Here is a 72089-nt window from a genome sequence, read left to right as displayed (position 1 = left end):
AAGACACATGGGCATCTCTCCCAGTCCATATCCTATATGGTGTCTTTATCACGGCCTTGGATGGAACTCGGTTGAGTATAAAAGCTGCCGTGTCTAGAGCATAACCCCAAAGGTATGTCGGAAGATCTGTGTGACTCATCATCGATCGCACCATATCTAATAGGGTACGATTCCTCCTTTCGGATACACCATTCCACTGTGGTGTTCCAGGAGGAGTGAGTTGGGATAGAGTCCCACACTCAGCTAGATAGTCACGAAACTCATGGCTAAGGTATTCTCCACCTCGATCGGATTGAAGTATCTTAATACTCTTGCCAAGCTGGTTCTGTACTTCATTCTTGAATTCTTTGAACTTTTCAAAGGATTCAGACTTATGTGTCATCAAGTACACATAACCATATCTACTGAAGTCATCAGTAAATGTGATGAAGTACCTATAACCGCCTCTAGCAGCAACATTGAAAGGGCCACATACATCACTATGTATGAGTCCTAACAAATCAGACGCTCTCTCGCTGTGCCCATTAAAGGGAGTCTTGGTCATCTTGCCTCGTAGGCATGACTCGCATACCTCATATGATTCAAAATCAAATGAGTCCAGCATACCATCCTTATGAAGCTGGGATAAGCGCTTGTCATTTATATGACCTAAGCGACAGTGCCAGAGGTAGGTTTGGTTCATGTCATTAGACTTGAACCTCTTAGTATTTACGTTATAGATAGGGCTCTCAAGGTCTAGAATATAGAGTCCGTTTATCAGAGGTGCACTACAATAGAACATATCGTTTAAATAGACGGAACAACATTTGTTCTTTATAGTAAACGAGAAACCTTTCTTGTCCAAACAAGAAACTGAAATAATGTTCTTAGTTAATGCAGGCACATAACAACAATCGTCTAACTCTAGTACAAGCCCAGAGGGCAGAGATAAAAAGTAAGTCCCTACATCAACAGCAGCAACCCGTGCTCCATTGCCTACTCGTAGGTCCACCTCGCCCTTTCTCAATGCCCTGCTATTTCTCAGCGCCTGCACATCAGTACAAATGTGAGAAGCACATCCAGTATCTAATACCCATGATGTAGAAATTGATAGATTGACTTCTATAACATATATACCTAATGTGGAAGTCTCACTTCGCTTCTTCTTAAGATCCTCCAAGTATACCTTGCAGTTCCTTTTCCAGTGCCCGGTCTAACCGCAGTGGAAGCAGGTAGCATCCTTAGCGACCCCTCCTTTCGGCTTCAGTGCCTTGCCTTTGCCCTTGGCTTGGGACTTTCCCTTGCCTTTGGGCTTGCCCTTGCCCTTATGTTTCTGAACCATCAGAACAGTGTTGGGCTTAGCCTTCTTAAGGTTTAGCTCAGCAGTTCTCAACATGCTGAGCAGCTCGGGCAGTGGCTTGTCAATCTCGGTCATATTGTAGTTTAGAACGAACTGACTATAGCTATCTGGCAAGGATTGCAAGATCAGATCAGTGGCCAGCTCTTGGCCAAGTGGGAACCCAACCTTTGTAGGTTCTCTATGTACCCAATCATTTTGAGTACATATGGGCCTACAGGAGCCCCGTCTGACATCTTGCACTGAAACAGTGCCCTTGAGATCTCAAATCTCTCATGTCTCGCTTGTCCTTGATATAGTTGACGAAGATGTTCAACCATATCGTAAGCGCCCATTAACTCGTGTTGCTTCTGAAGCTCAGAGTTCATGGTCGCGAGCATTAGACAGGACACATCTAATGCGTCATCTTGATGCTTCTTGAAAGCATCTCGGTCAGCTCGCGGGGCAGTGGCAGGAGGAGCCTCCGGAATGGGCTGCTCCTGAATATACAGTTTACGTTCCTGAGTGAGAACTATTCTCAGGTTCCTGTACCAGTCTAGGAAGTTTGCTCCGTTGAGCTTGTCCTTCTCAAGGACAGATCGTAGGGAGAAGGTGTTCGTATTTGACGTCATGGTTATCTACAACAGAATAAAAGCAGAAATAAATATCATATTCTTAATCATTTAATTAGGCCTTTAACTAAATGATGCTCCCACTGAATTCTATAATTCATGTGGGACAAGATCCACATCATACTAATCCTTGAGTTAGCTTTGGCTAATACGCCCAAGATTTAGTATGATCGGTAGGTAACGATTACCAATTACATCTCTATGTAACTCTTGTTTATAGGATAAAATCTGCATTTATATTAAAACTTGAGTTAGCTTTGGCTAATACGCCCGAGAGTTAATATAAACGTGATTTTGTCCTACCTTTCCAAACATTGGAAGAATGCTTATAGTTATACTCGATCCAACCGAGTTAACTAGGGATACTCAATCTTATTGAGTTTATACTCGCCCATGCGTTGATAGGCGGGACCAAGATTGTCCCTCCGTACCCTACCAAGATAGTATGTGTTGCTCTGCTTTGGCAGATTCAACAACATCAAGCTATCGAGGTAGTGGTAGGTATCACGGCATGGTAGGCATTTTGAGTTGTCGTGATTTAGATCTAATCTAAATGATGTTGTATCATATACATGAAATAGATATAATCTAATCGATAGAGTGCATCTTGTACACGATGTAGATCTAATCTAATCGTAAGGGTGCATCTTGTGCACGATTTAGATCTAATCTTAATCGCTAGACACTAATTAATTACTTAATTAAACATGCATCATATACACAAGTAATTAACTAACTTTTGTGATTAGTCATGGCCCTACTACGATCTTCTCAAGCCAATGAGAAGATCGGATGGTCAACCTAAGGTCAACTTCTCAAGCGCCTTCCTTTTGACCACCTTGTGTTGCTCGCGCCTTCCTCGTAACTCCGTCTCGAGTGGACCTTCCACAGCTCCAATTTTGTACATTACAATTTTTTTTGAAACTCGAGTTACATTCGAGTCTAAATCTAATTACAACCAGAATAAAAGGAAGGCACGACGTGCAGGTCGTGAAAAATAAAATAAAATTACAAGCACGCACAACACATAACGGCACGCAGGCCGTATTATGAATTACAACACAATATCCAAATCTAATTTTAGTCATTTGGGACATGACTATCACAAAATTAATATATAATTCAAAATTATATATTTCTGTAATTTTTCTGTAATTTTTCATAATTTTACAGATTTTATGAGTAAATTTTTCCCGGCGGTCCCGATTAGCGATTTCGGGCGCAATCGCGGAGCAAATCCCCTTGCGGGGTTAGGGGCAGTACCCCTACCCGCGATCTAACCATCGTGAGTTGCTCCTAAGCGATCCAAGAGCTCCTAAGTCCACTGTCCCAAAATGATTTGGGTCGAAACGATGCTGTTTTGGGAAAAACTTCTCGGTAGTCGAAGCCTACAAGTGTATAAACACTTGTGCTTTGCTTCTACGAGAAATATTACTCTTAAAACTATAAAATTCATAAATTTACAGAAATGTACAGAAGCTTTAATTTTTCATAAAAATCAAATTAAACTCGTACAAGCTTCGCACGTGGCTCTGATACCACTGTTAGGTTTTTCGGGCCGCGAAAACCGCTTTTTCGCGTCGCGGAAACCCCAAATCACCCTAGCCAACGGATCTCGTGCGAAGAAAACTTTTCAAAAACGATACGAGTACAAGTTTACAACTTAGATCTACTCCTAGATCTACATGAAGAAGAATTATACCTTCGAAGCGTGCCTTTCGCGATCCCGCTCGTCCAAAACGCCGGATCTCGAGAGTATCAAGATAGATACCCCTCTAGAAGTATCCACACGAACACGTAGGTGGAGAAAAACACACAAAGAGGTGTGCTAGCACCTATTTGTGGTTCGGCCAAGATGAGGAGGAGAAGGAGAGGAAGAGAGCTCCAAGAGGAAGAAGGAAGAAAATGCACACTTGAATGAAAAATTGAATTCCCATTCAAAACCAAAAGTGGTCGGCCACTTCCCATAGTGTAACCCCCCATTAAATGCAATTAATGTGAAGTTATTAAGAAAATGGCTTTGTAACTTCCATGAGGTGGCACCCATGATGATGTGGAGTAACATCATTGGTCCACTTCAATGTCAACTCACCAATGAGGTGGCATAAAGTCAAGTCTAACTTGACTTTTCATCTTCCTCTCAAATCAAGTCAAACTTGACCAAATCTCTTCCATGGTTGATCTAATCTAACCATTTGATTCAACCCAACTTAATATAATGAATCTAATTCATTAAATTAAATTGATCTAATGAGTCATAATCTAAATTAGATACATGAATCAACTTGAGTCTAACTCAATTAGCCCAATTTGGATTACTCTTAATCCAATTGGATCCATCAAATGAATCAAGTCCTCTTGGTTCATCATATGAACCTAATCTCCATCTAATTGTCCTAAGTGTGTGACCCTATAGTTCGTGTAACGTTGGCAATGCCCTAAACCCATTTAGGAGCATAAGTAATGAGCGGTATCTAGCAACACATCATTACTACCCAAGTTACAAGAATGTCGAGATCCAACATCTCCTTGTGACTACTAATTGTGACTCCTCACAATATATGACAAGTGTCCTTCTATCCTAGACATCTAGATTGGTCAATGTGAGGTATAGACCGTGTCATCCTCTGACCAATCTAAATCTTGAACTCCAAGTAGACTCACTAAATCAAATGAGCTCAATATCCTATATTGACTCATTTGGGCATGGTCATGTACTTCGTGGTCTCACTCTATCAAGAATACCGATGTCTCTCCCGTCATATAGGAGGGATAGATCCCATCTACATCACTCACATCCCTCTGCATAATTTGGTATATACCCAGTAATCACCTTTATAGTCCACCCAGTTACGGGTGACGTTTGACGAAACCAAAGTACATAACTCCTTATGTAGGGAACCATTGGTGACTTCAGGTCTAAGGACTAGTAGTCATACTAATAGCCACATGAGAAAGTATATGACACTCATATAACGATCCATGATACTTTCTCATGGCGGGTCATTCAGTATACATTCTCTAATGTATACCCATGTGTCAACTTGATATCTCTATATCCATGACTTGTGAGATCAAGTCATCGAGTTGACCTACATGCTAGTCTTATTGCATTAACATTGTCCCTGAATGTTAATACTCGACTAGGAATGATTAAGAGTAGTGTTCCCTATATCATCTCACTATCGGTTCAACTAACCGATTGATATAGGTGAGAACCATCTACTCAAGGACATTATTATACTTAGTTTATTTGGCACAAATACAAGTAAGTATAATAACCAAAATCTAAATGTCTTTATTTATATAGAATATGATACAATAAGTCCAAAATACAATCATCTATGATTGGCTCTAGGGCTCTAGCTAACAAGAATGGCATGTGGACTCATCTATCAGTCACGTATCCAGCTGAGTAGATAATGGTGGAGAAGATATGTAGGCTGATGTCAATATCTAACCTATGACTCAAGGCATAGAGTAAAAATGAATGGAATGGGCGCATCACAGCGATGTCCCGAGTAGTCAGTGGTAAAATGCAAAGGACTAAGACCCTATAAAGAGCGTAGTCCTAGACTCGAAGTTCTACCGACCTAAACTGGGTCACAGTGGGATCTCGCTCTCCCCCAAAAAAATATGAATAAATCGTATCGAGAGTAATATGTGAGTAGGGATCTCCGAATGGTAGATCCCTGGGAGGATAGCACAAGAAAGGACAAGTAGATGGACGTAACTCTAAAAACTCTCGGATAGTCGTAGGGGAAAACGTGATATCAGTACCCGCTGCCCTAGTGGTATAGGTGAGGTCGTCTACTTTCACTAGGTTATTACAAAATTCAGCACACAGACTTATGTTTACTGGACTGGTACATTCGACAAGGTTCTTTAAGTTATAGTGGTTTATAACCTCTATAACGGAGGCACATGAACCTAGAAAGAACGATCTATCTATATAGTTAGTCCTAATGGCCTTATAAACGGTTGACTCAAACTTAATCCTTAGTTCATCTGTGGGAAACCTAGGGTTAGTGCTAGCATTAGAGAGTCCAGCACCAGTATTTGTTCGTTTCCTACTGTATATAGAAAAGATATTCTAAGAAGAAAAATGAGAAGACAAATTCTAATAAATTTTCAGATAGGGGAAGAAGTTTTACCGAGGAGCCATCGACAAATATAGATACGACGACCTCGGTTGAATCGCAGCAGCATCTCCACCGCAAGAAAATTTTGATTTAAAATACTCTCGCACTGAGGTTCGGAGTGAACCTTGGCAAAAGTGAAGATTTTGTGGGGCAAGGGTTGGGGGCGCCCGCTGCCCCTTATTTATAGGGAGCTCCGGGCGCCTGGAGCTATTCTGGGCGCCCGGAGTTGATTTTAGGCGGGGCGCCCGGATTAAAAATTTTGAAATTAATTTTTAAGCTTAAAATTAAAATTTTGAAATTAATTTTAAGTTTAAAATTAAAATTTTGAAATTAATTTTTAAGTTTAAAATTAAAATTTTAAAATTAATTTTTAAGTTTAAAATTAAAATTTTGAAATTAATTTTTAAGTTTTAAATTAAAATTTTGAAATTAATTTTTAAGTTTAAAATTAAAATTTTGAAATTAATTTTTAAGTTTAAAATTAAAATTTTGAAATTAATTAAACAAATTTAAGCCTTATTCATCTCACCCGATCTATATTATCAATCAGAGAATCCTATGATTTTGTGAGATGAAATTGGATTTTTAATTATGAAGTTTTGGTTTAACTTGTGTTAGATTCAGATTTAGCTTTGGTTTCCACAAATAGGTAATCTTCGGATAAACTTCTAAGCTTGGTGAGTCACATGGACGTCATTAGTAGTAACCAACCTTTCGAGGTTTTCCGAATAGTCCTATCCACGGAGCTTAGTACTTAATCTTGGTCTAACTGGTTAGGATTCATTTAAGGGTAGCTTCGGTCAGTTCCACTTGGCCAAATGCACCAAATCGAAACCATATCTTTCTAGACATGCGATGCCCAAGCTTCCCTAACGTACTATCATCCAAAAACTTCACCGGTACCATGATTTAAGTTAAACTTGGTCTCTTTTTAACTAATCCTAATTACCCTGCCGGGTTAGTTAATTTTGGAGGTGCCAGCTATTCTGGAGCCTCCCCCTGAATTATTGACCTTTTAATTTAAATTTTCATTTTAGGTTTGTGTCTGTTTCTTTTATAGTTATAATTAATTTGGTGATAGTTTATATTTTGTTGAGTTTTAAATTTTGAATTTTTTTATTTAGGTTTGTATTTTGGTTTTTTATTTGGTTTAATCGAGTTTATATAATATAGTTTTTCTTTAGGTATATAATATTGATTAAGTCCTACTTGCGTGGTCAGACATGCTTTTGGAACCCAAGCTTGATTAGTTGATTTGTATTGAGTTATTAATAACTTAAAAGTTTTATTTGAGTTCGACTTGTATCTGAGTCCAGTTTTATTATAACATGCTTTTTGATTGTTCAGGATTAAGTCAAGATTTTTTGATCTTGTTGTAAATTTTTCTAGCATTTCTTTTAAATTGTTAATATCATTTTTTAATGATAAATTCTCCTCCTCAAGTGTTAGATCTTGAGTTGGATTTGAATTTTTGATTTGTTCCTTGAGGTTTTGATTTTCCTCAAGAAGTGATTTGTTTTCATTTTCTATTTTAATTAATTTCCTATTTAAACAGGAAATAATTCTAAAAAAAATTTTGTTTAAATTAAAGTATACCTCATTTGGGCCTTCGGAAACGAGTACGGACTCGTGGCTTGTTTCGGGTTCAGACCCGTCTTCATCTTCCGACTTGTCTTCTGTTTCAGCTTCGCGGGCCATCAGTGCAAGGTGGCTCTGATGTTTCTGCTCTTCTTCCTCCGATTCGTCCGAGGAGTCGTCCCACGTTACTTTGAGGGCCTTCTTTTTGGTTGGCTTCGGTTTGTCGAACTTCAGTTTTGGGCATTCGTTCTTGTAGTGTCCCTTTTTATTACAGCCGAAGCAAGTCACTTTCTTTTGTTCTGAGGGAGAACTGATCTTTTGAAGGTCCTTTTTGCTGAAGCTCCTTTTTCTCCTAGTGAACATTTTTCTTACCAAGTTCACCAGGTGTTCTTCGTCTTCGGAGTCTTGGTCGGAATCTTCTTCATATTCAGGCTTGCTCTTCTTTTCTTTGGAGGAACCTGCAAATAAAGCTATACCTTTCTCGGCTCCAGCATTAGTTTGTTCATGTAATTCTAATTCACAGAAAAGCTCGTCTAATTTTAACTTAGAAAGATTTTTAGAAATTTTGTAGGCATCTACGATTGATGCCCACAAACTATTACGTGGAAAAGCATTTAATGCGTACCTTATTAAGTCTCTATTTTCCATCTGGTGGCCTATCGCATGAAGCCCGTTGAGGATGTCCTTGATCCTCGCGTGGAGCTGATTCGCCGTTTCACCTTCCTGCATTTTTATATTAAGAATTTTATTTAAAAGCAGGTCTCGTTTTGTTACCTTGGCGTCGCTCGTTCCCTCGTGCAGCTCGATCAATTTGTCCCACAGCTCTTTAGCGTTTTTGTGTGGACCGACTCTGTTCAGTTCTTCTCTTGTTAATCCGCACTGTAGAGTGTTGATCACTTTATTTTCTGTTGACGCCTTTTTCTTCAAATCTGCTGTCTAGTCTTTAGGATCCAGTATATTCCCGGAGCTGTCCGCCGGAATTTTATAGGGTCTCGTAACGCTCATCCACTGGTCGAAGTCTGTTTTGAGGTAAACCTCCATGCGCTTCTTCCAGTACGGAAAATCATCCCCGTTGAAGAGTGGAGGTCGTACTGTGCTGAATCCTTCTGTCTGAGATATTTTAGTCCTGCGCACAGAAGAAAGAAAAGAAAAAAATCCCAAGACTTGGTCTTGGATTAGTAGTGCGGAAGAAGAAAAATAATAGAAGTATCTAAATTGGTGTTGCACCAATTTAGATTTAATTGCAATAAAAAAAAATTCAAAGCAGGTAATAACGAAAAACTGAAAACCGAAAAAAAATTAATTTTTCACCCCCTGTCTGATTGGTGGTTGCACCAAATCAGAGCGGTACCTACTCTGATACCACTTGTAGGACCGTGATCGTTCGATAGAGGGGGGGTGAATATCGATTCGAAAACTCGAGTGTAAAAGTACGCAGCGGAAAAGTAAATGAACACAATTGATTTTACTTCGTTCGGAGCCTGTGACGACTCCTACTCGAAGGCCCGTGGTCCTTGACCACTTTCGTTGGGCAATCACTAGCAATTCGAATGTGATTACAAAAAGAGTACAAGAAATGCTAATGAAACAAAACACAAAGCTGTACCGACAGAAAAGAAAACTTAAATAGCAAGGGCGCGTTGTCGGAGCTTTGTTGGCGTTGCTGGAGCACAGAGCAGCAAAGCAATCTGGGAATTCTGAGAGATGTATATTTGAAGCTCCACCCCTGGGGCTTCTTTTATATGCTTCTCCAGGCACCTGGATCTCTTCCGGGCACCCTGGTGCGACGTGGCAAGTCCAGTCAGGATGCTCCACGTGGTGAGGCGACGCAGAGGATAAAACTTGCCTCCGGGCGCCCGGATCCCCTCCGGGCGCCCGGATCCCCTCCGGGCGCCCAGACCACCTTTTTCCAGAGATTCCTTCTCCTGCAAAACAAGGTTAGTCCGAGGCAAAATATACCCTGCAACACAGATTGTTAGCACAATGAATTAACAGAAAAAGTATGACTTAGATTCCGTCTTTCCGAGACCAGAATCTAGTCACGATCTCGACTTAGATATCCGAAATGGATCTAAGCCGGATCGACGCCTAATGTTCCCTTCCCGGGAATGCGTCCTCGCAATCACTCCCCTCCAGTGACTTACCTTACTTACCTGCCAGACGTCCGGTCAGTCCTTCGACCCGTCTGGACTTCTCGCCAGCTATCCGGTCAGCCCGTTGACCTAGCTAGACTTCTTGCCAAGCGTCCGGTCAGCCCGTCAACCCGCTTGGACTTCATGCCAGCTATCTGGTAAGCCCGTCGACCTAGCTGGGCTTCGTGCCAGATATCCGGTCAGCCCGTCGACCTGTCTGGACTTATCCTGCACACTCGATCAGAGTGTTAGATCAACAATAAACCTAACTTAACCTATTTGTCATTCATCAAAACCTGGGTTGAATCGTTAGTGCTAACCGCACCAACACTATCCGTCGTGTCTGGATGGACTCGACCTCAAGTCGAGCAAGTCTGTCCTCGACGAAGAGTGATGTAGAGGTCGAAGGTCCAGCTGAGGTGGATGGTCCGGCAGACGGGGAAGGATCCGCGAAAAGATCCTCAGCTAAGAAATCAGACCACTCCTCTCCCTCGCCTGGTATATCCTCGGCTGCTAGAGCGATAGGGGTAGCTGCTGGCTGTGGTCGTCCTGTCCAAGCTAGAACTCCATCAGCTGTGATATCAGCACTGGCTAGTCTACAACTACGGGATCCTAGCTCGTCATATATAGTAAGAGGAATGACTGTCCCCCTGGTCACATCTATACCCTCTATGGTAGAAAAGAAGCGTGTCAAAATATGACAATAGGGCATGTGTACTATTTTGGAAGTGACTGTTCCAGATGCACAGATAATGTTCTGGAATATATGCAAGGCTATATCGATATCTAATCAATGACACAGGGCGTACAGGAAAAATGAGTGGGAAGTCCTCATCTTCGGGACATCCTGAGATGAGATCGCTAAAATACATGCTGTCAGGACCCTATACATCACGTAGTTCTGAACCCGAAGAGAGACTGACCTGAACTCAATCAGGCCAGCAGGTCTCTCTTCCCCGAAGAAATATGTATAGATAGTATCTTACGTAATATGGGAGTAAGGATCACCAAATGGCAGGTCCCTACTGGGGTAGCATAAGAAGGTAGACTCTGAAACCCTAAGTCCTAGGGTGGTGCGTAACAAAGTGGGAGTAAGCTCAATGTCAACGCCAGCAACTCTGGTGGAGTATCTATTATCATCAACCCTCTCAAGGTTGTGATAAAACTGTGCACATAAATCCTGGTTTACTGTATCAGTGCAGTAAACTAGTTGGTCCAGTTGATAGTGCTCTATCATTTGGATAGATGGCTGACAAAACTGGGTATAAAAGGTCCTATTTACATATCTAGGTTTGATAGGTTCAAAAGTGTAATTAGCAAAGGTATCCCTAAGATGTATAGTAGGGAATCTGATATCTGCTGATGGAAGTCTAGCTGGAGTAGGATCAATGTGTCAACGCTTCCTATTTTCAACGATTTTACCAAAAATTGACAAAAATAAGCAGAAATTTTACGTAAAATTTGATCGGGAAGGATTGGGATTATACCTAGGAGGCATTGCCAAGTGTTGAGGGAAGATTAAACGGGTTGAAGGCGCCTTGGTTGCTAGAATCCGTACGCGGAAGACGTGCTCGGCGTCGGCAGAAAACTAACAGAAACAATCTGTTCGTTTCCTAAAGTTGGGAATTGAAGGTGCCTTAAGCATCTTAAGGCGCCTTAAGTAGCTTTTGGAGGCGCCTCAGATCAATCTGAGGCGCCTTAAGGTGATGCGACGAGAACTTTCCCGCCGCACTTGGAGGCGCCTTCCCTTGTGGCAGGCGCCTCCACGAGGCGTTTTTTTTTAAAAAAAAAATAAAAAAATTAAAGTTAATTAAATTTGAAGAGAGTTTTAAAATAATTTTAAAATTGAGTTTTAAAATAGTTTTGAAATTTAAATTTTAAAATAATTTTGAAATTTAAGTTTTAAAATAATTTTGAAATTTAAGTTTTAAAATAATTTTGAAATTTAAGTTTAAAAATAATTTTGAAAATTAAGTTTAAAAATAATTTTGAAAATTAAGTTTAAAAATAATTTTGAAATTTAAGTTTTAAAATAATTTTGAAATTTAAGTTTTAAAATAATTTTGAAATTTAAGTTTTAAAATAATTTTGAAGTTTATGTTCTTTAAAAATAATTTTGAAATTTAAGTTTTAAAATAATTTTGAAATTTAGTTTTAAAATGATTTTGAAATTTAGTTTTAAAATTATTTTGAAATTGATTTTTAAAATAATTTTGAAATTGAGTTTTAAAATAATTTTGAAATTGATTTTTAAAATAATTTTGAAATTTAGTTTTTAAAATAATTTTGAAATTTAAGTTTTAAAATAATTTTGAAATTTAGTTTTAAAATAATTTTGAAATTTAGTTTTAAAATAATTTTGAAATTTAGTTTTAAAATAATTTTGAAATTTAGTTTTAAAATAATTTTGAAATTGATTTTTAAAATGATTTCGAAATTTAGTTTTTAAAATAATTTTGAAATTTAGTTTTAAAATGATTTTGAAATTTAGTTTTAAAATGATTTAAAATGATTTTGAAATTTAGTTTTTAAAATAATTTTGAAATTTAAGTTTTAAAATAATTTTGAAATTTAAGTTTTAAAATAATTTTGGAATTTAAGTTTTAAAAAATTTTGAAATTTAAGTTTTAAATAATTTTGAAATTTAAGTTTTAAAAATAATTTTAAAATTTGAGTTTTAAAAATAATTTTGAAATTTGAGTTTTAAAAATAATTTTGAAATTTGAGTTTTAAAATAATTTTGAAATTGAGTTTTAAAATAATTTTAAAAAAATAATTTTGAAATTTAGTTAATTAAAGATAATTTAAAATTGAGTTAATTAAAGATAATTTAACTGTTGATTATCTTGATTTGAGTTTAAGTCAATTTAATTTCTTAGTCATCTCATTCGATCTAAATTGTCAATCAGGGAACCCTATAATTGTTGTGAGATGAATTATTGTTGAATTTAAGGGTCTGGTTTAACTTTGTGTTAGATTCAGATTTAGCTTTGGGTTCAACAAGTAAGCATTCTTTGGATAAACTTCTGGGCTATGGTGAGTCACAAGGAACTCATTAAAGTAACCATGCCTTCGAGGTTTCACAAATAGTCCTACCCATTGAACTTAATTCTAATCCTTGGTCTAACTAGTTAGGATCCATTTAAGGGTAGCTTCGGTCAGTTCCACTTGGCCAAATGCACCAGGTCGAAGCCATATCTTCCTAGACATGCGATGCCCAAGCTTCCCTAACTTACTATCATCCAAAAACTTCACTAGTACTGTGGGTCAAGTTAAACCTAGCCCATTTTAATCTAACCTTAATTACCCTGCCGGGTAATCTACTCTTGTTTTACCCATTTCGGGTAAATTAGGTTCAATTACCCTGTCGGGTAGTTCAGTTGGGGGTGCCAGCTAGTCTGGATCCTCCATCTATATTTGATTTTGAATTTTAAATTTTGATTTGAATTTATAAGTTAATTTCGAATTTTTAATTTCATTTCGAATTTTTCATTTGATTTTAAATTTTAAGTTTTGAATTTATAAGTTAATTTTTAATTTTTAATTTACTTTCAAATTTTTAATTTGATTTTGAATTTTGAGTTTTGAATTTATAAGTTAATTTAATTTCAAATTTTTAATTTAATTTCAAATTTTTAATTTAATTTCAAATTTTTAATTTAATTTCAAATTTTTAATTTAATTTTGAATTTTGAGTTTTGAATTTATATGTTAATTTAATTTCGAATTTTGAATTTGATTTTTAGAATTTTAAATTTTAAATTTTTAAGATCATTTTTCTTTTTGCTCCCCTTGGATCATGGCCTTGATATGGTCTATCGAGGTAGTATATTTGATCCTTCGGAATCCAGTATTAGCTAAGTCCAACTTGATGAATCAATTTGGACTTGGGGACCCATGCTTGGACTGATTTACTACTTTGTTTGTTTATTAAGGATAAATAAGATTTATATTTACTTTTATATCCTAGCCCGGTTCTATTGTAAACGGCTCTTTGTGTCCTAAGAATTAGGTCCAGATTCTTGGAGCCCAAAGAAAACCGTTCTAAGGTATTTTTTAAATCTTTTACCTGATTTTTCAAACTAGAATTTTCTTCCTCGAGTTTTTGAACTTGAGTTGAATTTCTAGTCTGAACTTAATCAGGTAAGGATTTAGTGTTAGTCACTTCTTTAAGAACAGCTACTTCCTTTAGAAGTGATTTAATCCTAAGGTTTGACTTAGCCAACTTGCGTAATAAATAATTGACTAAATTATTAAGCCTCAGAATACTTACAGTGGAGTTTGGCCCATCGGAAACATATGCGGATCCGTGGCTTTACTCGGACTCGGCCTCTGACTCGCTCTCGCTCTCGACGATCTGGTCCCGGGCCATCAGTGCGAGTAAGCTCGTCTGATCGAGTTCGTCGTTATCGTCCTCCGAAGAAGATTCGTCCCAGGTTGCCTTCAGGGCCTTCTTTCTTCTTTGCTTTTTGGCTTCCTCTGTCTTGCTTATACCTGCAACCAAAGTAATACCTTCCTCGGCCGAAATAGTATCATACTGTTCATCTAATTCAAATAAATCATCTATTAAATTATGCTTACTTACTTGGCTACCTTCGTGTAACTGAATCAGATTCTCCCACAGCTCCTTGGCGCTTGAGAATGGGCCAGCGCGATTCAGCTCCTTATTCGTTAAGCCGCACTGAAGTGTATACGTTGCTTTTGCGTCTGCTTCTACCTTTTTGATAAGGTTCGTGTCCCAGTTCTCGTACTGTAGTGGCATATCGGCTTTGTTAGTTGGTATTTCGAGCCCGGTCTTGGTGATCATCCAGACATCGAACTCGGTTCGTAGGTACGACTCCATTCGGCCTTTGCAGTAGCCGAAGTCTTCGCCAGAGAAGAGCGGTGGACGAGTGGTGCTATAGCCTTCTTGGAGAGCCATTGAATCTTGCACGAAAAAGTGAGCAAAAAACTTGTCCCAGGACTTAATCCTGGATTAGTAGTGTGGTAGAAGGATAGAAATAGAAATTTATGAGTTTCGAGAAAAAATAATTAAAAAATAATAAAATATTATTAAAAAATATTTAAAAATATTATTTCAAATTTTGTCAAATTCAATATTTTATCAATACTAATAAACCGTGAAAGGATGAAAATGTATTTTTTTAAAATAATTTTGGAGGGAAAAAACGAAAGGCGTATAGGGGGGTGAATAGCCACGAAAAAATACTTGAATGGTGGTTGCACCAGTTCAAAGCGACCCCGCTCTGATACCAATTGTTGGATCGAGACACGCTAAAGGGGGGTGAATAGCACTCGCGGCTATTTCATTTTTCGATTATCGGAATCGTATCGAGTAAGTCGTTCGAGTATAAGCGCAGCGGAAAGAAATAGAAACAAGTACAAACAAAGACACGAAAGATTTACTTCGTTCGGAGCCTATGGCGACTCCTACTCGAAGGTCCGCGATCCTTGATCGCTTTCCGTGGGCAACAACTATAAGTATGAAAAAAAGTTACAGCTTTGAAGTACAAGTAAATAAAAAAACTAATGGTACCGACGACAAGAACAGAATCTTGGAGCTTCGGGTCGTCGGAGACTTGCAGCCGCACTTCCGGATGTCTTTTAGAGCAGCACGTTGGAGACAGAAGACTTGAAAATTCATATGTTGAGCTGCTGGTCGAGACCTCTTATAAAGGTTGTTCAAGGCGCCTTCTACTGTTCACCAAGGCGCCTTGAATGAGCCAAGTCAGCCGCGGAGATAAGGGGCGAACTGGTCGAACCTTATCACAGATTCAAGGTGCCTTCCACTGTTCACCAGGGCGCCTTCATCTGTTTAAGGCGTCTTCCACTGTTCATTAAGGCGCCTTGAACAGCTTCTTGCAGCCAGCTCCAGCCTTGCACCCGAGGCGCCTCCAAGCTCCATGAAGGCACCTCGGACACTGCTCATCTGAGGCTTTAGGTTGCTCCTTTGCACTTGCAAGATACGTTAGTCCCAAACACTACCCTGCAACACAAAGTTAGCACAATAAATATGATAAATGAAGTATAGACAGTCTCCGGACTGTCCGAGTCTGACTTCGGGTTTCTGACCGAAAACCCTAGGTCGACCCGACGCCTACTGTTCCCTCTACGGGGAACGCGTCCTCACCTACTCCCCTCAGGAGAGATTACCTGATGCCAGTTCGATCCTCCAGATCGACTGGACTTTTGCTCGGCACTCGAAGCTCCCGGACTTTCTGCTAGACTTCCGCTTCCCGGCTGATCCAGTCTTTCACCTGGTTCACGACACCAGGACTTTCCACATAGGGTTACCACCCCCTAGGACTTTTGCCTGAAGCCATCGACCTGCCAAGACTTTCCGCATAGGGTTACCACCCCCTATGACCTAGGGTTACCACCCCCTAGGGTTTTCCCTTTGCCTAACCGCAGCTAGGACTTTCCTGAAATCCTCAAGCAGACTTGTCAGATTACAAAACACCTTAACTTTGAATCCTTTGCCATTATCAAAACATGAGTTTGATCGTCGGATGCTTCCCGCACCAACATAGCAGGATCAGGACCAGGCCACCATTAAGTCCCTTCAAGCAGATATCCACAAGGCACAAACGGAGGCTTCCGCCTTGAAGAAAGAGAAGGCACTGACCCTGGCCTCTATAGAGGAAGTGCGGGTGGAACTGGTGAAGTACAGATCAGGCGAAGGGCAGCGTCTCGAAGCTTACAGGCTCTCTTATATTAAGTCTCCCTTGTTCCAGAAGAAGATAGGGGATTTCGCCGACCGGATGGTCTGCTAAGGGGGCGTGGGTGCATTGTGCCAACTGTTTGAGCAAAGACTTCTTCGCTCGCCCCCCCCCCCCCCCCCCAAACTAACTTCCTGGACAAGGAGCGCCTGCTGGAATAAGTTACTGATGAAGCTTTCCGATCCTTCACCGCAGATAACGACTTTTTGACTCTTCTAGCTCCTCACCCGAGTGATGTGCTTCCTCCAGGCCTTCCTACAGGTCCTCAGCCTTAATGTATTCCTCTCTTATGTGTAAATTTGAAATTTGACAGACCCGCTCGTGTGCTTGAAGGTGTTAGGACTGGCATAAACTTATGTCTGAAATTTGAAATCCCTCGATCTATGTTTGTCTAAACTGGCGTAAACTTAGGAAATTCTTTATCGAGCCCCTTGATTTTGAGAATTCTCGGTTGCGTATTCCCTGATCTCAGAGTTACTTATTTTTTGCCTTGGGATCTGCTTCCCAGATCTACTTGTTCTTAATCCTAGGATCTGTTTGTTTCCTGGCCTGGGCTTTATTTGTTTCCCAACCTCCGATCAGCTCACACCCCGACTTGGGATATGGTTATTTCCCTGATCTGGGATCTATTCACTTCCCCGGTTTGCGATCTGTTTTGGTTTTAATGTTCTAACTAATGTCCCTGCCCTGGCACCTTGCTCGTTCAATGTTCCGAACTGGCTCCCATGCTCATTCACCCCTTAAACTTGGTAAAGGTGAGACAAATAGCGGAGTTCCCAACGCTTCGTAATACCGTGTCGTTCCTTCCCGAGGTGACTCATGATGACCCTCGTACTTCGTGCAACTTACTATTTCCCGCCTCTTTTTCACGCTTTGTATTCTGTGAAGATCGTGCGGCTCCTTTTTGCACATGTATTGTAAAGTGCTTTTACTAGGGGTCATTAGATGTCGTGTGGACCATTTTGCCCTCGTGGATATCAGCTATAAATGGGGCGCCGCTGCTTCTTCAGGGAACTTCTTCGTCTGCTTCTTTCTTCTACTCTTGCTTTCTTGCTCTCTCCGGCTCCTTGACTCCTTGTGCTCTTTGCCCCCTACCTCCGCCTCTTGTTCCTGGCTTCCCTTTAACGTCTCCTTATGGCCTTTTCCAACATTATCTTACCCCCTGTTACGCTCCGCAAGTGTACGGAAATGTCGCAAGTAATATAAAAGATTATCGTATCCACAAGGACTGGAATAAGCACTAGAAATGTCTCAATGCGAATTAGCTAAACAACTATCCAATTGTTTCAAATGCAAAGTGAAGGTAAACAAATCTAATATTAAAGATCAACAAACAAGAGTTTAGTGTTTTGGGTTATGATAAAGGGAGATTCTAGGAGTTTCGGTTTCTTTGTAAGATTTCTTGAATGTAAATGGTTCACCAATTCTTATCCCTCAATTGCCAAACACTTGTAGAAAGTTGCTGGTTCTCTCTTGCAATAGATAACCGGCTAAGGACTGAGAAATGTATCTAAATATGATCAATTAGAGGTGAACCTACGTTGTCCTTACACAGAAGCACACCTATTACTATGTCTTCCTCGGATATCAACATAGAAGCCCACAACTTATTAATCTATCAAGATACAAGAAACTAATCACAAGATTCATCCTACTCTCTTGAATATTCCTATTTCCTCTTCAAGATTATCTCTCAAACGTCCTTACACGGGCTTGCACCTGTCACGTGGATCCCTCGGATGATCGAGTGAGAGTTTATCTTTACAAAGTCCACAAGAAATCCAAACAATCAATCAAGAATGAGAATTAAGCACAAATCACCATTAATCATTCAAGATCTAATTGATACAAGCAAGACAATGTCATTGAAACAAGAAATTGGCAAATCCATAAGAGATTACATCAATCCATCATACAAATACTCCCTTAATCCTAGAATACAAGATCTACTCCATGAATCGAGGAAGAATACCCGAAGAAATAAAGATTACAAGCATTTCTTAAATCCCCGATCCAAGAAACCAAGAAAAGGGGGAAAGAGAAAACTTATCTACGAAGAAGCCTCGTCTTCGGATCCAATCCTCGCTCCGGAGTCGAAATCGTCAAGAACTCCCCTCGAATCGCCCAGAAATCCTCCCAAGAATGGGAGGATACCACCAAATCTTGCCTTCTCCCAAAGGGGGAGAGATCCCCTTTTCAATTCATGAAGGAGGGTTTAAATAGAGGAGGAAATCGGGCGCCACACGGCCCCATGACACGGCCGTGTGAGATTCACACGGCCATGTCATCTCACACGGCCAGGACCCTTCTGTTCTCTGGAAATGCTACACGGCTGTGTGGTACACACGGCCACCACCTGCTTGGCCTCTGGAAACCTCACACGGCCGTGTAGATCTACACGGCCATGTAAGGCATCTGCTTTAATTTCTTCAAATCAAGACATGGCCGTGTGAGATTCACACGGCCATGTCCTCTTCCCTTCCTGTTAAAACTACACGGCCGTGTGTGGTACACGGCCTGATGCTCTCTCCCTTCAATTCCTTCCAAACTTGCCCGAGGACGCATAATCTTCATCAATTTCGACTCCTATGTACAGAAAATGCACAAAAAGCAGATCTCCGAACCAAAATAGTAAATATGCTAAAAGGAAAGCTGGAAGTATAAAAGTGCATAGATCAAGCATGCTCAAAGTATGTAAATGTGCATAAAAACATGCATAAAAGAGTATATAATCTACGCACATCACCCCCTAGAGTCTCTACTTTCGATGGCATGGATCTGGATGATCTTCACTTCAACTATGAAATTTCAAATGACGTGCATATCATCATTCCCACCACACTACATCGGGCCTCTTCTCCTCCAACAAGCTACGTCACTTTATATAAGGAACAATTCATAGCAGGGCTTCGTCTTCCCATCCACCCTCTGTTTTTAGACGTAAGCTGCTATTTCAGAATTTCTCTAGGTCAGCTAACTCCCAATTCTATAGAGCTTCTATGCGGCTTCGTGATTTTGTACGAAGTTTGCAAACTTTCCTGGTCTGCTCGACTGTTCTACTATTTCTTCACACCCCGTCAGCATAGTGAAGGTTTATTACGCTTCTAGGCCCGCACTAGGACTACCTTCTTTTGTCTTATTCCCTCTTCTGATCCATCTTGGAAGGATAAGTATCTTTTCTTGAAGTTTTCCTCTGCCGTGGAGTGGCCTACCCTATGGCAACGAATTCTCCGAAGGATCCCTTATGTGGGGGACTTCAGTAATGACCCCCTCTTCACAAATGCTCTGGCTCAGCTGAGATGCTGGTGACTAGATTTGACAAGGCTGCTATCTGAAGACATGTTGTCCTTCTTCAGGCTGAGCCACATCTCTTCTTCTGAGCTGCCTCGTTCTCTAGGTGAGTTTTGTCTAACCTTGAATTATTTTGCTCTATTTTTTGACGTGGTCCTTACAACTTTGCTTTTCACTTGCAGGCAACACCTTGCTTCACGCTTCAGAAGTCCAACCTCTCCCCCTTAGCGAGCAAGAGATAATGCGTAGGAGACGAATCATACTAGATAGGAGACTACTTCCTCATTCTGCACCTACTTGACTAGGAACGACTACCACTGCCATTCCTCAGGTTCCTCCAACAATGCAAGGACCTTCCGCCAGACAGACCCCCCCCCCCCCGACCTCCTTCAGGGTCTGGAGACATTCCCCAGTCCAGTCCTTCCTTCCGAGCGGCCTCCCGGGCATCCTAGCAGGCCCGTCTCGCTGTCGATCCTACCAGAACTGCCAGAACTGATGCCTCTCCAGCTCGGCGATGCCGCTCCCCTCGTGAAGACTCAAACTCGAATGACCAACCCTTAAGATTTCGCAGAAGGCGCGCTCCACCAGAACCAGACCTAGGCATGGGAGGTGTTGGCAGCCCATCTGCTGATCCTGTCCTCAGGTCTCCGATTCTCCCTATGTCGACCACCAATTCTACAACTGCTGCGGATCCTCCCGCCCCAAGTGAACAGGAGCAAGCTGCACCCTCTTCCCAACCTACTCCTTCCTCTGAACCTGTCAATACTCCTTCACAAGTGTCAGGTGACCTAGCAGGTCCTTCAACTGCCCCCCCCCTGCCGGATGAATCACGATCAGGACCTTCTCACCCGACTTCTCCGCCTCCTCTCAACCCTACGGCACCAGCTTCACAGCTGCAGGACCTTTCTTACCACCGGTATTATTCCACCAAGCCTTCTGAATCAAGGCTGAGGCGACAACAGGATACTCCCACTAGTTGTCTTACTCTAAGAGGTGAACTAGCCACTTGTTGGGAGCAAAGCATTCAGCTGATGGAGAATATTTCCGTACCTGATAGGATGGATAGGTTTTCTAAATTGTATGTCCAGGTAAGCTCCACCCATTCATACGACAAAACTTCTTCCCTTCTTAAGCTCTCTCTTTCTTGGCTCAGGCTCACGCTGAATGTATGATGATAAATCAAACACTTCACCTTAATTATCACCGTAATAAGGTACTATCAGATAGAGTAGCTGAGCTGGATTTGTAATTGAATGATCCCGCCATGGCCGACCATGCTCAAAGAGCTGAAATAGAAGCCTTAAAGAGGGCCAACGTTCAGCATTGTCGAGCTCTACGAATGGCCAACCAGGAGCTCCAAACCCTTCACGAAGAAAAAAGTCAAGCTGAGGGTCTCCACAAGCAAAATGTAGATCAGCTGACCCAGGAGATACAATCTAAAGAGGCCCCCGTGCAAGAACAGAGCCAAACTCTGGAATCCCAGGCCGCCGAACTAGTTGCCCTAAAAGCTGAGTTGTCTCAGGCCGGTTTTGGCCTCGCTGGAGTTTCCTCAGCTCTGGAAATATATAGAGCAGGGGAAGACGAACGCTACAGGCAGAGCCGAGAGGCCTACCTCCATTCTCCAGAGTTCGGCGTCCAGGTCGAGGACCGTTTCGTAGTCTCTGTATCTTCTGGCACGGCCGGGGCTGTGCGACAACTATATGAACAAGGATATCTCAAATCCGCCCCTCCCGCAGACTTTTTGGATCATCATTGCATCTTAGACGAGATGCCTGATGAAGTTTTTCTGCTTTCAAGTAATTTGTACTGGTACATTATGTGATGTAAATTGAACTATTCTATAATGAATGTTTCCTCTCATTTCTGATCATCTGTTTTTCAAGGATTTACAAAAGATAAGGATGTAATAATCCTGACCGGGCACACAATTTCACCGACTGGGTAATGTATTCCCGCCCTGCCCTTATAGGAACTGAATTTTGTCGACCATGGAGTTGTCTAGGTGCGATAAGGCCGAAGGTAGTTAGCGCTCCAGGGCCGCTCTAGATTCCTACCTCGGTCGTCCTGCAAGTAGTATGCACCTGATGCTAACTTTTTAATTACTTTGTAGGGCTCATCCCATTGAGGTGTTAGCTTGGCTACATCTCCCACGGGTTTCACTCGCTTCCAGACCAGGTCTCCTTCTCCGAAGAAGCGAAGAACTACCTTCTTGTCATAATTTTGCCTTATCCTTTGTCGATAAGCAAATAGTCGGGCTGTTGTTTGTCCACGAATTTCAGTAATGAGATCCAGCTCTGCCAGTCATCGCTCGCCGTTCTCCTAGTCATATAACATTCTTCTAGTTGAAGGCACCCTGACCTCCACAGGCACGACTACCTCACTACCGTAGACCAGGTGGAACGGAGTAAAACCTGTGCTTTCCCGGGGTGTCGTACGATATGTCCAGAGAACACTTTACAGCTCCTCCACCCAATCTCCTCTGACATGATCCAACTTCACTTTAAGTCCTTATATAATTTCTCGATTAATAACCTCGGTCTACCCATTACTTTATGGATATGCTACAGAGGTGAAGGCCTGAATAATGTCGAACCCTTGACACCAAGCCTGGATCTTCCGACCTTGAAACTGCCTTCCATTATCTGATACCAGCTTATGGGGTATGCCGAATCTGCACAGAATGTTCCTCCATAAAAATTAAATAACTGCTCCCTCGGTAATCCTGGCCAGAGCTTCGGCTTCCACCCACTTGAAAAAGTAATCCACGGCCACCAGTAAGAATCGCCTTTGACCGGATGTCATAGGGAAAGGTCTGACAATGTCCATACCCCACTGATCGAAGGGGCAAGATACGATAGATGTTTTTAATACTGAGGTGGGCATATGCATTAGATTTTGATGTTTCTGATAGGGCAGGCAAGTATTCACCAGCTGCTGGGCATCCCTCTATAGAGTGGGCCAAAAATATCTGACCAACAGTACCTTACGAGCTAGTGTTCGACCTCTGGCATGACTACCACAGCATCCCCAATGCATTTCTCTCAAGACCTGATCTGCATCTTCTATGCTTATGCATTTGAGTAAAAGGTCTGGAAAACGCTCGCTTATATAATTGGTCACCTATCATAGTGTAGGTGTGGGCCTTTTTCCTGACCAGTCGTGCCTGTTCTAGGTCTGTTGGCAGGGTGCCCTGTTGAAGATAGCTAATCATCGGCGCCCTCCAATCAATAATCTCGTCCTGGTTATTTTGCATGTCTATTTAGGTTATGAGGAAGGTTTGTGCTATCAACTTATCCAGTACCCATGTGGTCAAGGAGCTAGACATTTTGGCTAACTCGTCAGCCCTGCCATTTTCTGCTCTCGGAATTTTGCTAATCGTGACCTCCTTGAACTCTTCTTTCATCTTCTCATAAGCCTCCCAATATAATTACATCTTGTCACAGTTGATTTCAAAGTTGTCGGTTACTTGCTGAGTTACTAATTGGGAATCTGAATAAATAATGACTCGGGTAGCTCCTACGTGTCGGGCTGCTTACAGGCCTGCCAATAGAGCTTTATACTCTGCTTCGTTATTAGTGGCTCTGAAGTTCAGCCGCACGGCCAGCTGCAAGATGTATTCTTGAGGAGATATCAGAAGAACTCCGACACCACTCCCCTGACATGTGGTTGATCCATCCACATATATTTTCCAGGTTTCCTCTAAGTCAGTCTAGTGAACCTCGGTCAAGAAATCAGCCAGGGCTTGTGCTTTGATAGCTATGCGAGGTTGATAGGTGATATTGTACTCTCCCAATTCGATCGCCCACTTAATAAGCCGGTCAGCGACTTCAACATTGGTCAGAGCTTTACCCATAGTGATGTTGGTCATGACTGTGATGGGATGCGCCATAAAATAAGGCCTTAGGCGCCGAGCCATAAGCACCAATCCATAGACCAACTTTTCCAGAGTTGTGTATCGAGACTCAGCTCCCTTTAATAGATGACTGAAAAAAATACACTGACCGATGTATATTATCTTGTTCTTTTACTAATAGCGCCCCCACGACCTCAGGGATAGCAGATAGGTACACCTAGAGCAGTTCTCCGGCGACAGGCTTGAACAAAGAGGGCAAGATCTCCAGATATTTCTTCAACTCCTCGAAAGCCCATGTGCATTCCTCATCCAACTGGAACTTAGAAGCTTTCCAGAGAACTTTGAAGAAGGGTGCCGCTTTGTCTGCCAATTGGGAGATAAATCGGGACAGGGTTGTTATCCTACCAACCAACTTCTGAGCCTCCTTCAAGTTTCGGGGAACGTTCATGTCCTGTAGTGCTTGGACCTTCTCAGGTTTGGCTTTGATTCCCCGCTCTGTCACCAAATACCCCAAGAATTTTCCTCCTTTGGCCCCGAACAGACACTTCAAGGGATTTAATTTTAATCCATACTGTCTTAGGGTGTCGTAGGTCTCTTCCACATCTGCTATTAGATTTGCAGCTAAGGGAGACTTGATGAGTATATAATCTACATAGACCTCCACATTGTGTCTCGCCTGCTCCCGAAAGATCTTGTCCATCATCCTTTGATAGGTGACTCCAGCATTTCTGAGCTCAAAGGCATGACAGTGTAGTAGAAGGTACCATCTGTCGTGATGAAAGTGACCTTCTCTTGATCTTCCACGGCCAAGGGGATTTGATGGTACCCCTGATAAGCATCCAGCATGCAGATTCTTTCGCAGCCGACAGTTGAGTCCACCATATGATCAATTCTGGGCAGGGGATAGCAATCTTTAGGGCTAGCTTTATTGAAATCTCGGAAGTCTATACAGACTCTCCACTTATTGTTGGGCTTCGCCACTAGAACTACATTGGAAAGTCAGGATGGGAACTGTACCTCTCGGACATGTCCTGCTTTCCTGAGCTGATCCACTTTAGCTCTGATAATTTTATTCTGGTCGGCCAAAAAATATCTCTTCTTCTGCTTTACATGCCGGGCATCTGGTAGGAGATGCAATTTGTGCTCCGCCACTCCAGGCTTGACCCCTGGTAATTCTTCGGTGGACCAAGCAAAGATATCTCTGTTGCGGGTCAGCCACTGGATCAGTTCTTCTTTGAGCTCAAGAGATAAGTCACCTGCTACCCAAGTGAGACTCTCGGGCCGTTCAGGATATAGTTGAACCTCTTCCCAAGGAATAGACTCTTCAGCGATAGGTAGGGGTTCTTCTTGGATGGCGTGTACAGCCCCGTCCTGAGTCCTCTGGGCTTTACAAGCTTCTACTTTGACCATGTCAATGTAGTGTAACACCCCAAATTTCATGATTTAGAGTTCTAAAAGACCTTATTAAAATCTAGAAATGTTTTAGAAAAATTCTAGAGATTTTTAGAAATTTTTAGAGTATTTTTATGAAATTTTTGGAGTTCGTTTGGTATTTTTACCAAGAGGAAGAAGTTGTGACAAAAAAATGTTGAAGCCGGGTTTTGAACCCAAGACCCCGGACCCGAATCCGGACTTAGCCAACCAACTGGTTTGGAAACGTTTTGTTAATAATAAATGAGATGAAATGTATATGATGTAGAACATGGTAATGGAGAATAATAAGAAGGAAAATAAGTTGAAGAAGCTGGGTTTCGAACCGAGCTCCTCGGCCCGAGCAGAACTCAGCCCGACCAACCGAGCTGTGCTCGATTTGTTAACTAGATAGGAGAACAAATATATTTAAGCATAAGTTGGAATATTTAAAATAAATTGGAAAAAAAAGTGCGCGGCTAAGGGATTCGAACCCGAGACCTTCGGGAATGTTTCTTTTCCAACGAACCAACTGCGCCAGCAGACTTTGTCAATTTAAAAAGGAACAAAATATATTTAAGTAGTACTAGTTAACAGAAACTTTAGGGTATTAAAAGGAAGAACTTAGGGATTAATCATAAAACCTAAATTCTTCCTCCCCTTTCTCTCGGCGACGGCGTTTTCTCTCGGGCGAAAAATGCAGCGAGCTTGAGGGCGTCTCCGGCGGCCGACCAAGGCTCGATTCCAAGAGATTTCTTCGCCCTCTCGATCCTCTCGACAAGGAGAACTCGAAGACGCGAGGAAGAGGCCGAGATCGTGAGTTTCTCCGAAGCCCTAGAAGCTATCTTGCTCGGTTGTAAGTCCAAGAACCGAAGGTGAGTTGCTTCTCACCTGCAGTAGGAGTTGTTCCGAGTTTTAAGTTGATTCCGTGTTTTCGGATTGTATTTTATGGCATTCATGTTGTTGCCAAAGCTTTGCATTCTTTTATTGTTTTCTTGCCGTGGCACAAGATGTGGGAAGTGATGGCTGAAGCATGTTTTTAGGAATTGGAAGCTTGAAGGGAAGTGGATAGATTTAAGATTTTTGATTGCTTTGTTGCTAACCTGTTGAAGTGTGTTTAGAGCTTAGAACAACATGTTTTAAGGAGCTTTTGATTCCATGTCATGTTTACCCTTTTTGTTGAGGCATACGATTCTTAGATTCTTGGTTACTGCTGTGAGCATGAAGTGGTCTTCATCTATAGTAGCAAGTTTTCTTTAAAGGATTTTATTACCCTAAGTAAATCCTAAAATCTGTGTGCATGTGAAACCTAGGTATTCTGTTAAAACTTGTTGAGGCTTAAGAGCAGTTTTGAGATTTTGATTCTCCTTCTTTACTGTAGTAGTTTGCTATAGAGATTTTGGTTGCTCTATGGAAATCGAATTCCATTAAGTTTAGTTAAGGAGGTTCAATTGCAATTATGTGTTGAATAGGTTCTTATTAACAACATGCATGTGTAGAACCTTCCTTATTCAAAGAATATGAACAACCTAGCATTTAGTAAGCATGAACAGCCTTAAAATTAGCCTTGCGGATTTAGTTTCCTTGCATATTAATAAGCACTAAACATCCCTTTATTTTGAGTAGATGGTTTTAGAAGTTTGTTAGTTTAACAAGCATGAATAGACTCTTATTATGTTGGTATGAATAACATTTTAGTTAGATGTTCCTTGGAGTTCAAGTTTCTAGTTTTAGACTTCCTTGCTTTAACAAACAGAATTGTTTTGTTTCCTTTTTAAGCAAATGCAGATTTTAGTTTTGTTCCTTGCTATTTCCAGTAAGCATGAAATGGGTAATCATATTTGGATCCTTAGTATGTTTAGCATTTTTAGTCTTGGATCCCTATGCTCAACGAACATGAACAGCTTAAGCTTAAAGTATGCATAGTTAATTCTTTTTTTTTAGCAATTCAATATCTATTTCTTGAGCATTTTACAAGTACGAACAGCACCTTGTAGCATTTCAGATTTAGTACTTATTGTTGATTTAGTAGCATGAGCAGCCCTGCCATTTTAAAGTATCAGTTTAACATAAGCAGTTTTAGTTTTCATTACTGTTTAGTATTTCCTGATGAAGCATGATATTCTGTTAATTCCATGCAGCAACGATTCCTTTATTTTCTAGATTCTATTGCATGCCTAGTAGTTGAATTGGTTTTACTTTCACAGCATGCTTAAGTTGTTCTAGTTTCCTATTTGCTATTGGAATAACATGAGCAGTTCTATTTTTATAGCATGCAGATTTTTATAAGTAAAGTATGCAGATTTTGATAGGCTTAATATGCAGATTTTTGTTAGGCTTTGCATGCAGATTTATGTTAAGCTTTGTATACAGATTTTCAGTACGTAGGGTGTGTTCTAGTGCACACCAAGTGCTTGATAAAATGCTTAGCTCAATATAATGCTACAGTAGGCATTTTAATAGCTCAGTAAATGCAGTAGAAGCATTTAAAATAACTTATTTAGTCTTGCTTCAGCTTATATGGGACTACGGTCCAATGGGTGGGCTCCCACAGTCGCCTCTAGGTTCAGATAACCTAGTTAAAGCAAGGTAAGAAAATTAGCTATGAAATCAGTATTTTATTTTCAGCAGTGGCACTGTATTGGATTAGATATCCATTGGGTTGGGCTCCCACAGTCGTCCCTAGGTTTAGATAACCTAGTAAACCCTACTAGACTTGCAATCCCGGGTTTAGTTAGGGATGCGCGCACAGCAAGTACAGTTGCCGGGCCCATCAGCAGCATGATTACTATTTTGATCTATTATGTAAATAGTTTTCAAAACTTCACAAATTAGTTATGTGAATATAAGTTAGACTCAGTTTAGCATTAATTAGATCAGCTAATGTATCAGTTCAGTTTCCTATTGATATACATGATAGTTCTATGATTAGCTATACATGTTTAGTATTTCAGTTAGCATGATTTCTTTGCTATTTATGAGCATGATTAGCTATACATGTTTAGTATTTCAGTTAGCATGATTTCTTTGCTATTTATGAGCATGATTAGCTATACATGTTTAGTATTTCAGTTAGTTAGATTTCTTTGCTATTTATGAGCATGATTAGCTTTACATGTTAGCTTTTCAGTTAGTTCCTTTGCTATTTATGAGCATGAGTCGCTTTACATGTTAGCATTCAGTTTTAGCATATTTTTATTCATATACATGCATATCGAGTTTTTGTGAGTAGATAGCGCTCACTAAGCTTTATGCTTATAGACTGCATTTCCTCCTACTGCAGATAAAGGAAAAGCTAAAGTATGAAAGGAAGGCGACAAGGAGATGCTGTGACGGTGTGTGATGCCAGGACTATGGAGAGATCATGAGTTTGCTAAGGAAACTGTCAAGACTCCTTTTGAGTTTTCTTTCAGTTATTAAGTTGATAGAGATTGTATTAGTTGTTTCCTTTGTCTATGTTGATTAATTGAGTCTATTCCGCATTGTTAGTTGAGTTATTTCCTATTGTTGGAGCTATATAGTTTCCTATTGCTAGAATAGTTTCTTTTTAGTGTCGTGTTATTATTTCTGCGTGGTTGTGAAAAATATGTTCCAGCCGCCTGTGGCTGTGTATATAGTGTTTGTATCCCAGTTTGGGGTCACCGGTACAGGGGAGACTCTGCCGAAATTTTTCGGTAGGGATTTCTCGAAGTTAAGTAGCGTACCTGTTAAGTAGAGTTAGTAGTCAAGTAACGGTCACCTTTAGAGAGTAGTAGTAGTGTAGAAAGGTGGGTCATTACATGTAGCATCTCTGAAAGACCCGTTGTTCTCCCATGACTTCCCCGACCTACTCTTCGACTGGGAATTTGATTTTTTTAATGAAATGTAGAGACCGCCACCCGGAATTCATGCAGGGTCGGTCGGCCTAAAATGACATTGTAAGAGGAGAGCGAGTCAACTACGAGGAAGGTGCTTCTCCTAGTTCTCACTAGTGGCTCACTTCCCAAGGATATGTCCAGCTTGATCTGCCCCATGGTTGTAGCCAGTAAAGTCATATAGAGAAGTAGCCACTGGTTGTAACTCACTAGCATCGATCTGCATTTCTTCAAAAGCAGACCTGAATAATACGTTGACAGAGCTGCCGGTGTCAACGAAGACTCGCGCCACACAACTGTTAGCAATAATAGCCTTGATGATGAGGGTGTCGTCATGGGGCAGCTCCAGTCCTTCCAAGTCTTGCGGACCGAAGTTGATGATCGAGCCGGCAGCTTGCTCTCGACTACACCCGACCTAATGGATCTCCAAACGGTGCTCATGGGATTACGCGCCCTGCCTGAATCTCCATCGGTAGGACCTCCGGAGATCATGCCAATGTCTCGGATAGTCGTATTGCCTCTGTTCTCGGCCTCCTGAACTTCTCCCGGCTCCCCGGTATGCCCCTGCTGCGGCATGCTAGGGCCTCCCTGATCTGTCGAGGTCTGCCGGATAGCCCCGCCGCGTTGCGTCTTTCCTCTATCATTCTCTGGACTTGAGGCGCCGACTCTGGAGGTGGCAGACCCAGCTCAGCAGCACGCCGGGAATCATGGGAAAATTGGTAGCAATTGTTGGTGGCATGCATGTGGGACCGATGGTATGTGCAATAATGTGGTCCCGAAGGTCCAGGTCGGGAGACCTGAACTGTAGCTACATGTGGACTCGGTCGAACGTCCTGACCAGGGTGGAAGACAGGTCTGGCTTCCCGAGTGCGTGGAGGGAGAGGATGAGCAGACGGTTGAGGTGCTCTTCTCTCCAGTCTATTGGTAGAAGGAGGCGGTTTGTCTACCTTCCTTCGAGCCACCTACTCCTCCTCTACGTTGATGTAGCTAGCCGCCTTTTCCAACATCTCATCAAAATTCCTTACAGGATTTCTGATGAGTTCTCTAAAGAATTCTCCCTCGGTCAGCCCATGGGAGAAGGCGCTCATAAGTATGTCTGATGTGGTCGAGGGAGCGTCTTGGGCCACTTGATTAAAACGCTTGATGTAACTTCTCAATGGCTCGGCAGACCCTTGCTTGAGTGTGAACAACAAATGGTCAATTTTTTGATATTTCCTGCTACTAGTGAAATAATGCAGGAAAGCAATCTTGAAGTCAGAGAAGCAGGTGATAGACCCATGCGGCAGTCCATCAAACCACTTTTGGACGGAGCCTGATAGAGTGTTCAGGAACACTAGGCATTTAACGGCGTCGCTGTATTGATGCAGCAGAGTCGTGCTTCGGAACTTGCAGAGATGGTCCTCAGGATCTTTACTGCCATCGTATTCCCCTATAGCAGGGGGTCGGTACCCTTTGGGTAGCCTTTCCTCCAAGATTTTGGAAGAGAAAGGCACTTTCTCCTCTGGCTCCATCCGACGCTCCTCGCGAAGGACAATAGCCTTCCCCCTCTTCGAATCTTTGGGTAGTGAACTCTCAGCCACAGAAACTTAAGGTTGCTCCTTGTGGCTGTAATATCTTGGCTCTGGATGATAGTACCCCTGGCCAGGTTCCCTATAGAAGGCGGGGGAAACTCTAGGGGATGCTTCCTCTTAGAGCCTCGATCCGAGGCATGAGTTGGTTCTTTAGAAACCTCTGGTAACTTTTTTGATCGGGAGGCGGTAGTTTGTTGTTTTTCAGAAGCCGCCTGCTTCTTAGCCTCCTTGAAGAGTTCATATTCTCCAACAGTCATGGTCACGTTCATTCTGCCCGAGTCCTCCATCGTCACGTCCCGGAACAAGTAGTTGTGTTCCCACAGACGGCGCCAAATTTTATCTTGTCCGGAAGTTGAGTCGGACGAAGGCGGGCCGCGCTGTTGCTGGTGTTTAGGGAAAGTCGCTGCGAAACCTGGTCGATCTGGCACCCGTCGGAAAAGCTTACATGAGCGGATGATTGGGGGTGATGACAAAGAAAGGATCTTGCGCACATTCAGACGACCTCACGAGTCGTTAGAGACCAAAAACCAGGGAAAAAGTGCCCGGGTCAAGCCCTCCGACGCTCAAGACAGGTACTTTTTCTCTAGAAACACAGAGAAAGGATGAAAAGTAAAGACGAGAATAAAATGACGAGTGAGTGTACTTGTGTAAGGACGAAGCCTCCCTTTTTATACTGCTGTGGACGTTTCTAGAGTCTGGCGGGTGTCAGGGAATGTCAGGTGTTAGTACTTGTCTGGCGGTGATTGACACGGGGCATCTTCTTATAGGTCGAAAGAGGAATTTGGGGGTAACGAGCCCTAGACCGTTAGCATATTCCCTGACACGCTGTGATTATTCTCTGACAGGTGGTTACGATTCCCTGGCTTGCTTGTCGTGTAGTGTATGCTTGCCTTGACCTGTTAATCCTGGACTGAGTCTTCGTACTTGCCCACCCTGACCTTTGGGTACAGACCTGTAGCCAACTTGTACATGCCTTGTGAGCTACTGCCTTGCCTTGTATAGCGACCTGCACGCTTTAGTCTGGTTCTGATTATTCTACCTCCAGACCTGTACGCCTCAATTTACTTCTGCTTATCCCGAGTCCTGACCTGTACACATCTGTCGCGACCTATATGCCTTGATCTGTAGTTCCCGACCTATACACTTTGGTCCATGTGTCTTGTGCCGCAGGGCTATAAGTCCCGACCTGTATCCTTGGCTCGTATATTCTGACTTGTACGCATTGATCCATGTATCCTGAGCCGTAAGGCTATAAGTCCTTACCTGTATCCTAGGTTGACATATCCCGACCTGTACGCTTTTGTCCATGCGTCCTGTGCCGCAAGGCTATAAGTCTTGACCTGTATCCTTGGCTCGTGAGTCCTGACCTATATTCGTGGTTGTCACATCCCAACCTGTACGCTTTTATCCATGCGTCCTGTGTCGCAAGGCTATAAGTCCCGATCTGTATCCTTGGCTCGTATATTCCGACCTATACGCGTTGATCCATGTATCCTGAGCCGTAAAGCTATAAGTCCCAACCTATACGCTTTGGTCCATTTGTCTTTGTGCCGCAGGATTGTAAGTCTTGACATGTACGCTTTGGTCCATTTGTCTTATGTCGCAAGATTGTAAGTCCTGACCTGTATCCTTGGCTGGCACATCCCGACCTGTACGCTTTGGTCCATTTGTCTTGTGTCGCAAGATTGTAAGTCCTGACCTGTATCCTTGGCTGGCACATCACGACCTGTACACTTCTGTCCATGCGTCCTGTGCCGCAAGGCTATAAGTCCTGACCTGTGATCCTGGCCTCTGAGTTCTTGACATGTGGGTCTAGCCTCGGGATGTCATTCGTGCCTGACCCAGCCCATCTTGTAACCGAGCCCTTTGAACTACACGTAGTCCGAATTCTTGACCTCCACATAGGTCAGACTTTTGACCACCACGCAGACCTATCTTCTGACCGCCACGCAAGCTTGACTTCTGACTGCCATGTGAGCTTGACTTTTGATCGTCCCACAAACTTGACCTCTGACCGTATCATCTCTCCGACTCCACGATCATGCACCGTATCTGTAGGATTTGAGATGTGCTAAAGGGGCTGATAGCATTTTACCAAATTTTATTTTCTGGAACGTTAATACGGAATGAACAAATTAAAGAAAGAAAGCAAACATAATAATAAAAGACTCGTAAATTTTAACATAAGAATCCTACTCCACGGCCTATGCCTCGAACGTGAGTCATTAGCTTTTTCCTTATAAAAAATTTTTCGAAAATAGAGAAACCTCTTACCTATATACATACAAACAAACAAATACAGTGATAAAATAAACTAATAATAAAATTTTAAGAAACAAGATGTTACTAAAGATTGGATTGCCTCCGGAAATCCTAAATATTAGGGCACCCACCTAACACCTCTTGGATCAACTAAACAGCACTTCAAGAGCTTTAAGCATATGAAATCTAAGAAATGTAAGTGATAGAGATTGCCTGCTCGAAGTCGTATTATAGTGATGTTCCAATTAACCGGAGGCCTTTCCGATCGATTGGATCTCGCCATTATCCAATGGCACAGTCTTCATTATCTATCCACTTTCGGTCACCGGGAAGCCCTTCCAATCAATTAGAAGTTCCTTTCGGTCACCTGAACTTCCCCTTAGTTAGCTTTTGTATTCACTTACACATCACATCCCTTGCTGATTAGATATCAATTTAGACCTCTATTCACCTATACCGCTTCCAGCCACTTGGACTCAAACATCGTTCGGCCATGTTAGCGCTTATCCTGATTAAAATGTATCTCAGATTTTTGATCATCCGGGCATGCTTCAGATCGCCCAGGCTTGACTCCAATCGTCCATATCCTCCGAATCTAGTTAAATTAAGTTTTCAACAACACAGAATTAGTCTAGAGTATAATATACAAGTATGCCTAATAAATGATTTATTTGACCTACAAGGCCTGCCTAGTATTTAGTCTATCTGTCTTATCGGAACTTCTTACCTGCTAGAAGTTTACTTTTCTAAGATTTTCCTCTACCATGATTCACTCTTCTAGAATTTTTTTTCTTTGTTTGAAGTACTTCACTCTTCCAAGCTTCCTTTTCTGAGTTCATTCCTATTTTTTTCCTTGTTTGAATTATACTGTTTCAATACTTTTCTTTAACTAGAGTTCACTTCTTATAATTTTTTGCTCAATTTTAAAATAGCATCAGAAAAAAGTTTGAAGATTTAGAGAAAACAATTCAAAAGTAATCTCAAGTTTTTATACGTTGTAATATTCAATTTATATTAATATGTAAAATAGTGAAAATCAAAACAAGCAGTCAGAAGTAAAATAAATCTCACGGTTCTTTATAATACTATTTAATTAAAAATTTGGATCATTTAATAATTAATTTCAGTAAAATTTAAAATGAAATTATGTTAATATTTTTTTTCTTTTAATATTGAAAATAATTTTAAATTTAATTAATAATTTTTTCTCTTTAGTCTTAATCATCACGAGTAAAGAAATTTCTATAAATATATTGAGTCGAGGATGTTAAAAAAACATATGTTTCTTGGCCTTTTGACTAAGATTAGTGTAGTATATTTTTATCAGTTTAATATTTGATATAAAAAATTAAATTAATTTTTTACGAGGAAGAATTCGGTATAATAACTTATGGATTCTCGAGTATTCTCTGGGATTTTCGAATGTCACCCATGAGCCTAGCAATCCTATCAAATTTAATTTATGAATTTGGAATACTAATTGATTGTGAATATTCAATAAGGGCATTTGATCCTGGTATCTAATTTTAGATATTCTAGTTGATTGACTGTGGTTTATGGATTAGATCAATTAATTAATCATAACTTATTCCTTTTTATTATAAGCTTTATACTTCAATTTCGTTCTTTTAATGAAATAGAATGAGTCTAGTAAATTATTTTGACTAATCTAGGTCAAAATTATTTTTTTTAGAGTTTATCTAATTGAGTTCGATTAAATTCTTTGGTGGTACGAATGAGGATTTAGATAAATTATAATTTATCAAAACTATAGTAAAATATAAAATTTATTGAGTTAATATTATCATGTGTATGGTAACAATGACTAATAATTCTACTGTCCGATGATATGGTCAATTGATTACCGGATGACAGACTTATTATAAGATAAGAGATTAAATCTTGATGAATGTACGTGCTCAAGGTACACTCATCAAGATTATTGAAGGCCGCTAGTGGTGCGCTGATCATGCTTTCTTGGCACTATATAGTCTGTCCATCGCGTCCGCATGACTCGATCCAAAACTATAACCTAAATGAGAAGATGAATTCAGAAGAGATCACAATCAATTTTAATCGGATTCCAGTCCAATCAGACATACAAATTACATAATGAACCAGAAAAAGATCAAAAATATGAAACAGAGAATCTAATATCCTCGTTACATAGGAATTTTTCATGTAAATAAATAAATAGCATATTGCTCTTTATAAAAAAAAAGCAAGAAATGTATTTAATTGCTCATATCTCATGACCGCACGCTACTGACTGTCAGCTATGAGAGTCCTTTCAAGGTGACTACTAGTTAAGATTAGACCTCCAAATCTTATGGTGGTATTATTATCATAGGCTAGCTAACTGTCGATCCCAAAAGAATCCTTTTAAATTGATATAAATTGGCAACAGATTACTGCACTGGTCTCCTTTCAAGTTGATACTAGATGAAAGATCAAGTTGTTACTGGTGACCAAAAAAGACAAATATGAGAGGAAGCTTCTAGCTCAAGTACGAAGTCGATCCTGCTGAAACGATAGGTCGTGTCTTGGATACAAAGGGTTCTCTGGTGACTAGAGAACTAATTAAGGATTCTCTAGAAGGCTCCCTAATCGTAATACTAATTCCCGGATGGGAGGAAAGTCTATCAAGCGAGGTCGTCGCTCTGTTGGGAGGCTCGGGGCGCCTGCCCCTTTGATAATTCTCAAAGGGGAAACTGGCGTTTCAATCTCCTCATCGATCGGAGAGAGGGCCACTCTACTGATATGGGGGAGCTGCATCCTCAGTTGGTTGAGGGATGAGTGAACAATTTCTTCCACCCGCTTTAGCCCCGGTGGCGGTGCTTCAGAATTCACCTAGAGGTGGTGGCCTTTCGACTGGACGAGGCAATCTCAACACCCATGCCCAAGGGTTCTCGAGGGGGAGGTAGGATAGCTTTGCCTGAAGTAGCACTAGTAGCATCCGATGAAACTTCTGGAGTGGCCAGAGCCTGAAAATCTACTCGGTTAGCCGATCAGGAGCTTGCTCATCGAAGCGTCCAACATTGTATCCTCTGCAAATCAACAAGAAAAGTAACTTAGTTCTCACAGAAGATGAAGACTAGGAAACGCTTATCGAGTGACTTCTCCAGATCGGTTGGGTTAGGACTTAAACGAGCCTGATAGAGAAGGCCTTTATTTTAGATGATGGTGGTGCAGTTGAAGCACATGCCGACTAGTGTCTCTAACATCTGTTGATACGTACTTGGGATTCTTCTTATACTTCCCGAGCGGCGGTGGTTTTAGGAGTTCTCCTCTCCAACTGGTTGGGAAGTTGAAAGGGGTCAGCAGTTCCAAATAGAAATTTTATTCCTCTAGCCTTTGTGAGACAAGGGGTTGCCTTCCAAAAACTTACATCCCGCTCGGGACATAAAATGAAAGGCTCCTAACTCAACTCCAGATGAAAGAAGTAGTAGAAGAAAGTAGGCATGAGTGAAATGTCATATAACTGAAAAATCACAGTCACTCCACACAGAATTCTAATAACATTTGGCACCAATTGATGAAGAGAAATCCCAAAATATCTACACACGTCTCTAAAAAACTCGGGAACAGGGAAACAGAGGCTGCTCTCTACCTGGCTGTAACAGAATGTGGTGAAACCTAGAGGAGGCATCGAGGGAATTTGGTCCCCTCTAGATATCCGAATTACATAATCAGGAGGAATGTCATAGTCTAACCTAAATTCCCCCATTAACTCCCCGGTCATAGAGGAATGCATGGTCTCATACCATAGGATGAAAGCTATTGGAAGGTTTTGAGAAAGTTACTTAACAAACAATGGGAGCCAAAAGAAAGTGAGGACTTACACAAGAATAAGGGAGTAGAGACGATGAAGAGAGACGTCAGAGTTAGACAGAGGTGGTAAAGAAGACGAAATACTTAGAATCCCTAATATAGCATTGATTTCTCGATGTGGATCGTCGGATCAAAAGTTACTATAGGGGCGGGATTTAATTGACATCGTTGGATACAGTGCAACCATCGAGAAGGGTGCAAAGTATGCTCATCTGTGTTAATATTCTGGAACCGCTAATAGTCACATCACTTGATGTGACGGTGATGCAACCTTATTTTGGTAAATGGCGACTCATGAGGTTATTAGTTCGCTGAGGATGGCATCATGGCATGCCTTATTAATGAGGGTCATGACTCATAAATGAACAAATCTCTGAGATTTTTTTGCAATAAATAAATGAAGAAGGCTTCCTTCTCTCTCTCTCTCTCTCTCTCTCTCCATGTGGTAACAATAATAAGCTTTTTCACTAAGTTACATGTCACGTGACATCAAGAAGTCAATGTGGCAAGTGAGATGACAGTTAAAGTCAAGAAGGGAGATACATCGCTCGGGTAATGATCAAGGTTATCGAGAGTGGATCATTCATCAAGAAAGCTATTATTGTTTCTAAGCCTTACCGAGCAGGTTTAGAGTAGAGCCACCACCCGACACTCAGATACCCTTCCTAGGTTTTTGAGAAATCGTGTCATAACTCGGGCATCTTGCTGCTCGGGAGGATTACCGACTCACCAATCGGTAGAATTAACGAATCACCGATTGGTAGAATTACTACATTAACTCGATATATTATTATGACCTACATTAAATGTCGAATGTCGCTTATATACAGTGTGCATTATGGGTTCATAGATACATGAGAAAGGGGAGTAGGCAGAAGAGCAAATTAATAGTCATGTGCGTTTACTATGTCATCATCAATTATAGCCTTATTAAAAGTTTGAAAGGAGACGAAAGATCTCTTACAATTAATGAGTCTATAATTGGTTCATTACTCTCTTGTAATAATACAACCTCATTAATGAGAAAGTTGAAAAGTTTGAAGAAAAGGTGTATAAAAAGATAGTAATAAGTAAAGACAGGGGCATACATTTTTCTTTTTCTGGAGCATCATTTTTCTTTTTCTTTCTCTTTTCTGAAAGGATTTAACCTATGCATCGCTAAGTCACGTTAGTTTTCTTGCCAATACATCGACGAGTTCTGCTAGAGAACCTCAGAGCAGGATCAATAGCAATTTGGGAGCAGCCCATTTGGGTACAACTCCGACCAAGCAATACGGTATAGGAGCATCCCCACGATGAAATGTCCTCTGATCCCGTCAGGAAGCTGAGTCGGATGAAGGCGGGCCTTGGTGTACTGGAAATTGACGGAAAGTCGCTGAATCGTTGGATCTACCGGGTACCCCCCTGGGAAGGTTTGCACGGGCGGCTGACGAAGAAAGATGACCAAGACGATGACGCTGTTGCTCTGCGCGCACTCAGACGAGCCCACGAGCTATTAGAGACCAGAAATCAGGGAAAAAGTCCCCGGGTCAGGCCCTCCGACGCTCAAGTCAGGTATTTTTTCCCCAGAAATCACAGAGAAAGGAAAAAAGTAAAGACTAGTGAAAAAATGATGAGTGAGCGTCCCTGCATAAGGGACAAGGTATCCCTTTTTATACTGCAACGGATGTTTCTGGGACCTGGCAGGTGTCAGGGAATGTCGGTTGTTAGGCTTTGTCTGGCGGTGAATGACACGTGGCTTCTCCTGATATGCTGGCGACAAAATCGAAGGCATAGCGAGCCCTGACTGTTAGAATATTCCCTGACACATTGATTGTTCTCTGACATTTTCTGACAAGTGGTTACGACTCCTTGGTGTTGGGACCGAAAAGTAGCTAGAGGGGGGGTGAATAGCTCTTCGCGTGCTCGTCGTCGACGTTGCTCGTTTCTTCAGAGATATGCAACGGAAATATAAGAAACAAAAGCATATAACGCTAACAAGGATGGTTTACTTGGTATCCACCTCACAAGAGGTGACTAGTCCAAGGATCCACACCTACTCACGCACCATCCACTATGAATAACACTCCTTTATGGTAACTACCAAAGGCGGAGAAGCCCTACAAGTTCACACTACAAGAAGAAAGGGAAAGGATACACAAATACAAGCAAAAGCTTATAATGAGTATGAAAACCCTAACCCTAGCTTTCTTCTTCAGCTGTAGATCCGCCTCTTGACTTGGAAAACCTCCAAGAACCTTCAAGAGCTGGCGATCTGATCTTTGTGGAGAAGCTGTGGAAGCGCTGAAGTGATCTGAGATGAATCAGTGAAGTTCTTTTGCAGCCATCGCACGCCTGCAGCTGAAATACGACGCAACGGTCGGATCCCAATCGATTCGAAAGCTCCCAATCGATCGGGGAGGCTTTGGATCGATCTACGGATCGATTCAGAGCGCCTCTATGCTCTGGGAAAATGCCTAGATCGATCCACGGATCGATCCAGTGCTTATCGCGTGAACCAGCAGCGTCCCAATCGATCGGCTGATCGATTGGGACCTCTGGATCGATCCACTGATCGATCCAGATGCTCTCTGTTCGACTGTTCGCTGGGAAAGGCCTGGATCGATCCACTGATCGATCCAGCTCCTGGATCGATCCACTGATCGATCCAGCTCTTGGTTTTTGCCCAAAACCAAGTCCCAAGCCTCTCAAACCAACATTCGGTCAACTTTGACCTGTTGGTATATCATGCCTAGCATCTGGTCACTCCCTTGACCTGCCAGGACTCCCCACCAAGTGTCCGGTCAATTCCTTTGACCCACTTGGACTTTTCTCTTCGTGCCAAGTATCCGGTCACTCCCTTGACCTACTTGGACTTCCACCAGATGTCTGGTCAATCTTGACCCATCTGGATTTTCCCGTGCCTGACTTCACTCACCAGGTCTTTCACCTAGCTTCACTCACTAGGATTTTCACCTGGCTTCACTCACCAGGATTTTCTTCTGCCTGGCTTCACTCACCAGGACTTTCTTCTGCCTGGCTTCACTCACCAGGACTTCCAATCTGCCTAGCTTCACTCACTAGGACTTCTCTTCTGCCTGACTTCACTCACCAGGATTTTCTTCTACCTAACATCCTAGTTAGGACTTCCTAGTCAAGTATCCGGTCATCCTTGACCTACTTGACTCTTCTTCAATCAACCTTGTATTGTCAAACATCGAACTCAAACCAAGACTTAAGCTTGGTCAACCATGTCAACCTTGACCTGAGGGATGTTGCACCAACAATCTCCCCCTTTTTGATGTTTGACAATACCAACACTCTCACTTACAATACCACATGTAAGTTAGGCTAATCCCATAGCCTAAACCTTCTTCATGCCACTAGGTAATGAATACATAAGTTAAGCCCTTCATTTTCCCCCTAAGAGGGAAAACTCCCTCTAGGTAATGAAAGCCTAACTTACACCCTTTCATTCTCCCCCTATTGGCACACATTAAACCATGCCCCATTTTTGGGCACACATCAACAAATTCACTTGTTGAAAACTCTCCCCCTGAAGAGTTGCTCATCGTTGTTCACAACTTCACTCGTTGTGATCAACACGATAATGAAGATCTCATTCCCTTCATTATTCTTAAACCTACATTCTCCCCCAATGTAGGCAAATGCCCATCCTTGAGCATTATCCACTTGAAACCACTTGAACAATGAGGATATCCACTCCCCATTAAAGTTCAAACGCTCAACCTTGAGCATGTTCTTAACGGAAGGTTAACCACCTTCCAAGGTTCATGAAAAATAATTTTCATGTTTTTAAAGAGTACCTCCCCCTAAAGACATGGTGGTAACTTCTGTCATTGCACCAACAATGACTTGGAATCCCTAAACTTTAGGAAACCCAATTTTAGAAGTTTTGAGGTTCAAATATTCAAAATTTGAAACAAACCTCAACCTAAACTTCAACTTAGCCTTCCTTAACCAATCCATCCTTGTTTTCTACATGAAAACACCCTTTTTTATGTATACAAATGTATTTTCAGGGGTTTGGAATGGTTACCTAGACTAAAATAGGTTCAAAGATGCTGAAATCAGACCTTCCCAGCCAAAATCAGCATCTTCGATCGATTAAAGTTGGGTTCCAATCGATTGAACCCTGCTGAATCGATCCACTGATCGATTCAGTCTACTTGGATCGATCGGTTGATCGATCCAGCGAGCTTCTGCTCGCTAGAATTGCCTTCTGAATCGATCCACTGATCGATTCAGACACTCCAATCGATCCATGGATCGATCGGAGCTCTGATAGTTGCTGAATTTCAAATTCAGCCAACTTCAGAAACCCCTAGAAAATTCTACAAAAATCCAAAAATCATGAAATTTCGTGTAGACATTATTTAGGATATATTTTATTATGGAAAAATAGTTTTCTATGAAAATACATCATATTTTCAAATATTGACACAAGCTTGAAAACTTGCTAAAACTTTAGCATTTTCTTCAAGTTTGTGTCTAACTATTTAATGGTGATTACTATCAAAAGGTAGCCTTCACCAAGGTTTTCCAAAAGCCTTTTAAAATAATTTTCAAAACCAATATCCCATCACATTCCTTGGGCTTAATGCACATGACTTGTACATTAACTTTCCCAGTGATGGGAAAACACATAACTATATGTTTTGATGAACCTAAAACTCAAAAGAATGCACTAAATCAACATCTTGAGTTTTGTTCATCTTCCTAACATCTCACTTGTATCTAATGTGCACTAAAACACATACAAGTCACCTTATAGTCCTTGTGAGATGTGAGATTTTGGTTTTGCCCTAATCTAGGGATCATGCATATCTATCTAGACATTTTGTGGATATTGAACATCCACTTAGGATGTTACTTGTTAATACCACTTGTTGACAACACTTGTTGAAAACACTTGTTGATAAATGTCATTTGTCCTTGCTTTTAAGGAATTAAACATAATGCATGATAATGTTATGGCATACATCAAAATGAAATAGCTTTCAAAAGAAAGATTCCTATAATTACATGATGTATGTATGACATGACATGGTATTTTTGTATTTTTATAATAAGGCATGAGTGCAAAAATAAAACATGATGTCATGACATATAATGGGCAAACAATCATGGTAAGATTTAGCATAAATAAAATATACCTAGATTATCTATCTAAGTATCATTAATCTTAGCTAATCATAAAACTTAAACCCTAGATTTGCCCAAAGTGCTTCAAGAAAATGCCAAAACCTAACTTGATATTTCTAATTCTCTTGATTAATTTATGCCAATTGAAATTAAGCATATTCCCCAAGTGTTGGCATATTTCATTTTTCCACAAGAGAAGCACTTTAAATTAAGGCTTAGATTTGCCTTAAATTATTTTTAAAATACCAAAATCCCAACTTGGTATTTCTTATGTTTTCCCAAATTGTGCCAATTAAGATTAAAATCAATATTTTCAATTTTTGGCACATTTTACTCTTCCAAAGAGTAAATGTAAATCCATTTCATTTTCAAAGGTTAATAAAAACCTTGAAAATGCTCCTTGAGTGTCAATTTCTTCAAAGTTGGGTTAACTACCCTTCTTTTTAGAGTTGACACTCTCTAACCCATTTATGGGGTAGAGAAGATGCTCCTAGGAACCCAACACCTATTGGTGCTCCTTGGATGCTCTAGGTACTCACTAGGGATAACTTCCCTAGATACCTTCCTAGTGACCTTGTTGGGCTTCTTAGAAGCCTTGGTCATATTTTCTAGGTCAACTCTAGGGATAGCCTCCCTTGTGACCTTGTTAGTGACTTTCTTAGACTTCTTAGAAGTCTTAGTAACTTTGGTTGCAAAGATACTTCTAGGGATATCTTCCCTTGTATCCTTGACTTGACCTCTAGACTTAGGATTTGTTCCATACCTATATGGAACCCTATGATAACTAGGCATATCCTTCTTAATTCTAGGTTTGTATTTCAAACCTCTATGGCCCTTGGATGACCTTTGTAGTACTCCTAAACCTAGGTTTTGCTCATTTTGCCCTTTTAGGATATTTTCCATCCTTTTTAGGGTCTTTTCCATTTTATCAAGTCTTGACCTCAAGACTTGATTTTCTTCCCATAAATCCCTAGATTTTGATTTTTCATTAAACCCATGAGCATTTTTATTTCTAGGCCTATAACTAAAACCCTTAGTTTTCTTGCCTAGATTTTCATCTACCTTCCTAACCTTAGATGTGGTAGTTTTAGCATGAATAGCTATATGTTTTTCCTTAACGCAATCATGCTTCCTATTTTCATGGTAAATGGCATTAAAATGATATAAGTTAGAACTATCATGCTTTTTACCATGATTTAAAGGGGTAGGCTCAATGAAGGTTACCTTTCTTTTTACCTTGGAGGCTCCCCCTTGACTTGAGCTTCCTCCATGAGCCTTGACCACCTTCTTACCCTTAGGGCATTGACTTCGGTAATGCCCCTTTTGGTTGCAAGAAAAACACACAATGTGCTCCTTGCTCTTCTTTGTTCCGGGGATGATCTCCTTGGGCTTCTCCTTGTCCTTTTGTGCCACTTGGCCCTTCTTCTTGGCCAATTTAGGACATTTACTTTTGTAATGCCCTTTTCCCCTACATTCAAAGCATATAATATGATTTTTATTTTTAATTGAAATGTTTATACCTTCTTGTGTAGGGGTGACACTTGCTCCTCCATGTGATGTTTCTTGAATTTTGGAGGTGGCACCATCTTCTTCTTCTTCACTTGACCCGGATGTGGAGGCCTCTTCTTGCTCCGGGTTCATTGATCTACACTCCCCCTCAATCCTAGAGGTGGAGGCTTCATCATCTTGTACATGGAACATGGAGTATGCTCCCTCCTTGTTCTCTTCATTGTACTCCCTTGAAGATGAAGCTTCTTCTTGGACTTCTTCTTTGGAGGTTGAGCATCTCTCAACCTCGGAGTCCTCCTCTTAGTCTTGCTCCAAAGAGTCACCCTCTCTGGATTCTTCTTGCTCTTGTACAGTGGAGGTGACCTCTTCATGAAGCTTGGCCAATTTACTCCATAATTCCTTTGCATCTTCAAATTCTCCAATTTTGCAAAGGATGGTGCTTGGTAATAAATTGACCAAAAGCTTGGTCACTTTGTCATTGGCCTCGCACCTTTGGACTTGCTCTTGGCTCCACTTGCTCCTCTTGAGAACTTTGCCCTTTGAGTTTGTTGGAGTCTTGAAGCCTTCCATAAGAGCAAACCATTGCTCTATCTCCATCATAAGAAAATTTTCGATTCTTGATTTCCAAGAATCGAAGCTCGTGGAAGTGTATGGTGGAGCCACCCTCGTGTCGAGTCTGAGCCCATCTCGGAATTCCATTGTAGAAGTTGAGCTTTTTGATGAAGTCTTCGACTTGTAGAATTTCTTCAACTTCTTCACCCTCTAGCTTTGCTTGTTTTGTTTGCCCCTTCCGGCGATGATTCCGGTGAAGAGCGGCCTCGCTCTGATACCACTTGTTGGGACCGAAAAGTAGCTAGAGGGGGGGGGAGGTGAATATCTCTTCGCGTGCTCGTCGTCGGCATTGCTCGTTTCTTCAGAGATATGCAGCGGAAATATAAGAAACAAAAGCATACAACGCTAACAAGGATGGTTTACTTGGTATCCACCTCACAAGAGGTGACTAGTCCAAGGATCCACACCTACTCACGCACCCTCCACTATGAATAACATTCCTTTATGGTAACTACCAAAGGCGGAGAAGCCCTACAAGTTCACACTACAAGAAGAAAGGGAAAGGATACACAAATACAAGCAAAAGCTTACAATGAGTATGAAAACCCTAACCCTAGCTTTCTTCTTCAGCTGTAGATCCACCTCTTGACTTGGAAAACCTCCAAGAACCTTCAAGAACTGGCGATCTGATCTTTGTGGAGAAGCTGTGGAAGCGCTGAAGTGATATGAGATGAATCGGTGAAGTTCTTTTGCAGCCATCGCACGCCTGCAGCTCAAATACGACGCAACGGTCGGATCCCAATCAATTCGAAAGCTCCCAATCGATCGGGGAGGCTTTGGATCGATCCACGGATCGATTCAGAGCACCTCTGTGCTATGGGAAAATGCCTAGATCGATCCACGGATCGATCCAGCGCTTATCGCGCAAACCAGCAATGTCCCAATCGATCGGCTAATCGATTGGGACCTCTGGATCGATCCACTGATTTTTCCAGAGGCTCTCTGTTCGACTGTTCGCTGGGAAAGGCCTGGATCGATCCACTGATCGATCCAGAGGCTTTCTGTTCACTGGGAAAAGCCTGGATCGATCCACTGATCGATCCAGCTCCTGGATCGATCCATTGATCGATCCAGCTCTTGGTTTTTGCCCAAAACCAAGTCCCAAGCCTCTCAAACCAACATTCGGTCAACATTGACCTGTTGGTATATCATGCCTAGCATCTGGTCACTCCCTTGACCTGCCAGGACTCCCCACCAAGTGTCCAGTCAATCCCTTTGACCCACTTGGACTTTTCTCTTCGTGCCAAGTATCCGGTCACTCCCTTGACCTACTTAGACTTCCACCAGATGTCTGGTCAATTTTGACCCATCTGGATTTCCCCGTGCCTGGCTTCACTCACCAGGTCTTTCACCTAGCTTCACTCACTAGGATTTTCTCCTGGCTTCACTCACCAGGATTTTCTTCTGCCTGGCTTCACTCACCAGGACTTTCTTCTGCCTGGCTTCACTCACCAGGACTTCCAATCTGCCTAACTTCACTCACTAGGACTTCTCTTCTGCCTGGCTTCACTCACCAGAATTTTCTTCTGCCTAACATCCCAGTTAGGACTTCCCAGTCAAGTATCCGCTCATCCTTGACCTACTTGACTCTTCTTCAATCAACCTTGTATTGTCAAACATCGAACCCAAACCAAGACTCAAGCTTGGTCAACCAGGTTAACCTTGACTTGAGGGATGTTGCACCAACACTTGGCTTGTTTGTCCTGTAGTACCTAAATGCTAGGTCTGCATCCTGACCTGCTTCGATCCACTGCTATCCATGGCTTGCTCATTCCGACCTGCCCGACCGATCTGTTTCCTATCCTGCATTTTTTTCATTGTCATCCATGGTTTGCACATTCCGACGTGCTTGACCAGTCTGTTTCTCGACCTGCCCTTGCCTACTGTTAACCATGGTTTATACGTTCTAACCTGTCCGATCGGTCTATTTCCCGATCCACCTTAGTCTATTGTTATCCTTGGCTCGTATGCTCTGTGTACGTTCTGATCTTGTCGACTGATCCGCTTCCTGACCTAGTTTCATCTATCATTATCTATGGCTTGTACGTTCTGACCTGCCCGACCTGCTTCTGCCTATTATTATCCATGGCTTATACGTCCCGACCTATGCACGTCCCGACCTGTACGCCTGGTCGGTTTCCCGGCCTGCTTCTGCCCATTTAGCCATGGCTTTCACGTTCCGACCTACTTGACCAGTTTCTGTCTATTATTATCCATGACTTGTACGTTCCGACCTGCCCGACCTGCTTCTGCCTATTATTATACATGGCTTGTACGTTCCGACCTGCCTGACCTGCTTCTGCCTATTATTATCCATGGCTTGTACGTTCCGACCTGCCTGACCTGCTTCTGCCTATTATTATCCATGGCTTGTACGTTCCGACCTGCCCGACCTGCTTCTGCCTATTATTATACATGGCTTGTACGTTCCGACCTGCCTGACCTGCTTCTGCCTATTATTATCCATGGCTTGTACGTCACGACCTGTGCACGTCCCGACCTGTACGCCTGGTCAGATTCACGCCAAGGACCTTTCCTTTACTTGATTTATGGGCTTAGTCCTCAGCTGTACCGAGTCATCGGGCCTGCGGGCCCTGTTCTTGACCGCTATCAGGGTTGGCCCTTGTCTGACTTATACTCCTATCTTGTGATCGCCCTCTCAACTAAAACTTGGACCCTGGCCATGTAAGCTTGACTTCTGACCAGCCACGGAGGCTAGACTTTTGACCTCCACGTAATCTTGACTTCTGACCAGCCACGGAGGCTAGACTTTTGATCTCCACGTAAGCTTGACTCCTGACCTCCACATAAGCTTGACTTCTGACCATCTCGTGGTCTCGACTAACCACCTCATCTTACCGACCCCACAAACATGCACCGTATCATCCTCAATTCACATACATCCTTGCCTTTAGAAATCTCTCACGGAGCTCAACTATCCTAAGCTGTGAAATCCTCTTTTTTGGAGATCTCCTCTGAACCTCAACTATCTCAAGAACTTCTTGCCTGAGAGTTCCTCCTTTGGAGATCTCCTCTACACCTCAAAGAATCTTGCCCAAGGACATCTCCCCTAGATTATAACTCCTCCTGTCATCCCACTTTATTACATTGACGATGGAAGTCTCTCCAAAATTTGAATTCTTTCAATCGTTTGACTTAATTATTCCCAACAATTGTATTTGGAGCATGACACTGACATTTCAATTATTAGACAGAAAAATGTGAGAATGGTGGAAAGATGATCAGTAATCATCTAAAAATGTACAACAACAAAAAAAAAAAAAAAATTAATCCAGTTTGAACCAAACAGGAGGTTGCCGGTTCAATCGAAGATCGCCCGGTAAGATACTTGTGAATGTGTGATTGGTCATACTGTAGATGCCGACGTCAACGGGGATAGGAGGGCAACTCTGACATTCTCCCGATATACTTTGTTCTTTGATGCTCATGCTCCTTCGATGACGGTTAAAGAGTCTCGGATCGTCGATAAAATATATAGAATTAGGCGCCAAGTGTGGGAAATCGCATGCAGAGAGGCAAAGCGGATGGTTGCTGCCCAAGAAGATGATCAACTGTGAGCAAATAATCCGGATAAATTCAAATAAATTGGACATGATAAATTTTAGTTATAACGTTTCGTTTAATATTTTTGATAACTTAGCCTTTCCTATTTTATAGCTTATGTGACATTATTTCTATGGTTTAAGTGATGTAAGATCTTATCACTTGTGGTGTATATATACAACACAAATGTGAATGGAAACAGTAGCACGGCAAGATTAATTTTTCCCAAGCTATTACGTTTCTTTTGTGTTGGTTTTTATCTTCTTTATTGTTTTTGTGTGTATTGTCGGGGTGCTGCTCATAGATTCTGAACCAACAATTGGTATCAGAGCCTTGGTAGTATAAGACACCCAAGAATCTACAATTCCACAAAAATGTCTGGCATCCCACAAGTTGCTGCAAAGGAGAACGGCGGAGTGCCATTTCCCTATCCGATGCTAAGCCCACACAATTACACTGTGTGGGCAATCAAGACAGAGGCGATTCTTGATGCCCAGGTAGTCTGGGAGGCGGTGGAGCCAGCGGAAGGAGCCCAGGTGGATGCAAAGAAGGATAAAAAGGCACGTGCATACATCCTGCAGTGTGTCCCCGAAGACATCCTTCTCCAGATCGCAACAAAGAAGACGGCGAAGGAAGTCTGGGACAGCCTCAAGACGAGGTACCTTGGTAGTGATCGGGTAAAGAAGGCACGTGTACAAACATTGAAGAGTGAGTTTGACGCTCTCCGGATGAAAGAGACCGAAACGATTGATGAGTTTGCTGGCAAACTCAGCGCCCTAAGCAGCAAATTCTCCACCCTTGGAGCCACACTTGAAGATTCCTCGTTGGTAAAAAAAATTGCTCGATTCTGTCCCTGATAAATTCTTCCCTATTGTTGCCGGCATTGAGCAGTTCTACGACCTTGAGTCTATACCATTTGAGGAGGCTATAGGGCGACTGAAGGCGTACGAGGAACGAACGCTTCGATTACGCAGCAACACCAACGGCACTGAAGGAGAGCTCCTATTTACTCATGCCGAATGGCAAATGCGACAAAAGGGGAGTAGCGTGGACACTTCGTCAGGAGGCAAGGAACGTGGGTCCAACAACTCTAATCGTGGCAAAGGGCGTGGGCGTGGGCGTGGGCGTGGCCGAGGGCGCGGTCGTGGTCGTGGTACACAGCGCCAAGATAGTGCAGGAGGCACTAGCGGCAACGACAGTGGCACTCGTGACAAGAGACACATAAAATGCTTCAATTGTGAGAAAATGGGGCATTATGCGTCTGAATGCTACAGCAAGCGTCGTGGAGATGAGGCTCACCTCACTTGCGCCACCGATGAAGAGCCAGCACTAATGATGACCATGTTCCACGAAGAATCTCAGCGGCAGGATACCATTCTGCTCAGTGAAGAGAGGTTGCTACCGGAGGTGTACCGGGGCGTCAAGAAAGGTGAAGACAAAGACGTTTGGTACCTTGACAATGGTGCCAGCAATCACATGACTGGACATCGCGAGAAGTTTCAAGAACTAGATGAAACTATCACCGGGAGGGTGAGGTTTGGCGATGGATCAACCATTGAGAGCGTGGGCGAGGGGCCGGGGGTGTTCGGATGCAAGAAGGGCGATCAGAAGACCCTCCACGAGGTATACTACATTCCGAAACTTTGTAGTAATATCATAAGCCTTGGTCAGTTGACAGAAGCTGGGAACGAGGTGCACATGGAAGGAGATACCATGAAGGTGATTGATAGGAGCGGGAAGCTCTTGATGCTGGTAAAGCGAACGCAAAATCGCTTGTACAAGATAACCTTGAAGACATTCAAGCAAGTCTGCCTCCAAGCAAGCCTAGAAGACCCCACCTGGTTATGGCATGCAAGGCTCGGACATGTAAACTTTCATGACTTGAAGCTGTTGGGGGAGAAGAAATTGGCGGTTGGTGTGCCACTATTGCCCCAGACGAACAAGCTTTGCGAGGTGTGTGTGATCTCCAAACATGCAAGATCGTCATTCCCGCACCAAGCAAACTTTAGAGCGACGAAGCCGTTGGAACTTCTCCATGCTGATATCTGCGGGCCAATTTCACCAAGTACACTTGCTGGTAACAAGTATTTCTTTTTGATTGTTGATGATTGCACAAGGTGGATGTGGGTATTTGTCTTGACAGCAAAGAAAGATGCATTCCAAGCATTCAAGAAGTTCAAGTCCGTGACGGAGAACACGACTGAGTACAAGATCAAGACACTTCGGACAGACCGTGGCGGTGAGTTTCTATCCACGGAGTTCACTCGATTCTGTGAAAATGAAGGAATTGAGAGGCACCTTTCGGCTCCCTACACACCCCAACAGAATGGCGTTGTGGAGCGTCGTAACCGCACAGTGATGGCTATGGCAAGATCTCTCCTCAAGGGTACACATATGCCGGCAAGGTTCTGGGGAGAGGCGGTTAGGCATGCTGTCTATCTGCTAAACCGTCTCCCAACTAAAGCGCTAGGAGAACGTACTCCATTTGAAGCTTGGATGGGGAGAAAGCCACATCTTGCCCACTTGAAGGTGTTTGGTTGTATTGCCTATGCAAAAAATACAACCCCTCACCTTAAGAAACTTGACGACAGAAGCTCACCTATGGTATACTTAGGAGTCGAAGAAGGCTGCAAAGCTCATCGTCTATTTGATCCAAGGCATAACAAGCTACAAGTAAGTAGAGATGTAATATTTCAAGAAAATAGTGAATGGACATGGAACGCAGGTGCTGATAAAGAAGACTTACCTGAGTTTGTGGTGGTGAATGCATTCAACACCGACGAGGTGATTGTTACTGCAGACATTGAGGCAGCGGCGGAAGATGTCACACCATCATCAAGTCTATCTACCCCATCTTCGACAAGAGCATCAAGTCCGTCTACACCATCATCGAGCACCCAAGCAACTACCTCACCCGAGTCTCATGAAGGGCCAGTCCGTTATAGGTCCATTGCCGATATCTATGCCAACACTGAGGAAATAGTTGGTATTGATGAAGAGGAGAATGAGGTAATGCTGATGATGTCAGAAGAGCCGACCTGTTACCAAGAAGCTGCAACCGAGGCTTGCTGGTACGAAGCAATGGAGGAAGAACTGAAGACTATTGAGATGAACAAGACTTGGACCCTAACTGAGCTCCCATTAGGCCACAAACCTATCGGCCTAAAATGGGTGTTCAAACTGAAGAAAGATTCAGCTGGAAAAGTGATCAAGCATAAAGCAAGATTAGTTGCTAAAGGCTATGTGCAAAAACAAGGCATCGACTTTGAAGAAGTATTCGCACCTGTCGCTAGACTTGATACTATTCGAGTCATTCTTGCACTTGCAGCAAATCAAGGCTGGGAGGTACACCATCTAGACGTGAAGTCGGCATTTCTGAACGGAGAGCTGGAAGAAGAAATATATGTCACTCAACCAGAAGGGTTTGAAATACAAAATCAGAAACACAAGGTGTACAGGTTATCCAAGGCCCTCTATGGACTGCGGCAGGCTCCACGAGCTTGGAACATGCGGCTGAACAGGAGTCTGAAAGAGCTCGGCTTCAAAAAATGCAATCAAGAACATGCAGTATATACAAGAGGTAAAAGAGAAGCTAGTATACTTGTTGGAGTGTATGTTGACGATCTCATCGTGACAGGAAGGAGCACAGAAGGAATAAACAAGTTCAAACAACAAATGATGACAGAATTTGAGATGAGTGATTTGGGTCTTCTCTCCTACTACTTAGGAATTGAAGTGGAACAACAGAAGAGCCGAATTTTACTTAGACAATCAGTCTATGCCAAGAAAATTCTATCTCAATTCCAGATGGCAGACTGTAATGCCACAAAGCAGCCGATGGAACCCAAGACACAACTGCATAAAGACCTGGAAGGGACTCCAATTGATGCCACGGAGTACAGGCGCGTCATTGGCTGTCTAAGATATCTGTTACACACACGGCCAGACCTATCATATTCTGTCGGCATGGCGAGCAGATACATGGAAAAGCCTACAAGCATGCATCATAAGGTGGTCAAACAGATCCTCAGGTATTTAAAAGGTACAATCTATTTTGGGCTTGCTTACACAAAGGGACCCCAGGAAATTAGTATATTCGGCTACTCGGATAGCGATTTAGCCGGCGATCTCGACGGGAGGAAAAGCACAAGTGGAATGACTTTCTATTTTAATGAAAGTCTGGTGTCCTGGAACTCACAGAAGCAGAAGACAGTGGCGCTTTCATCTTGTGAGGCAGAATTCATGGCAGCCACAACTGCAGCCTGTCAAGCTTTGTGGTTAAGAAGCCTTGTCAGTGAATTAACCAGTGAAGAGCCAAAACCGGTGACTTTGTTTGTTGACAACAGATCTGCTATAGCTCTCATGAAGAATCCTGTATTCCATGGTCGAAGCAAGCATATAGATACAAGGTTTCATTTTATCAGAGAATGCATTGAGAAGGGACAGATTGTGGTGGAGTTCGTTAATACCGGAGAACAGCGAGCCGATGCGTTAACTAAAGCATTGCCAGGAGTGAAGTTAGCTGTCATGCGATAACTACTCGGCGTCCGTGATCTACAATCATGTCCGGATTAGGGGGAGTAATGTGAGCAAATAATCCGGATAAATTCAAATAAATCGGACATGATAAGTTTTAGTTATAACGTTTCGTTTAATATTTTTGATAACTTAGCCTTTCCTATTTTATAGCTTACGTGGCATTATTTCTATGGTTTAAGTGATGTAAGATCTTATCACTTGTGGTGTATATATACAACACAAATGTGAATGGAAATAGCAGCACGGCAAGATTAATTTTTCCCAAGCTATTACGTTTCTTTTGTGTTGGTTTTTATCTTCTTTATTATTTTTGTATGTATTGTCGGGGTGCTGCTCATAGATTCTGAACCAACATCAACTCTCCCAAGTCCTTCACTGGTTCTATTCTTCTACTTAGAATCTCCTCCTCCAGTTGTAACTTGTAAACCTCGACAAAGACCCCGCGGGTCATCCGAGCCGGTATGGGACAGGAGTTGCTGCAATGAGGCCGCCGGGTCGAAACTCAGTGGCAGCGGGGGAATAAATCCCCTATCCCTGTATCCCACCCGGTCCGTCCCATACTAGCTCGGGTGCTGTGATTTACTTCCCTCACGATGGCCGTGGGTCCGGTCGGTGGGGGCTCTGGGGGCGAGGGCTTCACCTTTTGCTGCAATTGTAAACCTCGACAAAGATAGTGGCGTGATGTATGTCCCTCTTCCTCCGAATGTTCAAGAGATCTCCTCGGGGAGTCTCAGCCAAGTAGTCAAAGTGGCAACGATCACGATTGGCCGGAACGATCGGTGTAAATGTAGGCAGTTCGCCGCGTCGAAGTTGGGCGTCGTCGATGACGCAAACTTGCACGGATCCTGAGGTCGTGGTCGCGTACAGTTTGCCTTTGTGGAAGAGAATGTCCTGAATTTGACTGGTGTCGTTTAACCAGAACCAACTCTCGTGGCCGGAGCGGTTGAAAAAGATGCCGGGAAGAAAATAGTGGACGAACGCGACGGTGTAGTCGTCTCCGAGAGAGGGATCAGCGGATAGGATTGCTTTGTAGGGAGGAGTACCTATCACCGATTTACTGAATGAAAATTGTCGACGTGTTCGGATATTGGAGCGCTCATCGTTGTCGTGGATGAGGTCGAGGGGATTGGAGATGACGGAGGGGAGGTCTATTTGCGAGCCGGTGATCGGGTTTAGTAGTCGGAGCAGCCCCAAGCTCGTGTCGTATGTGATGACCCAACCGTGACCGGAGCCGATAAGGAACCGGCGGCTTATGGGAGGGTCCGGGAGGGGGATGGTGTACTCCCTTCCCTCGTCGAGAGTGTAGAAGGTGGCGGCGGAGGAGTCCCCGTCAGAGCTGCCCCCCAACATGAGCCAGGGGCCCTGCCCCTTGAACTGGAAGCGTCTGCTGCGCGTGATCACCTCGTGGGCGGTGGCCGACCACGAGACGCAGACGGCGGCGGAGCGAAGCAATTGAGGAAGGGAGAGTTGGGAGAAGATGAGAGAGAAGAGATCCACAGGAAGATCAACCCATCCGCTGCCAGCCATTATAGAAGGATTTACTAGAATTTACAACATGCCGCTTCTTGTTACCCTGATTTTATAATCTTTTCTACCCTATAGGATTTCTTTCTCAACAATTTTATTTGTTTCTATTTTTTAGTAGATTGAAATAGTAAAAAAAAACAAACAGATTATATCAATTATGCCTTTTTTTTATTTTAAAGAAATAAAAAATTAAATAAATTTATTGACAATCTTATTGGATTAAATTGAAGTTGTCAGAATTAAATTACTTTCGATGTTTTTTAAAAGATGATATTTTTAAAAATTATGTCTTTTTTTTTTTAAATTTTTTTAAGGAAATAAATTATTTAAATTCCAACTTTATAACCCTTCTACTATGGCCTTGTAAATTCGAAATAAAAGTTTTAAAAATGAATGAGAACCCAATTAAATTCATGCTTAAATATATTTTGCTTTAAATTAGTTTGGTGCATTAAAAAAATTTTTTAAAAAAAACTGAAGGAATTTTTTTTTAATAGATTTCTTTAATATTTTGAAACAGAAATTCAAAAACTGAATAGAGAATTTTTCTATAAAAAATTGGAACAAACTATTCTTTTCTACGCGATCAATTAATGGATCCTCGTATCGAAAGTAGCAATATTATTGTTGTCGCTGCAATCAATATCTACCAGAATACCCTCAACTATATATGACATGTTGGCAGGGGATTTCTCATATCTTCCGGCCAATAACCTCTCGCGCCTCCAACTTGTCTCCAATTAGTTCCATCACTTGTTCACCTCTGATCCCCGCTTCGTCCTCATGCAATCCTACCACAACAGCCATGCTTCCGGTATCTTCGTCGACGCCTATTTCCGCCAGTACTTTTTCCTCCTTGATTCCGACGCCAGCATAACCCCAGCCTCCTTGGATATCCTCTTGGCCGATGATGTCAAGATTCTTTGCTCCAGTGGTGGTCTCGTCTTCTACCGGAAAAGAGACCCTATTTTCTACGGTATATGCGCCTATAACCCCAACCGTGGTAAATGTTGCCTCATTCCTATTCCCCCCGACGGCGATGGCGACGATGCTTATGCACTGCGCGCCAGCAGTGTGGCCGACGAGTTCACCAACTACGTTGCACTGCGCGCCAGTTTGGCCATCGAGTTCACCAACTACGGTGACGGAATTACATGCGACTACAAGCTCATCTACCTCACTCCTACGCCAGAATGGTCCAACTTCTACCGTTGCCGAGTGTACGACTCGGCTTGAAGTTTCACAATCCGGTAGTGCACCAAGGAGCCGCCTTCTGGGCCTCCGACTGCTTCGGCCATATCAAAGCCGATCCCTACGTCATGTCGTACGACATCATCACCGGGGATATTGAGTTTCTTGGAATGCCTGACGAGGGCGTCGACGTGGAAGGAAACGACGAGATCAGCGTGGCAATTTGGGAGGAATCATGGCTTTGCTTGGTGCATTACAGGCCACGATCCGGCACGTTCATGCTGTGGAGATGGTCGGAGGAATCGCATTCGTGGGTGACGTTGCAGGAGTGGATCTACTCAGGGAACACGGAAGCCGTTGGGTCATTGTTGGTGTGCAACGGCGGGAGGGCGAAGGGGATGTTATTGGTGTTCAGCGTCGAAGATGAAGTTTACGTTTACTCGTTCAAACACAATGATTTAGCCAAGTTGGGGAGGAAGACGGGCTCGTATTACCCCAATTTCACGGCATATTCAAATACTTTGCGGCCTTGCGGAGGAGACGAAGCCGATCGATCTGATTTCAAGATCTGATGCATTAATTAGTTTGTTAACTTTTGATTGAGCTAACTATATAGCTAGCTAGGGATTTATTGTTTCAAAAGTGTTTGATAAATAATTGTCTTCGGCGTCAGTTGTATTCTGGAACAAATTAGTTACAAGTACACAAAGTAATGACATATTCGACAACAAGATGATTGTTCTTTAACTACATGATTTTCACAATCGAACTAGGGATGTTCTGGTTATGACGTTGTTATCCATTGACTGAGGTGTCAGGTTTGAGCCTCCACTTGTGCATGCTCTTATCAATTTAAATCCTTATTTTGGACACTGTTGACTGAGGTGCCGCGTTCGAGCCCTCTTATCAACTTTTTATCCGTCGGATATGTGGTACTGAGACTCCTCAAAAAATTCCTTCGGGGGTTTCTGGGGTATGAGGCCGTGGAGCGGTGGATCCAGTCATGTTAAAAAGTTTACCCTACCTTAGTTTTGAACAACTGAACTAGGAGTGCTCTGGTTATGATGTTGTTACCCATTGACTGAGGTGTCAGGTTCGAGCCCCCACCTGCGCAGGCTCTTATCAATTAAAAAAACCCCAATTTGGGACAATGTTGACTGAGGTGCCGAGTTTGAGCCCTCTTATCAACTCTTTATCCGTCGGATACGTGGTACTGAGGCTCCCCAAAAAATTCCTTTGGGGGTTTCTAGGGTATGGGGCCGCGAAGTGGTGGGCCCAGTCACGTTAACAAGTTTACCCTACCTTAGTTTTGTCCCCGAGGCATGGTACCGCGGTAGGACATCCAGGTTATCACCCAGATATCCGCGGTTCGATCCCCAGCTACGGCGTATTTGCAGGAATTTTCCTCCAAATGGGGAGCGCAATCAAAGGATGCTGGGCGTCTGGGTTAGCTGCCCGCACGCTTCCCGATTTACCCCTGGTGGCCGATGGGAAACTTTCATGGGACTGGACCGGTCACCCCCAGGGATAGTCAATGAGGCTAACTAGGATTATCATTTTTTTTTTAACTACATGATTTCCATATTTAACTGGCATTTTCTTGTCAGTGTTGGAAGATGAGAGGACACCATTTTCCCTTCATCTTCTAGCTCATTCATTTCTTCCATTAATGGAGGAAGATGAAAAGTCATGCTCCTCAATATATATATATATATATATATATATATATATATATATACAAAAGAAAAAAAAAGGGGAGGGGGCTTGCTTTGTGCAAGTTGAAAAAGAGTTCGTCCCATATCGGAAAGGTCATTGTGCAAGGTTCGTCCATGTGTACAAGATTGTAAGAGGATAGAAGAACATTTAAGATTGGTTTGTCCAATCTCGCAAGAGGGATTTGGTTTGTGAACTATGAAGAGTTTTCCGATTCTGTGATCGTTCTTCCGTCAGCAAGTCTTATCGGCGCCGATTGCAGATGATCCGGCGGTTAGAACAGGGGACCCCCATTTTGACCGATGAATAACCGATGGCAAAAGGCGCCCCGACAGGAGTCGGGGTTCCGGCGCTCGATTGAACAGTAACGAAGGGGCGAGCGGAAGTCATGCTCGGCCGTAGACATAAGGTAACATACTGCTAGCAGTCCCCACATAGCACCTTACCGAGGATCTCCCCAGCATACCGATGCATATGGAGGGCCGGACGTGATGTGAGTGCCGACCGGCCGGACGCCCCGGCATGGAGTAGGGAGAGAAGGACAAGGAATATCTTATGACAGCTGTCAAGTCCTATGACTAGACCATACTCCAAATCTGGCGGCAAGGTGTTCTGCTGTCCCATCGAAGACGTGCCTGGACTGTAGCGGTATGGTGTCAGGTAAGCTTTCTGACAAACACATGCCGAGGTATGGGCTAAGGACACGTATGTGTCTCGGTAGGTGTGCGTGAGCTCTTTCACCGCTCTATATAAGGAGCCTTATACTTCGCCGGAGGTACGCGTTCTACAATTTTGGCAGCCACTTCTTCACTGTTAGCTTGCCTGACTTGAGCGTCGGAGGATCGCCGCCGGGAACCCCTTCCCTGCCCGACTTCTGTGCAGGTTCGTCGGAAGTTCGTACGACTCATCGGAGATCTACATCAACGACTCGGAGAGCGCCACGTGCCCAGCGTCCGTTGATTCATCTTTCGGACAGGATCAGCAGATATGCGGGAGATCGTTGTAAATGTTTACAGTTTTCGTGTTTACTGTTTTTCATGCTTAGAACTGTCAACAATGGTATCAGAGCGATTGCCGCCATCGTTAGGCAAGATCGCGACTGGGTTGCGATCTGTCGTAGTTGTCAAGCCTCGAGAAATTGCTAGTTATCGGCATCCGTGGTCGGAGAGTGCCGGCGACCATGTCGGGAGGCTGATAATCGAAGGTAACGACAATCGTGTTCGTCGCGGTAGAAGAAGAGAGTGTCGCGATCGCGACAGAGAAGAGAAGAAGTTGTGCAATAGATTAAACTAACGAAGCAAAGTGAATCTGTGTAATCGATTGGAGTAATCGATTCAAATAGTTTTTTTTTAATCGATTGAGATAATCGATTAAACGAAGATTAATAGTATTAATTACTGTTCATCCGTCAACATTGTTTGAAAAATGATTGTTTTAATCGATTAAGATTTCATGCATAAACAGTATATTATGCTAATCATGCATGAACCGATTGCTCACTATTTAATCAATTGAAATTGATTAATCAAAGTTTGATTAATTGAAAATTGAATTATATCAACTTGATCCCAGATCTGGTTCAAATCATTGGTTGGTTTAACTAGATCAGTTTAATTTAATAATACCTAGATCGGGCTCAAATCATTCATTAGTTTAACTAGTTTGGTTTATTGAATTAATTGGGATGATTTTGATTACATAAGTTGGTTTAACTAAAATGATTAGATTTGTTCTAATGGGTCAGATTTAATACAATAAGTATTGGATTGATCAAATGGATCTGAGTTTGATTAATAAGTCTGAGATTGACTTAAATGGATTGAGATTAACAGAACATAGGTAAGAAATCCCAGTCTAGTTAGATTAGTTCTAACGAGGACATTGGACAGAGCTCAGGATCTGGATTCCCAATCAACCAATCAAATGTATCAGTCGATTTAGACTCCTGAAAATCAAGAAGATTTATTTTTCTTGATTAATAATGTTGGCTCCATGCTTATATAAATTAAATAAAGTCAGTTTTGTACTAACTTATTTGATTTCAATTTAAAGTTGGCATGGATGATTACCAATCTTGAAAACTAGAATAAGAAGAGTTTTCAATCCTGGATAATTACAGGATTTGGGTGTTGATCATTCACTACCGAAGAATCCTAAGGTGGTAGCAGACCAGATATGGAGGCTCTCCGAAGGGAGAACCTTATATGCACAGTTGTGTGTGGAGCTACTTCACCATAAGTTCCTAGAGGAAGATCCTGAAGAATTTGAGAAGCATCCAGGGGAGAATCCTGAAGAATCTAAAGAGGATTCTGGAGAAATTTCAATGATAGATCAAATTAAAAATCTTGAAATAGTTCTATCTAAGATTGCCTCAAATGAGCCCAGATTTAAGGGGATTATGTTGGTCACTGCACCAGTGTCTGTCCTAATGGGAGTGGTGTCAGCTTATCTCGATTGTAAGTGTCACGCCCCAGAGGAGTCTCTGCCAGACAAAAATCCGATGACATCTCCCCTGTACCGGTGACAATATGAAGCATATATATATACAAAATACATCAGCCATATACGGTTGACATATATACACAATAGAAACAACATAACCACGCAATTTAATATACTCAGCCTACCCGGTTGGACAACGATAAAATAAACACAACCACGCAATTAAATAACCCACACGGCTAAAAGTAAACACACAACCACGCAATATATAATAACAACCCACATGGATGAAAGTAAACGCAGTGGAAAATAATAAAATAATATGAATGTAAGACCAACAAAGTCACTAACTAAAATACATGCAACCACCAGACTATACTCCAAAATCCACATCGACTTATTGGAAAACAAAATACGCAAAATCAACATACAATCCAAACATGAACAAAATAAAAAAGAAGACTATCCTCGAGCGTGACGTGGGACTGGCAGCCGGGACTCTCCAAGCATTCATGACTCATCTACCTGTTACCTGGCCAAAGAAAACCAATTTGCGAGGTGGTGAGTATTGGAACTCAACGGGTAAGGAAAGATAGTGCATGAACATAACATATAAATAGAGAATGCCAAAAGGAATACAGTCTCATAAGAGGAATAACATATACTAAAATAAAATCATAATAAATGCTCATACCTGAAACCATATCTTAGGCTCGTAATAGAATGCCAGAAGTAGTACTAATCTGCTACAGTACTGCTCATAACTACAGAGGAAATAGGTAAGGTATATACAAACTTCCAATAAGTTAACCAAGGACTAAATACCTACAACGAGGGTATATCTCAACATAAGCAAGCATAACAGCATAAGTGAGCAACAACAGTAAACAAGCAATAACAGCATATGTAAACAGCAACAGCCCAAGCAAGTATAATAACAGCATATGCACGGATAGTCACTCCCGCCCACCTCTCTACACCATGACCCCTGTATGGTCGAGAGGCTAGGTCAGTGACAGACTGTACACCACTCCAGTTACCACTCTCTCGAGTGGTCGAGAGGACAGTTGCATAGTAGCTAACTAGCTACATCTGCGACGGGGGTCCCTGCTACTCACAACTCCAGCTATCACTACCTATGAGTGACCGAGTGGAAGCATGATAGGACAAGCGGCATCAACTCTAGCTACCACTCTATTGAGTGGTCGAGGATGCGACCCTGTTCAATGACTCTCTCGACCGCAAGAGAGAATTGGTCATTGACATTGTTGGGACCAAATATGTAGCTAGAGGGGGGGTGAATAGCTCGGTGCGCTCGTCGTGCTCTTCGTTGCTTGTTTCTTCAAGGATATGCAGCGGAAAATACAAAGAAACCAACCATAACGCTAACACTAAGGATTTACTTTGTATCCACCTCAAGAAGAGGTGACTAATCCAAGGATCCACACACTCACGCACCCTCCACTAGTAAAAACACTTCTTTATGGTAACTACCAAAGGCGGAGAAGCCCTACAAGTTCACACTACAAGAAGAAAGGGAAAGGGAACAAAATACAAGCAGAAGCTTACAATTTCACACAAGAAAAAACTTAACCCTAGCTTTCTTCTTCGCCTCTTGACTTGGACGTGCCTCCAAGATCCTTCAAGAAATGGCGGTGAGAACTTTGTGGAGATGCTGTTGTTGGATCGAGACGCGCTAGAGGGGGGGTGAATAGCGCTCGTGGCTATTTCGTTTTTCGAGTTCGTAAATCGTACGAGAAACTATCGGAGTAATAAGCAGCGGAATAAAATAATCAACCACAGAGACACAGGGAATTACTTCGTTCGGAGGCTAAGGCGACTCCTACTCGAAGGCCCGCGATCCTTGATCGCTTCCGGTGGGCAACAACTATAATCTCGATAAGAATTACAAGCTTCTTACAAAGAAAGTATTATAATAAAGTTATACCGACAACTTAAAGAAGAGGAAAGCGGAGCTCCGGGTTGTCGGAATGTTGTAGCAGCACTTCGAAATGATTTTGTTAGCAGCACGTTGAAGAAAGAAGGCCTCAAACTTGATGTATTGAAGTGCTGGTCGAAACCCCCTTATAAAGGGTGTTCAAGGCGCCTCCATGCTGCCTGGTCTTCCGCGTGGATCAAAACTGACCTGGTCGAATTTCATCCATTCAAGGCGCCTTATAGCCCTCTCAAGGTGCCTCCAGTGGTGCTTCGAAGCCAGCTCAGCTTTTGCACCCGAGACGCCTCCAAGCTCCATGGAGGCGCCTCGGACACTGTTCATCCGAGGCTTTAGGTTGCTCCTTTACACCTGCAAGATACGTTAGTCCCAAACACTATCCTACAGCACAAAGTTAGCACAATAAACATGATAAATGAAGTATAGACAGTCTCCGGACTGTCCGAGTCTGACTTTGGATTTCCAACCGGAAACCCTAGGTCGACCCGACGCCTACTGTTCCCTCTACGGGGAACGCGTCCTCACCTACTCCACTCAGGAGATTTACCTGTTGCCAGTCGATCCTCCAGATCGACTGGACTTTTGCTCAGCACTCGATGCTTCCGGACTTTCTGCTGGACATCCGCTTCCCCGGCTAGTCCAGTCTTTCACCTGGTTCGCGACACCAGGACTTTCCACCTAGAGTTACCACCCCCTAGGACTTTTGCCTGAAGCCATCGACCTGCCAAGACTTTCCGCATAGGGTTACCACCCCCTATGACCTAGGGTTACCGCCCCCTAGGGTTTTCCCTTTGCCTAACCGCAGCTAGGACTTTCCTGAAATCCTCAAGTAGACTTGTTAGACTACAAAACATCTTAACTTTAAATTCTTTGCCGTTATCAAAACACGAGTTCGATCGTCGGATGCTTCCCGCACCAACAATCTCCCCCTTTTTGATTATGGCAACTCCAATTCAAAGTTAAGTAAACAACCGAGTAGATAGACATTTTTAACACATGCAAATCTGCTAAGTATAGATGAACAAGGTAACTTAAGCAAATTTGCCCTATATGCTCCCCCTTAATTTTTAACTTGAATTTTATGTTTATGTTTACATTTTTGCTACTCTCCCCCTTTGCCATAACTCAAAAATGGGCAATAATGAGTTGTGCATGAATTTATTAAGGTCAACAGGTTAACAATGTTCAACAGGGTTTTAAGGTCAATTGGAATAATATTTTAAGTTTTAGGACAAGGTTATTCATTTAAGTTCAGTTGGTCCTTAAGTCCAAGCACAAGTCATGTTCATTAGATTGATATATTAGGTATCAGAGCCATAGAGAACAAAACATTATTAACTAAAAAATTGAGTATCCTTTACCAACTGTCTAACCTTTAGTTACTTGCTGATTGTCTACAGGACAATAGCTTTCACCAGGTTAGTCAAGTTAAGTTATTTTGGTCCAGATAGACTTGACTAGAGCTAGAGAGCTTAACTTGATTAATGTTTATTGTATATTTAACGCCCAGACTCATATTGATGCACAGATATAAGCATTCTTGAGTCCAGGCTATACCCTAAGCATCTCACGCCGTTCTATGTTCTTCAACCACAATCAAGGTAAACCTATGTGTTTGTGAGATGCTCTGGCTTAATTCTAGGGGAACATGATATCTAGGGGGAAAGCTTAGGCTAATTCCAAAATTTTGAACAATCTAACAAAAATTGGAGTTTTGAAAACTGGTTTTCCTAGAATTGAAAAAAAGAGAAATGATATTCATCTAGAATTTTCATCTAGAAAATTCATCTAGATAGACACATAAATGATGGGCCCACAAAAAGTGAAATGGTGGGTCCCATCATTTATGTGTCTATCTAGATGAATTTTCTAGATGAAAATTCTAGATGAGTATCACAACTCTTAAAAAAAATAAAAGAAATAATGGTAAGATGTCTACTCTACCCAACACATTCATATTTGCCTTCTAAGTCCACTGAACTCAAGTTCAGGTAAGGGTTTTGTAAAGATGTCAGCTAGATTTGATTTGAACTCAACATGGTTGAGTGCAATTTCACCTTTAGCTACATGATCTCTTACAAAGTGGTGTTTTACCTCTATGTGTTTGGTCCTAGAATGGTGAATAGGATTTTTGGTCAGATTAATTGAGCTGATATTATCAATAAAGATTTTAGTATTTTTATAGTCAAGTTGATAGTCTTTTAGTGTATGCATCATCCATAACAATTGAGATGCACATTCTCCTAGAGCTATGTATTCAACTTCTGTAGTGGATAAAGCAACACAATGTTGCTTTCTGTTTGACCAACTTATTAGGCACTGACCTAGAATTTGGCAACTACCACTTGTACTTTTCCTATCTAACTTGCACCCAGCATAGTCTGAATCAGAATAGCCATAAAGGTCAAAGGTGCAAGTTCTTGGATACCAAAGTCCTACATTTAGAGTTCCTTTAATATACCTAAGTATTCTTTTAACATATGTTAAGTGTGACTCTTTTGCACATGATTGGTATCTTGCACACATTCCTACTGCAAACAGTATGTCAGGTCGACTTGCAGTTAGATAAAGTAAACTACCTATGACACTCCTATAGTATTTTGGGTCTACAGGTTTTCCTTCAGGGTCAGAGTCAATGTTTATGTTGGTTGCCATTGGAGTATTTATAATTTTTGAATTTTCCATGCTAAATTTTTTGATTAACTCTTTAGCATATATAGTTTGATAAATGTAGATTCCATCTTTGGTTTGTTTTATTTGTAAGCCTAAGAAAAAGTTGAGTTCCCCAACCATGATCATTTCAAATTCACTTTCCATTAATTTAACAAATTCTTTCAAAAATTTTGAATTAGTTGAACCAAAGATTATGTCGTCAACATAGATTTGGGCTATAAAGATGTCTTTTTCTATAGTTTTTACGAACAAGGTCGGATCGATTTGTCCTTGGTTAAAGTCTTTGGAAATTAAGTGATTAGATAATCTTTCATACCATGCTCTAGGGGCTTGTTTTAGTCCATATAATGCCTTTTTTAATTTAAATACATGGTTGGGATAGTCTATGTCTTCAAACCCTGGAGGTTGGCTTACGTAGACCTCTTCCTTGATAAAACCATTTAAGAAGGCTGACTTAACGTCCATTTGGTACAATTTGAACCCTTTATTTGCTGCATAGGCTAATAATATTTTAATGGACTCGAGTCTAGCTACCGGAGCATAGGTTTCATCATAGTCTAAGCCTTCGACTTGACTAAACCCTTTGGCTACTAGCCTAGCTTTGTTTCTTATTATTTCACCATGATCATCCAACTTGTTCCTAAAAACCCATTTGGTGTCTATTATTGATTTATCTATGGGTTTAGGTACAAGGTCCCAGACTTGGTTTCTCTCAAATTGTGCTAATTCTTCTTGCATTGCAATGGTCCAGTCTGGGTCAGGAAGAGCTTCATCTATAGTTTTAGGTTCAATTTTGGAAATGAGGGCAATCTGACTAAGGTTTCTATGGGATGATCTGATTCTGACTCCTAGGTTTGGGTTACCCAGAATTTGGTCAGTTGGATGAGAAGTACTTACTCTAGTTGGTCTTGGTTGTGGTTCAGGTACTGGTTCTTCTACCTCATTAAGATTAGGTTGGATTTCATCATCTTCTATAGCTCTTGGATGAATGTCAACATTGTCAATTATATTAGGTAAATTATTTTCTTCATCAAATATTACATTAGTTGTTTCTTCAACTTTTAAGGTGTGTTGATTATAAACTCTAAAGGCTCTACTGGTTGAGGAGTATCCTAAAAAAATTCCTTGATTAGACTTGGGTGTAAATTTTCCTAAGTAATCTTTAATATTTAAAATGTGAACCTTACAACCAAATACTTTTAAATAGTTTAGGTTGAGAATTTTATGATAGTAGAGTTCATACGGTGTTTTATTGTGATATTTGTTTATTAAAATTCTGTTTTGAATATAATTTGCCGTATTTATTGCTTCAGCCCAAAATTGATGACTTAACTTATATTCGTTTAACATTGTCCTAGCGGCTTCTTGTAGTGTTCTATTTTTACGTTCACTACAAGGAAAATGCTAATAGACAACACTTTAAAAGTGTTGTCTTTATTGGTGAAAAAACGTTGTTAAAAGCACTGTTGTTAAAAGTCCGTTCAACGACAACGCTTTAAAAACGTTGTCATTTGTAGCAAAGACAACGTTTTTACAAGGCTTTAAAAACGTTGTTGTTTGTTTTGCAAAGACAACACTTTTGCAACGTTTTAAAAACGTTGTCTTTTTTGTGAAAACATCATTATTTAAAAGCGTTGTTATTTTTTGCAAAGACAACGCTGTTGCAACGCTTTAAAAGCGTTGTCTTTTTAAAATAAATTTTTTTTAAAAAAAAATAAAAAATCTATTTACAAAATCATTTTTTTTATATTTACAAAACTATTAATTTTCTTTTACCATGTTCTGATTCGAATTTGACATATAAAATAGCATTTAATTAGCTCGGCTAATGATTTCAAACATACTAAAAAATAGAATTCAACTACAAAGTATTGGTATTTACAGGAGAATTCAACTATACACAAAGATTAAATAGTTCTATTTCAAAGTAGATAGTGACATTCGAATTTAAAACAAAAAAGCACAAAATAGCTAGCCGGCCTCGAAGACAACGATCTGCATGCTTACTTCTACTAGATATACTGATCAAAAAGCTTGTCGGCTTGAGACTGGGACAAAACACCTACCACTGTGTATCTGTCACATAAAACAATACCATCAGTATTATGCAAAAGAAATTTTCGGTGGTAAAAGCTGAAAACAAAGGTCACAATTTACACCATACAATAATTTTTAAGAGAAAAAGAATTAAGCATAAAATGACGGGGAATAGAGCAAACGAAAAATACATGTGCTACTTTGTTTCCGCCATAGAAATATGACAAAAAGAATAGCATAATTGGATATGTAGTTCTAAAAGAACAGCATATATTTCATGAGTTCTTACATAAACTAAGTCGAAGGCGATGATGTGAGCCATGGATCAAAGTAACAAGCATTGGGTCCATTTTATACTAAACATACATTGGAGACTCTGAAAGGTGTAAATAGAGAGCCACTTCATTCTTTACATACTGCTTTCTATTATTGTTTTTGCCATGTTGGAATCTATACACAGCTACCCATGTTGGATGAATTGGAATAACATAGCAAATTTCACATTTTACAAAATGGCCACATAAAATCATACGATCCGAATAAAAATCTGGTCATAGTTATAATAAGAAAAACAATGATGTATATATTTAACTCTTTCTCAAATTTGAGCATTTAAGTAGTTTCAAAAGAGAGGTGTCTGAAACTGGGACTTACTTCCTCATGATACACCGCTATTAGGTCTTCTCCCCTCGACATGAATCAATCTCCCATTTAACTGTATTGGAGATGCCTGAAAATGAAAAGCCAGTATGTAAAGTATGTAATTTGAGAGATTCCTCATCATACAATGAGAACTTAAATTTATCTTAAGCAAAATCAAGTTGTCCTCAATATAACAATTCTGAAGAAAAAAAACAAAGTATGCTAACAAAATACAAGGATATGAATTTAGAAATAGTTTACAGAAGTAAAAAACACTTGGTAAATAATAATGAGGATCAAATATATTATGTAGATATTTACAGAGCTGGAACACAAACAAATCTGAAATTTTATAGAGAAGATTTATATGCAAATATCATCGGTAAAATATGTTAGATCTCAAAACTGGTTTTAATAAACAAGAAGAAATAAAGATATAGAAGCTGCATAAAAGCATGTACACTCAATAGGCAGATACTGATTTCAACACGTGATCATACTAGTGCAGACTAGACTTGAAATAGGCAAGGATACTGCAAAATACTACTATATAGAGTTGATATACTCTGATACTTGTGAGAATAAACTTAAGGAAGATCACATACCTTAAGTGCATTTTGTACACCAATGGCATCTTGATATTCAATGAAAGCATAAAAAACATCAGACTCCTGCAAATTTGCATGTATTGCTGAGTTAAAATTTAATCAAGATGCATAAAACTAAATCAAAATAGTACAACAAGCTAAATGGAATCAACCTTCCGGCTTCTAATAAAAACACCATCTGATCTCAATTTACCAAAATTCTTAAAGACTTGCTCAAGGTCTGAAGTCGAGATAGATGAAGGAAGATTTCCAACATAAATAGATCTGGAATCAACTGAGACCAAAACAAATACTATTCTCAAACAAGCTTAAATTAAGACCTTTTCACTAGAGCAGATAAATTCCAGGTGAAAACATAAAGAATATAGAAGCAATTGAATTGATACACAGCCTGAATTTTCAACAAAATCGAAAACTACTTACGTATTAAGGAAGAAACAATTGTTCAAATTCAGGATTGTTCAAACAATTGTCAAAAAGAAGATACAAAACACATAATAAGCAATCAGTTTCAGACAATGAGACTATGAGGCATGGATGGGAGGGCTCACCTTTTCAAGTGCAAAGTAAAAAAATTCGGATTGCTCAAATAATTTCAGAAAGAAAATACAAAGAAATGAAGGGAGAAACCTTCATCCTCAACTACTAGAGCCTCCTCAATTGCCTCAGAGCCAGAATTCTCAAGAAAAATAGCAGGATGGAAATGTTGAAATAGCCAATCAGATGCAGGAGAGAGGCAGTTAAGTTTAGATCATGAGCAGAGTGGTTCAGAATCATGTGCATCAGCTCTAATATCAGAGCTTGATCAGTTCAAAAAGGAAAAGGATACAATCTTGAAATTCATGGTAGACTTTTTGTTCATGCATAAAAAGAGCATAAATCCTTATCTATTAACTTGTTAGGTTTTAAGAGCTAGAGTTATTGATATACTTGTAACTCAACCTTCTTGTCTGGATAAATTGAGCTTCGCCTCTTTCTTTTTTCTCCTCAAAAAGATTGTTTCTTTGATGCATGCTTGGTCTGTGTTCTTCCAATCTATTAACTTTGAACGCTCTCACAGATAGCAACAGGTACAAGGGCAAGGCATAGAACAAACCTGTTCACCGGAGTACCTCTCTGAGATACCGAATCCGAGCTCTAGGTCTCACTGCCGCCCTTTTCCGATGACTTTCATGTCCAGATCCAACTGCGGCGGTCCATCTCGCAACCTCAACCTTCCAATTTGCTTCGCAGATCACCGCCACCAAGCTCCCAAGTGGTTAGCCGCCCCTTCACACAAAACAAAAGGTAATCCAAAATCCATGAACTGAAATCTAATAAAGCGACAACATGTGCTAGGGCATTCGACAAACAAACCGACAGCAAGTAGACCAAACCAACGAAGGAAAGACCAAAAAGGGGGAAAAAAAAATCAAAATCCTAACGAAAATCTCGGCTTCGGACTCAGGATCCGCCTATAAAGGTGATTTCTCTAAGAAGAGTAGTGTGTCGACGGAGGCGAAGAGATTAGGGCATTTGTTATTTGACGAAGTGGTGAAGGAATAAGGTGAGGAAATTTTGCTCGCTGTCTTGACGGAGAGGAGTTCGGAGGAGAGGTTCGGGGAGAGGGGTTCGCCGGAGAGGGGTTGGAAGGAGAGGGCGTGAGAGGAGTTGGATGGAGATCTAGCGTGTGAGATGAGGAGTTGTGAGAGGGGTTAGGGAAGATAGGTGGGTGCGAGTGAAACCTAAAGGTTTTTCTACTCTTAGTTGCATCCAACGGTTTAGATCATTCCAGATTTAGATGAGGGCTTGATAATAGACAACACTTTTTAAAAATCATTGTTGTATACACTAAAAAAAAATACTAATAGACAACGCTTATCAAAAAGCGTTGTCTTTGACCCATAAAAATCACTAATAGACAACGATTTTTAAAAAAACGTTGTCTATTAGTAAGAAAATAAAGAAATAGACAACGCTTTTCACTAAAAGCGTTGTTAAAAAGAAAAAGACAACGCTTTTTAAAAAAAGCGTTGTCTTTTAAGTGTTGTAAAATCCCAATTTTCTTGTAGTGACGTTCTACTAGTCCATTTTGTTGGGGGGTTCTAGGGCATGAAAATTCATGTTGGTATCCATTTATTTTACAAAATTCGGTAAACCTGTGATTTTCAAATTCTCCCCCGTGATCACTTCTTATTCTTTTAATTTTAGTATCTTTTTCATTTTCCGTCAATTTGCAAAAATTACTAAATATTTCGTAGGTTTCATCTTTTGTTTTTAGGAATTTTACCCATGTGTACCTAGAGTAGTCATAAATTATTACTAAGTAATATTGGTTCTTGCTTAGTGACTTGGCTCCATGTGAGTCAAATAGGTCAATATGAAGGAGCTCGAGTATAGTGTTGGTTCTTTCTAGATTGGTTGATTTGTGGATTGACTTGGTTTGTTTCCCTTTTTGACACGCATCACAGATTGAGTGTTCAATGAATTTTAATTTGGGCAAACCTCTAACTAGACCATTGTGACTCATTTTTGAAATGAGTCTGGTGTGAGTGTGACCCAGCCTTCTGTGCCATAGTTGAGTTTCCTCTTGATGTGTCAATAGACACTTTATTGAGGATAATGATAAGTCAATTGTGTAGATGTTATTCTTCCTAAGTCCCTTAAGCCTAATTTTAGGGTTTTCGATGTTTTTAACTAAACATCCAGATTTGTCAAAATTGACTAGATATCCGCTGTCACATAATTGACTTATACTTAGTAAATTAAAATTAAAATTTTCAACCAATAAGACATTTCGAATAATGAAGTCGGGACTAAGTTCAATATTATATTTTCCGATTACTTTAAGTTTACCGTCGTTGCCGAATGCAACTGATCCTAACTTCTTATACTTGAGTTTAGTAAACTTCAATCTATCTCCAGTCATATGTCTAGAGCATCCACTATCCAACATCCATTGTTCCAATTCCTACACATGAAGTAGTTTGAATTGGTTCTTAATGGATTTAAAGATAGCTTAATTGAAGTAGACTTATAAGATTTTCTAGGTTATTCAGCAAGTACTTAAGCCTATAATTTTGATCAGAATAAAGCTTTTAAAATCATTTTGAAATTTAAGTTTTTAAAATCATTTTGAAATTTAAGTTTTTAAAATCATTTTAAAATTTAAGTTTTTAAAATAATTTTGAAATTCAAATTTTTTAAAATAATTTTGAAATTTAAGTTTTTAAAATAATTTTGAAATTTAAGTTTTTTTTAAAATAATTTTGAAATTCAAGTTTAATTTAAGTTTTTAAAATAATTTTGAAATTTAAGTTTTTTTTTAAAATAATTTTGAAATTCAAGTTTTTAAAATAATTTTGAAATTTAAGTTTTTTTTAAAATAATTTTGAAATTTAAGTTTTTTTTTAAAATAATTTTGAAATTTAAGTTTTTTTTTAAAAATAATTTTGAAATTTAAGTTTTTTTTTTAAAAAATAATTTTGAAATTTAAGTTTTTTAAAATAATTTTTAATTTCTTAGTCATCTCACCCGATCTAAATTTTCAATCAGGGAATCCTGTAATTTTTTGTGAGATGAATTATCGTTGATTTTTAGGATAAAAATTTAACTTTGTGCTAGATTCAGGTTTAGCTTTGGGTTCAACAAGTAGGCATTCTTTGGATAAACGTCTGGGCTATGGTGAGTCACAAGGAACTCATTAAAGTAATAATGCCTTCAAGGTTTTCCAAATAGTCCTACCCATTGAACTTAATATTAATCCTTGGTCTAACTAGTTAGGATTCATTTAAGGGTAGCTTCGGTCAGTTCCATTTGGCCAAATGCACCAGGTCGAAGCCATATCTTCCTAGACATGCGATGCCCAAGCTTCCCTAACGTACTATCATCCAAAAACTTCACCAGTACTGTGGTTCAAGTTAAACTTATCCCGTTTTAATCTAACTTTAATTACTCTGCCGAGTAATCTACTCTTGTTTTACCCATTTCGGGTAGATTAGGTTCAGTTACCCTGTCGGGTAGTTCAGTTGGAGGTGCCAGCTAGTTTGGATCCACCATCTATTTTTCAATTTTGAATTTATAATTTAATTTTTAATATTTTATTTAATTTCGAATTTAGAATTTAGAATTTAGAATTTTGAATATTTAATTTAATTTCGAATTTTGAATTTATAATTTATAATTTTGAATATTTAATTTAATTTCGAATTTTGAATTTTGAATTTATAATTTATAATTTATAATTTTGAATATTTAATTTAATTTCGAATTTTGAATTTAGAATTTATAATTTAATTTTGAATATTTAATTTCGAATTTTGAATTTAGAATTTATAATTTTGAATATTTAATTTAAATTTTTATAATCATTTTCATTTTAGCTTTCCCTCGATCACGACCTCGATATGGTCTGTTGAGGTAGTATATTTGATCCTTCAGAACCCAAAATTGGCCAAGTCCAACTTGATTGACCAATTTAGACTTGGGGACCCATGCTTGGACTGATTTACTACTTTGTTTGTTTATTAGGGATAAATAAGATTTATATTTCTTTTTATATCCTAGCCCAGTTCTATTGTAGACGGCTCTTTGTGTCCCAAGAATTAGGTCCAGATTCTTGGAGCCCAAAGAAAACCGTTCTAAGGTATTTTTTAAGTCTTTTACCTGATTTTTTAAACTTGAATTTTCTTCCTCAAGTTGTTGAACTTGAGTTGAATCTTCAGGTTGAACTTGATCAGGTAAGTATTTAGTTACTCCTTTAAGAATGGCTACTTCCTTTAGAAGTGACTTTATTTTCAGATTTGATTTGGCTAATTTGCGAAGTAAATAATTGACTAAATTATTAAGCCTAGGAATACTTACAGCGGAGTCTGGCCCTTCGGAAATGGATGCGGATCCGTGGCTTTGCTCGGAGTCGGCTTCTGATTCGCTCTCGGATTCGATGATCTGGTCCCGGGCCATCAATGCGAGTAAACTCGTTTGGTCGAGTTCGTCGTCTTCGTCCTCCGAGGAAGATTCGTCCCAGGTTGCTTTTAGGGCCTTCTTTCTTCTTTGCTTCTTGGCTTCCTTTTGGTTGGGGCAGTTGGTTTTTATATGCCCCTTCTGGTTGCACCCGTAGCAAGTGACTTCGAACTTTACCTTTGAGTTCTTTTGGGCCTCCTTGGATTGAACTGCCTTCTTTAGATCTTTCTTGTTGAAGCCCTTTTTCTTTTTGTAGAGCTTCTTCACGAGATTCACTAGTTCGCTGGTCAGTTCATCTTCTGAGTCGGGTTCGTCTTCTGATTCCGATTCAATTTTTCGCCGTACTCTCGATTCCCTTGTTCGACTCGTACCTGCAACCAAAGCAATACTCTTCTCGGATGG

General features: G+C 41.2%; 2 protein-coding genes, 2 long non-coding RNA genes and 1 pseudogene across 5 annotated transcripts; 2 read left to right on the top strand and 3 right to left on the bottom strand.

Annotated features, from left to right (window-relative positions):
• The first annotated feature begins 34036 nt into the window (after nt 1-34036).
• Nucleotides 34037-34205, top strand: LOC122054288 (annotated as a pseudogene).
• A 16339-nt stretch (nt 34206-50544) lies between these two features.
• On the bottom strand, nt 50545-51188 carry LOC122053981. Its single transcript, XR_006132484.1, has 3 exons — nt 50877-51188; nt 50704-50807; nt 50545-50616 (listed from the first exon to the last, which is right to left on the bottom strand). It is a non-coding gene; the product is annotated as an uncharacterized LOC122053981 (long non-coding RNA).
• A 39-nt stretch (nt 51189-51227) lies between these two features.
• On the top strand, nt 51228-51956 carry LOC122050606 (secreted RxLR effector protein 161-like). Its single transcript, XM_042611499.1, has one exon. It carries the CDS (start codon nt 51228-51230, stop codon nt 51954-51956), a length of 729 nt encoding a protein of 242 aa, XP_042467433.1.
• A 639-nt stretch (nt 51957-52595) lies between these two features.
• On the bottom strand, nt 52596-53486 carry LOC122050605 (putative F-box protein At4g22170). The gene has a single exon (XM_042611498.1). It carries the CDS (start codon nt 53484-53486, stop codon nt 52596-52598), a length of 891 nt encoding a protein of 296 aa, XP_042467432.1.
• Nucleotides 53487-65477: 11991 nt separating this feature from the next.
• Nucleotides 65478-68466, bottom strand: LOC122052339. 2 transcript variants are annotated; one of them, XR_006131965.1, is made up of 6 exons: nt 67843-68465; nt 67689-67766; nt 66899-67020; nt 66744-66809; nt 66151-66226; nt 65478-65535 (listed from the first exon to the last, which is right to left on the bottom strand). It is a non-coding gene; the product is annotated as an uncharacterized LOC122052339 (long non-coding RNA). The 2 variants fall into 2 exon arrangements; XR_006131966.1 differs by having other exon boundaries at nt 65496-65535; nt 67677-67766; nt 67843-68466.
• Nucleotides 68467-72089: the final 3623 nt, after the last annotated feature.

The sequence above is a fragment of the Zingiber officinale genome, chromosome 3A (genome assembly GCF_018446385.1).
Source record: "Zingiber officinale cultivar Zhangliang chromosome 3A, Zo_v1.1, whole genome shotgun sequence".
NCBI classification, from domain to species: Eukaryota; Viridiplantae; Streptophyta; class Magnoliopsida; order Zingiberales; family Zingiberaceae; genus Zingiber; species Zingiber officinale.
Note: the sequence above shows the minus strand (reverse complement) of the source record. Positions and strands in the feature narration are given on the sequence as shown.

Excerpts from the sequence above, each read along its gene's own strand:
- LOC122050606 (XM_042611499.1), top strand. The coding sequence starts at position 51,228 with ATGGCAGACTGTAATGCCACAAAGCAGCCGATGGAACCCAAGACACAA.
- LOC122050605 (XM_042611498.1), bottom strand. The coding sequence starts at position 53,486 with ATGGCTGGCAGCGGATGGGTTGATCTTCCTGTGGATCTCTTCTCTCTC.